Below are 72,089 nucleotides of genomic sequence, written 5' to 3' on the forward strand. Positions count from 1 at the left end.
TGCAACCTAAGCCAGGGGAATGGGGCCTCCCCAGAGACGGGTAAGCAGTGCAGGGACAGTGGACGACCTAAGACAGGGGCTACTTGATTCCCCTTGACATGCAAGAGAGGTCGAGTTGCTGGAAGCAGGCCTTCCCTGGCCCCCGGGGCCCAGCCCCCAATTCCTTGTTCTGCATGTCAAGGTGGCCAGCTCACAAGGCCACGACATATGTGCTCCACGGGAACGTCTTGACCTTTATCTAACAATAGCGGATGTTACAACCGAATTTCTCCCCTTCTCTGCTGTCCGTGCCTTTCTCTTGGGATGTTGCCAGCTTAATTTTGTCTGCATTACAAAGGCAGCCTCAGCTGTCCCCCTTCATTCACCATCGTCACAATACAGGATGCGAGGCAAGGCACTGCACTTGGGAGCTCTAGGTTTGAGTCCCAAAAAAAGCATGTCCTATTGTTTGTGGGTTTGATGTCGACTTCCCACCTCCATGAAAAAGGCATCGGTCGAAATGGTGAGGGGAGGCGCCCCTCAGGAGTGTGCCATTATTTGCGGCCACTTTTGCACAATGGAGATAGGACCTCTACTTTTACCTGTTGCTTGTAAAACAGAAAGGGGGAACTGTTGGGAGCCGGGGACCGCACCCTGAAAATGGCGCTGGCTTCCTGCTTCTGATGACTCAGTGGTTAGAGTTGTTAAACAACTCCTTGTTGGGCTGTGGGCTGGGCTCTGGCCTGCTTCCGCTGCGCTGCACCTATTAGACTCTTCTACGTGGTGCTGGTTCATTGGCAAGGCTGGGTACTTAAGCTAGGGCAGACCGACCGCTCGGGCGCGCGCGCTTTCTTCTCTTGTTCCTGTCTTTTCATTATGAGTAAACTGCTGAAGAAAGAATCCTGTGTCGTTTTTTCCCTCGCCGGCGAGGGGTCGCGACAGCTTACATTTTCTTTCAAAATACAAATAATTCCCAGGGCCCCCTGATCTCTACGTGGCATTCCAGTCACAAACACATGAGCCTTCCCTCTGAAAATTTGAAGGATAGGGCAGATCTTAACAACAGAATTCTTAGAAGGGTTATACAGGAATGATGTACAAAGCCCATAGAAAGCTACCTAAATACTTCCTTTACCTAACTCCTTTTCCTAAAGGTTTCCCATTCTGAAAAGCCAGGAAAAAAAAAATCTTTTCCTCTCTGTCTTGATAGAAGTAGTTCCTCCTTCATGCTACCACTTCTCATCATGCATGACACCTGGTCCTCAGACTTCCACTCAAGCCCAACAACCAAATTAACCCACTCTGAAGTGGTCTAGAAGAGACAGAACCAGCAGCTGCAAGCCCTAGAATTTCCTGATTTTCTCAGAAGAATGGCACATATGAACTTCCTGAAAAAGACAGTCTTTACTCTCTCTATTGTTTCCCTTGTTTAAAATAAAATGAGCCCATTACTAGGTTGTATAAAATACTTAATAAATAAAATTAACCTTCTACCTTAAAGGTCAAGGTTATATAGAAAATTACATATGTTCATATATAGATAATTGTTTGCCATAATACATTTTATTGACCATGCTATTTATTCATGTTCAGACTTTGAGAAATACTATCCTGAACAGAACAACTTAACCTACACACACACGCACACACACACACACACACACACACACACACACTAGCCCCTTCACCTGCCTAACTTCTCTTTATCCTTCAGGTAGAGCTTTGATATTATTTCCTCCTGGAAATTTTCACTGCCTTCTCACCCCACAGCCTGGGTTGACATAACACTTTGTATGAGCCTCTTCCTCTTTACCCAGTTGTGGTGCTTGCTCTGTCTCCTCCAAGCTGTACTATAAATGCCAAGAGGATGATAACTAATTCTGTTTCGGTCACTATTTGGTATGTAGTAGCCACAAATGTTCAATAAATATATGTTGATCACAAAAATAATGAATGCAACAACAATTGTAGTGATTAATATTAAACCTGACGTGTCAACTCCAACTAAAATTGCCCTTCTCTTGCTTATGCTTATTGGGTAGCTTTTTTTTTTTTTTTTTTTTTTGGTACTGGGGATTGAACCCAGGGCACTTAACCACTGAGTCACATTTCCACATATGTGTGTATGTGTGTATGTTGTATGTATATTATATGTTTATATATTATATATGTGTGTATATTTATATATTATATATGTATATATTTTTTTAAATTTTGAGACAGGGTATCGCCAAATTGCTGAGGCTGGCTTTGAACTCATGATCCTCCTGCCTCTAGGCCTCCTGAGTTGCTTGGATTACACGCTTTCCCCACCATGCCCAACTTAAATACCTTCTTGAGAGAGCTATTTAGTCAAAATACTTTTGTGTTTATGGATCTCAATGCCTATCTCTACTTAACTTCAGACTGAAATCAGTAAACAAGTATTTACTTTAATATGACCAGAACCTGGGATTATTCTTCACCCATACAAGATGCTCAAGAACTGGGAGATGACTAAATGAATGGAGAGACAAATGCTGAAACAATTTTGATAAAATATGATAAAGGTCAAAAGCTACACAAAGGACAAACAGAAGCTACACAAAGGACAAATAGAAGCATTGAAGGAGAAATGCCAAATAAACTTGAGATATTTATGAAAAAAATGTATGGGGAATTTAAATTGTGAGCTTTATGAATGAGGTTTTTTCAGGAGAAGGAAGAAGCAACACGACCAAGAAAAGGATCTAGAACAAGGGATTCACCCAGGACCTGAATTAAGAGGAAAGAAAATGAAAATTAGGATCCAGGAGGCTAGACTAGTAAGCAGGACCACTTCATAAATGTCCCCAGATACCTGATACCAGTCTAAAGGGCTTTGCAACCTTATCTCAAAAGTCACTGAAATGATAAATAATCTGGACCATTGGATGCATGTAGCTTTGTGTTTCAGAATTTTTGCTAAAAGTGGGCAATGCATGTCCAGTGTGAAGGAGAGCAATCTGACAGTGTGGATGCCTAAGGAATGTATTCACTGTGATGATAGAAGAGAGAGCAGTTTCAGAAAATATTTAGAAAACAACACACAGGGATTGCTTCTGCCAAGGAGTGCCAGGAAAGAGGGAAAATTTGGGACAAATGGGGCCTGAGGTGACCTGATAGGTAGCAATATCATCACCAACCAAAGCAGAGAGGGAAAAGAATACCTAGGTAGAGAGGAAGGAGATACTAGGAAATGATGACTTCAAAGTGCTAATGGTGCGGGAAGCAGAGACATCCAAGCAGCTTTTGGAATCTGACGTAGGACAAGTGCTTCTCTTTTTCTGTTTCACAGAATGTACCTCTTCACTTGTAGGAAAGGGAAAATGAGAGTGGCGTTAATGTTATCGTTTTCCAACTAGCCACAGGCTCCTCACTAAGCATCCATGATGAAGCCACCAGCCTCTCTACCAATGGATCACAGAGGGAGGTACCCTTCCTCAACCTGCTCTAGACACCATCTAACCTAACTTTCTGCAAAGGAATACAGATCCCAAAGAAAGTATAAGCGGGTCTTTATGGAGAGCAAATTCTTCAAAGCCATTGAAGCTCTAAAATCTGCACATCCTTACCTATCAACTGGGCCACTGTCCAAGTTCTTCTGCCTCTTCTCTAGGATTCAAATATATCCCTATTATTGATCATCTCTCATCAGGTCATTAACTGTCCTTGGGGAGAACATTATTGATTGTTTCTCAGCATCCATGCTGCTTTTCCTTCCTAATGGCTTTCATATTTTAATTCAGATGTTCATCTCCATGCCCCAGGCAACCTTGGGTAAAGCTGATTCAAAGTCCCCAAACTCAGGAGTAGACATTGGTTGACCTAAAAAAAGCAAACATATTCTATCTCCTTGACTATAGTCATTAGTGTATTTGAACTTAAACACTTAAATCAGGATAAATATCAGGACTCTTGGTTGGAACATTCATACAGAAGTTCTTTGTCCCACTAGAATAAACAGAGAAAAATTGGAGTACTACTAGAAGTCATCCTACAGCTATGAGGCTAATTTAACTTAATGGCACAGAAATCAGAACAGAACCATTAAGTCTAGCAATCACCCAAACCTAAAATCTGTCCTGCTTCTGCATTTTCAGGTAATTAATGCAATCAATTTTCTTATATTTCAGCAAGTATGAGCCAAAATTTCTATTACCTACGCCCCAAAGCATATTTATTCTGATTCAGAGTTGATATTAAGATATGAAATGGACTGAGTGAGAGAAGCATGGTACCAAGCAACATTTCAAGCTAGGTTATTGGCCATCCTGATTATGAGGTCAAAAAATGTAGTTAAGCCAGGTGCAGTGGCACAAGCCTGTAATCCCAGTGGCTCGGGAGGCTGAGGCAGAGGATTGTGAATTCAAAGCCAGACTCAGCAACTTAGTGAGGCTCTCAACACCTCAGCCAGATTCTGTCTCTAAATAAAATGTAAAAAAGCTAGAGATGGGGCTCACTATTCAATTAGTTGTGATGGGGGGAAAAATAGTCTCTTTTCACAGACATGGCATTCTCCAAAAGGCATGCCACCCTCTCTCAGGCATCTTCTAATAATACCTGGTGAAACTGATGATTGGGCCAGTTCTCTGAACTAGTACCCTTCAAATAAGAATTTTAGAGAATATCAAGGTCTCCAGCTACTTATGCACTATTCCCACTAAGACATGTAGTATTTACCAATTTATAGCCTCAGCTTTGAGTTTTAGCTGCCATTTTGAGAAAACAGAAATCTCATTTATCACCTAGATGCACATCTTTATGTCTATATCTATACCAATAGCCTTGATTATAACTACACCAGTACCTACATCTATATCCATTTACATGCCCATATCTGTTTAGATGTATGTCTATATCTAAGTATATATCTATGTATAAGTGCATATATCCAGCAGCACACATAATACTTTATTGCCAAAATGAGTATCATTAAAATGATTAAATGATTTAATATATGTAGGTGCTCAATATTTTGAATGAATAAAAAGTTCTTGCAACATTGAAAGTAAGTTCTGAATAAAGGCTAGGCACTATTATTCGTATTTATTGTGGTAAAGCCAGTATAAACAGAAAATCTCAACTTAAGCTTGCTTATTGATAGGAAATTGATTTTCTCAGGGGATTTCACATCCAGAAGCAGAGTAGACTTGAAAGACTCGATAGCATCATCCAGCTGTTGTACCCCTCCCTCTTCACCCTGCTAGCCTCCTACTGGCTTTGGTACAAAGTGACTCACGTGACTGCTGAAGGCAATGAGAACTCTTTACCATGTTTATATGCAATTGAAGAGAATACTTGCCCTCAAGTACAAGAAATAAGATCTTCCCTTCTCTTGGTCTTTCTCTTGACATTTCTCTTCACATATATGTATGTTAAGTTGTGTCCAATTTTAAAAGAATGATATTTTTTAAGACATTAACAAACTCACAGAAATCCTAGGCAGCCTGGGGACAATGCAACCAAGAACAAAGCTTAAAATCAAACCACAAAACTTGTCTTATGAGGATGCTGCCATGATCCAGCATTATACCCTGTTTCTGAGACATCAGTGTGCATGTGTTGGAAATGGTTCGTCAGATTAGCAACACCTTGAGCATTTATCCATACGTTAGCTGCAAGGGAGGCTGATAAAGCAAATATATGGCACTCTAAAACTGTAGTAGGAAGTGGGCTCTGACCTCTTATCAAGATTCATACTAGGTAGGAATGCCCTAGACACACAAAGATTCAGAATTGACAGCCAATAAGATCTACTACAGAGTTGTTATAGGAGTTTCTGTCAAATGAGCCACCCACGTGGTGAAGAGTTCCCTGGGAAAAAGAAGACTGCGAACAAAACTGAAAGGGTTGGCTCACCAAACTGTGTAATACTCCAGAATTCAAGCAAAAGTGAAAGCTTTTTCATTTCAGTCAGCAGCAGACCACTGTGGGTCTCCGGTTCAGCAGAGTCAGGTAGCATTACTGGAAGATCTCCAGCCTGCAGCAGTGGTTGTCAGGGTTTAAGTCAAGAGGCACTGCACGTCTAATCTAGATTAGGGCAAAGGCTAGTGTAGAGCTGTCAAGGCAAGCATGACTCAGCCAGCAGCAAAGGCAATGACAGCAGCTCATCCAGCAACTCAGACAGAGAGCAATAACCAGAACAGGTTCCCTGGAGCATTGAACGTACCCTTGGGGACATCAAGAATACTTAGGGAAAATTTATAAAAGACTAGAATTCTTTAACAAAGAAGTTGGAATTTGGAACCAGCAGGACTTGAGTATTAATGTTAAAAATCCAAAGTCTCAGGGACATGTGATTAGGAAAACATCTGGCATCTTATTTCCTGGAATTGGAGCTGTTAGAGAAGGGAAGGGAGCACTTTTACTAACTCATCTTTTTCCTTTTTTCTCCTATGGTCTATGTGAAGTAACTTTCCTGCAAAGCTTAGCCATCAGGTTTTTGCAAAGGTTTTTTTTTTTTTTTTTTTTTTTTTTTTTGCTTTTTTTGGTAGATGTAAAAATCTCAACAATTGAAAATATATGCTGAGAGACCCTTGATTTCATGCCCCAATCTATAATTGCTTCATTTCTTCCTGCCCCAGCCACTCTTATTACATTACTCTACTTTATAATAAATATTTAGAACATAGAGAATTTAAAATTGCCTAAATTCTTAAAACATGTGTTATGTTCACTGATTATTTCTGCAAAAACATTTACCAGAATGTGAATTCCATGATAATAGTGACCTTGCATATCTTGTTACGAGTAAATTCCCTGTAAGCTTAGAACAATAACTGGCACATGTGGTAGGCACTCAAGGATATGTTTGTTGAATGAGGATTAAGATCTGATTCTTCAAAGTGCTGAAGCCATTTGATACAATTATATAATAATTCAAATTCTATGTCTACAAGGTTTATTTCAATTCAGACAACATTATCTCACATTTTAAGCAATTTCTCCATAATATCTTTTACACCCTTCTGCCTGAGATATTCTTCTATCCAACTACATCCCTATTTCTGTTTTGGAAACATGCTTCACCTGGTCAACTCCTTCCCAATCCAGTCTTTCAACAAGGAAAATTTAAAAGGTAACATCAGAACCGATACCAGAGAGCAAGTCAGGATAACAATAGTAAAGCCGGGGACAGAATAGGCACATGATAAGATTAGCTCATCAAAACAATTTTAGAAACCATTGCTAAGATGCCTATATAGAACTAGCTAATAATCCATGAAAAAGAAAAACAAAATTAAATCATTTGGCCTAGATATTATGTTTATTAAATGACTTGAAGAACCTCAAAATTCCTGGAACTAAATCCTTCGAGAGTTTGTTTTCAACAAATGTCTTGCCTGTGTGGCTCTTTGAAGAACCAGTCTCCACCTGCTACAGAGATGGAGAAAGTAAAATGGAGCGGGAATCTGAACACAAGTTTTAAATGAGGTGTGAGTTCCAACCATGAAAACAAGATAATCTTGTAGAATAACTTTCCCATTTAAAAAAAGGACAAGAGATTCAATATGTAAAACATCAGTTATAATAATATAATTATAACATCAATTATAATAATCCCATGAGATTATTATAATTGATGTTATAATTATATTATTATAACTGATGTTTATTATACTATTATTATGAGGATTCAGTAAATAAATGTAATGTAATGTGTTGATAATCATTTCACAGTACATATGAATATATAATCATTGCATTGTATACCTTAAATTCATATAATTTTACTTACCAATTGTTTCTCAATAAATCAGGAAAAATAAATATGTAAATAAAAGTCAGTAGAGAAAAAACTCACAGAAATATAGGTCCAAAATACTGGTTGATTAATACACATGTAGTCAATACAGTAATTCTCTGTACGGTTAATTACTATTCATTCATTTAGCATATATCTAAGTACATTATTATTAATGTCATTCATGTCTTTTTAAAGCAGCTGAGCTGACTAGTTGACTCAGGAGATAATGACAATAGCTATTGTTCCTTTTACCAGTCACCATACTAAACACTTAACAAGCATCCTTTTCCTTTTTATAACAATCCCATGGGAAAGGACTATTGTTACCCCATACAGATGAAAAAAATCAGAGGTAACCCAAACAAAAGACTTAGGTGTAGAACAATGTTTTAAGTCCCCCTTGAGAAGGTATCAGGCTTGCCTGGGACAAGCAGGAATCATGGTGTTGACTGAAGATTTATTGTCCCTCAAGGCTCTGCTTTTCACCTTGAAACTTTCTTGCATCTTTGCAAGGGTCTCTTGCAAATCCAGATGCTGTAAAACCTGGCACTAGGAATTCAGATGACAGATTTCATTCTTTACTCACATACCAGGAGTTCAGCATGTCTCAAACTTATTTAAGACAAAGACTTAAATACACAATAATGTCTGATTCACTGGTTTGTATAATTTCAGGAGTTTAGCTCTTTGTTGTTTTAATTTTGTTTTTGCTTTGCCTAATGCCTTTTATGGATTTTTGTGCTGCTAACTAGACTATGGTATTTGTTTTGATTTCTACTTCAGGTCTCAAATAATAGATATAAACTCATAAAGTGTTAGATTTTAACTGGACATTAGAAATAATTTATTTAGTCCAATGGTTTACAAATCACTCAGTAATTAAAGAAATCCTTTCTTCCCAACCACAGCTGCTTCACTTTCATTTGTTTTATACAGTGAGCTTCCATTTAACATTTCTTCAAAGCATACTTCCACAAAGAATGTGTGTGTGTTTATATTTACTTGTAGTAAACCACCATGTTGAACAAATGAAAAAATTTTATTCACACTCTGTGCCAGAGACTCTTTCAGCCAGCATAGAAAAAGAAAAAGAACCCGTCTCAGCCCCAAGAAGCTCTTGTTCTTGTCAAGGAAGCAGACATGGAAGTGATGATATACAATGGGAGTAAGTTGGTAGCAGAGGCTTGCGGAGAGGTCTCTGAGGACATGGTGGAGGGAGAGAGGACACTGTTTTGGGAAGCACATCGCCTACACATAAGCCTGTTAAGTAGAATGAGGGAGAATTACAGGCAAAAAGTATCAAATGCTGGAAAGAGGGAAAAAAGACTCAGAATGAGAAATAACTGGTACAGCTGGACTTTGACATTTATTGCATACGGCATGTCCTTAATAAACGGCTAGTTAATTGATTAACTAGCTGACTAATTATTCTGAAGAAAATAAGGCCATAGAAGTCAGTTCATGAAGGAGCATACAGGCCTACTCAAAGCATTTGGATTTTATTCTCTAAACTAGGAGTTGAAAATGCAATGCCTAAGGGATCTTGCAGTGAACGTGAATAAGTACAGGGAGCTATTTGTAAAACAATAATAATTGTGGGGACTATACCTCATTCAGATAGCAAAACAAGTTACTATCAGCACATAGATGTCTAATACATGATATTGCCCGTTAGGTTGTACAGATAAATAAGGACTTATTATATAAAGTAATAATTTTCTCCATTCATGAATTAAGTACTGTAGTGTCATAGAGAACAGGTTCATTTAATACCATCTGAGAGAAACAGAAAGGTACTGCTGATGTGATTATATTTGAGATGGACTTTTGACATAAGGAGAAGCTCATGTTTATTTCTAGCAATTTCCTAACATCCCTTTTTTCTGTACAATCAGACTGTCTCTTAATGGTCCCACAACACTCTACCTCTGCTGTTTTTTCTCTCTCAAGTCTTCAACTTTGATGTGCTCTGCCTTCCTTCTTTACTTATCCAATTCCTACTGACCTCCAAAGGCCTAGTGCAGGCATTTTCTCATACATAAAATCCAGGAAGATTTTCCAAGTAGCAAACACCAACTGAAAATATACCAGAAGCTATATATTGGAAAGTTGAAAGACACATAGGACTTGACAGAGTATGAAAGTGCTTAGGGAATGGTGTATTATTGTGTATGCTAAGAGGGTAACTAGTTTACTAACAAGAATTCACTGGCTCTATGACCTCAGGCAGATGCCCTATCCTCCTTTTTCCTCAGTATCCTTAGCTATAAAATGGAGGCTTATCCTTATGGTCATGACACTTCCTTTCAGTTCTGAGATTATGACTGTGATCTCCAGGAATAATTCTGATCACATTTTTTATGTATCCAGGACTTCCAAACATGCTGTCAAAACTTTCTTTATGAAATATATGAGTCAAAGATCACTAATCAATGGCAGCAGTATCGAAGAGTGTCATTTCTGTGCCATTACAAATGCCATATATTCCTACCCTAGATTTTGGAAATATATAGGTCACAGGTTCACTGACATAAATTCAGCTGTCATGTTATCATGTTACTACTTTGGTTACCTCCCTTAACTCTAAAAATAGATCATTAGTGGGTCTTTCTCTGCACTCTTACTTTCATGGCAGTGAGGAATTAGAGGGAAGGTGGAATACAGATACTAAACATTAAGATTAAAGAAACACTACCTATGGGAAACAAAATGCATGAATTAGGGAATATAAAAAGTGAAACCAAAATAATTAATGAAGTTATACCTACATCATTGTAGTTGTAATCACTGAGGAATTTTTAAAAGGTATAAACAGACATCAGATTATGAAACGCCATACTTTATTTTAAAACCTTAGACTACAAATTGTTGACAGCTATTTGCAAAAGCCAGAAAGGCATTTTGTAGATATCTACTATTCATTTTCAGTTTCCTTATTTTGTATTAGTTGTATTTTTGGTTTCAGTCAAAAGAACCAACTCTGGCTACATTGAAGCAAAAAGCTAATATATTGAAAGAACACTAGTTTATCTCATAGAGTCCAAGGAATGTAAAGCATGCAGAGAGACCAGATTAATTCCAGAGAATTTAGCAGTAGAACTCCATGTACCTTCTCATCACAAAATTTCCTTTATTCTGACTTTATTTCCTGTGCCTTCCAACTTCCCTCCTGAACCGCCCAATTTTCATTCCTAGGAAACAGCACCTATTGGACACAACTTGGGTCAAATGTTCCACTTTGGCACAATGAACTATAATGAAAAACTTTTTTCCAAGAGTGACATATTATGAACATAGCAACCAGAGGCCCAGCCTTACAAAATAAATACCAATTCCTGAGAAGGGGAAGTGTTTGGATCTAGGAAGTCACTTCATCTACTGCATATGATTTTTTTTCCTGCTGTAATTTTTACCTCTTCCTTCCTGTAACCCCACTTCAGTTATCAAAAACTACATATCACTGTATAAAATGATATCTTGGGTGAGCTAAAAATGGCTTTCCAGGGATATATAATTTATGTAAAATTAAACAGTGAAGGCAGAAAAATAATCTTTTGTTATTCCATAAGTCAAAATATAAGCAATTCAATTTGATTGTGGATACTATGTAGAAGTATCCATAAGCTTAACTAAAAAATTTCAAATAGAGGGAGTAGCCATCAATATGGTCTGTGATAATGCAGGAACTTTCACTTTGACCAACCACAGGATATTCTTCATTGATTACTACAGCTACTTAGTTATTTCTTGAAAGTAAAATGTAGACATTTGTCAATAACAGATATTCTAGAAGATAAAGCATGCAGTATGATAGTCTGTTGTGCTTCACTCAATAATCTGTGAAGAAAGTTCTTCTTGATGAGTGAAGTGGCCCATGGCAGTAATCCTAGCAGTTCCAGGGGCTGAAGCAGGAGGATCACAATTTTGAGTCCAGCCTTAGCAACTTAGCAAGGCCCTAAGCCTGTCTTAAGATAAAAAATAAAAATGGCTAGGGATGTAGTTTGGTGGTTAAGTCCTTTTGGGTGCAATCCCCAGTACTAAAAAATAAAAAGTTCTTCTTGAACAATTTCAATGATCTTTTCCAGATCTTTATACTACTTTTAACTGTGGTATCTATATGCTCTTACTTCCAAGAAGTTTAATTTTCCTTGGCTTCCTACATACTGAACTATATCTCATTACAGGAATTTTTTTGCTACCACCTGCAGCCCCATCCATAACTAAGAAAAATATTACAAGGTTTTTTCCTTCCTTTGTTTTTCTCTTACCTTACTAACTTAAGTAAGTGAAAGATATAATTGCCATCTGAGGTCAAGACTGCCAAGTGTATCCTGAAAACTACAAAAACTTAGTACCCTGTTTCTATAGAATTCAATTTTTATGTTTCTTCATACTGAAAGTAAAATATCTCTCAAACCAAAACCATCATTATGCTATAGGTTATCTTTCTACATTCATTTTGAAGTTACCACTATCAATTTTTCCCACTCTTGGTACTGCTCCAAAGACCGAGAAATCATGTTAATAATCTTTAAATCCAATTGCACATCTCTAGTGATGAACAGTCCTGTACAGCCGTCTGAATCTTGCGATTTAATTATCAAAGAATGGCTTTCCTGATAACCTTCGTTTTCACATTAACAATTCTAGCAGGCCTAATATATTGTATCATTTGTGATAAACTGTTCCCAGATGGGGGAAAAACACGTTAAAGAATTTAGGGGTTTCTACCATCAAGGATTTCTGAATTAAGTAGGACAGACAGATAAAAGTTCAGTGTTCTATCTTTCCACTCTTCAAATCAATTGTCATCCCTTAAAGCTCTGCTAATTCTGGAAACAATCAATAACCCATTAGAACTAGCTCAAGCTGGTGAGGACTACATGTCCCATGATGCAAAGCAGGAGTGCGGTCCTACGTTGTCCATAGTTCCTGCTGGGTCTTGAAATCTAATCACCTGCGGGGCAAACTAGGTATCGTAGCTCCTTTTCTCAGAAGTTTACTTCGGAAAATTAAAGATAGGGTTGAGAGTGTGGATGTCCTGTCACAAGATTAGATTTAACCCATCTACTAGAGAACCAGCAGCAGACAGCTCCACCCGCGCCTCCGGGGGCGGTGCCTGTGGTGACGTCACTTCCGGGACCGGCGTCCCACGCCAGCCCCTCCCTCCACCTCTCCTGGGTCCTGGGCCCAGTGGCCCGGCCGAGGCTGGAGCGGCTAGGAGCCACTACTTTCTGGGCGGACGGTCACGTGAGGCAGCTCAGTGCTGTGGGAGGAGGCGAGAAGCTGAAGTTAGGAAGAGTCCAGTTTAACCGTCACCGGGAAGCACGCTCGAGCAAGATCACCGAGTGCGCTGAGGTAGGGAGTGGGCGGCGGGCGCTGTCCTGGTCTCTCTTGCGAGTGACACCTGCACCCTGGACAACTGGCGGGTGGCGCCTGAGGGTGGAGAGACGCCTTAGAGCCCCCTCCCCCCGCGCTCCAACCCCTTATTGGTCAGTACAACCCTGACTCCTCGGCGTCCCTGGGAGGCTCTGGTCGCGCGCGCACCAGGCGGCAGAGGCGGGAGGGTCTGGGGTCGCCAGGTACCTCCAAGAGCTGCAAATCTTACTACCCACGGAGCCAAAAGCCCTAAGACCCGCGCAGACCCGGTGCTAGAGTAGATCGTCCCCAGGTTCTTCCCTCCGCCCACTCCTCTCACATACCAGGTTGCCCCGACCACCTCACCTGCCCGAGGTGAGACTGAGATGAACCTTCTAGGGAGCATCTCCAAGCAAGAACAAAAGTGAAGATGCTCTTAATGAGCACAAGAAGTCTTCCTAACGCTCGGGCAGTTCTCAGTTCTTTAGACGTCAGTGATTGTGTTGATATCTTTCTTTCCCCCAGCCTGGTGGCCTCAGGTAGCTCCCGCAAAAGGCAGGGCGATCCCACAGGCCTTGAGAAGGTTGAGATATCACACTTATTTACTTCTTTTTGGGTAGGTCATCAAGCGGAACCAAGGACCTGTGAATCAGCAGCTCAAGTTTCGAAATTCTTATAGTAGGGATGGTTGCCCAGAGCCACGTGCTGAGTTAAAAAAATCTTGTTTCAGCATCTTTACAAGTCCAGGGGACTCTTCCTACCTTTTTCACTAGTGGATTTGCTTAGATGAAGTTGAGCAGGCAGATCCATTGTTGTTATGCATAGTCATTTTGTTGGTCTATAGATATTAAATTTCTTATGAGTTTGTTATTTAATAATGATAAAGCATTAAGTAGTGTTAGGATATTCTGATAAAAGAAATACTGGTTCTTTGGATGAAACACATTACAGAGTATGAGTTTTAAAGATTTGTTAAGTACTCTAATTTTATTACAAAGCAAGATTATAGGTGACCTGAAAAAATGTGAAACAAACTTTAATCTTGTTGAATATAAGTTTAATATTCTTTGGGTTTTATTTAATTTATTTGATCGAGTTTATTCTTAAAATACATTCTATCCTGGGTTTTATAAAATATTATTTTAAGAGTTGTAGTTACCACACAGCATCTAAGCTTCTGACTCAATATCATTACTCTGTAAGTTCTTAGAATTTCACTAATTAAATCAAAGGTAATGTGTCTAAACACCCCCCTTCTTTCCTTTTTTCTTATACTATATAAAGTACTTAAAGTATTATTAGGATGAAAAGCCTACAATACAGCTTCAGGAAGGTCTTTACTATTCTTTCTCCTTTAATTCTTATTGGGGTGGGGGTGCTGGGGATCAAGTCAGAGTAAAATGAACATTACAGAAATACTTCACCAGAAAATAAATAAGAAAAATGGATGAAATGTAGCATGAGGGTTAAGAAAGGGGATATGGAGTGGTTTTGCTCTCTTTACCTTGAGAACAAGAGTCCTTAGAGAATTGAGATCAAAGGAAATGTTTTGAGGTGTACTTTCAATTCAGTTAAAATGAAAGTGTCACAAAATTGAAAAGAACATTTTGCTTTCTTTGGGATTATGCTCCAGTTAAGACTAAACTATCAATATGTCCTTCTCATTTTTTAGACAGTGAATTCCTAAGAAGAAAATAATGGATTGCATATTAGTTGTTCTCTGAGTATTTGGACTCAACAGTGTACAAGTTTATTGCAAAGGCCAAAAGAGAATGGCAACTCCTTATGTCCCAGTTCCTATGCCCATAGGAACCTCTGCTTCCAGTTTTACAACCAACAGAAATCAAAGGAGTTCTTCATTTGGCAGTATCTCAACAAGCTCAAACTCTTCCAAAGGCCAATTAGAAGATTCAAATATGGGTAATTGTAAACAGACAAGTGTGCCTGATCATATGGATAGTACTTCGTCTGTCTGTAACAGTCCTCTCGTTAGGACTAAATTTACAGGTACAGATTCATCCATTGAGTATTCTACTAGACCAAGAGAAATTGAAGAACAAAGTCGTGAAACAGTGAATTGGGAAGATAGACCATCTACACCTACTATACTGGGTTATGAGGTAATGGAAGAAAGAGCCAAATTTACTGTAAGTATTGATCTCTACTACACACCAGTAGAAAGTAAAAAATTGATTAATCTGTGTATTTAAACTACTGTTAATTAGTCTAAATTATTATACTTATAATTTCTTGAATACAAAATTTTTTATGATTTTTATACCACTAAGTTTTGTCATGTTATAGTAAACTTTTGTTTTACTCTAATGAATTTTCACAAACCTGACACACCTGTGTAACTGGCATATCAATCAAGAAATAGAACATTATTAGCATCTGAAAAGCCTCTCATGGTCTCTGTTAGTAACCATAGGCCCAACACTTTTCTGGTAGCCTAGGTTAACTTTGCCTGTTTTTGAACTTTACGTAAATGGAATTGTTGAGTATGTACCCTGTTGGGTCTGGTCTCTTCAGCATTATGTTTGTGATTTTGTCCTTGATCTTGCAACAAATGTTGGTAGCTCCTTTTTATTACACATAGTGTTCCTTTATGTGAATATGCCACAATTTTTTTTTTTTTTAGGTTCTTTCAAACACTTCCGATGTAAACAGTTTAGTACTTGTCACTTGATAAGAGCATACATTTTTGTTTACTATCTATCTAGGACTAAATTGCTTGTTCCTGTGCCCAACTTTAGAAGATATTAATGGACAGTGTTGTAGAGTAGTTGTACATATCTGTATTATAAGCAGTGTATCTGATTTCTAATTGTTCTACACCTTCCCACATGTGCTTTTCCCATCATTTTCTTTTTACCTATTCTGGTTTGTGTAAAATAAAACATTGTAGTTTGAATGTTTTTAATGACTAATTTAAAGATTGTTAAAAATTTTCTTGGCCATTTGAATATTATTTTGTTCCTTTTTCTTTGGGGAAGTCTTCTCCATTTTTATAACTGAAAGATCTTAATTTGAGTCTAATTTATTAATATTTTCTTTTATGGCTAGCACTTTTTGAAACTTTACCTACTGCAAAGATATAAGTATATTGTTGCATGTATTTTTCTGTAAGCTGTTTTTACTGGGCCTTTAACATTTAGATTTGCAAACTGTCTGGAATTGATTTTTGTCTGGTCATTTTTGTTTTTTTCTATATGGAATCAATTAATCAGGCTTATGTTAAGAAGACCACTCTTGCTCTCTGCCTCTACAGTTTTGCTTGCATCATAAATCACATGACCATAAATGTACGGGTTGGCTTCCGTATTCTGTTTTCCTATTTTTACTAATTCCATAATACTAATTAGTGATTCTTTATAATAGTTCTTGATACTCAATAGTTTTAAGTACTCTAGTTTTATTATTATCATCATTATGGATCACCTTGGACATTCTTGGCTCTTTGCATTGAGATTTTGTTAAGTCTATAAATAAACCTGGGGGATAACAGACAACTTTACAATAGGGAGTCCTCAGATCTATGAACATATCCATTGACTTTCATTTCTTCTAATAACGTTTTGTAGATTCAGTGCAGAAGTATTTCTTCTTTTGGTTAGATTCAGTGCAGAAGTGTTTCTTATTTTGGTTAGATTGATGCTCTTGTAAGAGATATTTTTTTTATTTGTTCATTACTGATTTGTATATTTTGACCTTTTATGTTTATGTATTTGAACCTATATATGTTTATGTATATCCATCAACCTTGCTAAACTCACTTATGAGGTCAAAATTTGTTTCTTTGGATTTTCTTGCAGTAAAATTTTACGTAAATTTATGCCAGGATAAGAGGGCATCTAGGAAAATGTATTGACATTATTTACAAAGAGACAGCTTTAGAATTATAAAACTGGTGATATGTTGGGGAATCTGCCTGGAACTATCTCTTTTGGAAGGCAGTTTTAGAAATTATAATAAACTGATGGCTCATTTCTTTACATTGTCTTCCCTTCCTTATGAAACAATGAGCATTCATTGAGGTGATACTGTGGTGTAAATGTTTGTGTCCCCAAAATTTTGTTGAAAACCTAACCTCTAAGATGACAGCAGTAAGAAGCAGGGCCTTTGTGATTAGATCATGGGGGCAGAGCCCTCATGAATAGGATTAGTCCCCTTACAAAAGAGAGAGCTGCCTTGTGTGTCCTCTGAAGATACTACTATAAGACACCATCTCTGAACCACAGAGTAGGTCCTCGCCAGACACCAAATTTGATAGCTTCTGGAAGTTGGACTTCCTAGTCTCTAAAACTATGAGAGACAATTTATATTATTCATAAGCCATCCGGTTTTGATGTGTTGTTAATAGCAGCCCAAATGGACTAAACAGGTGACATGTGCGAAAATGCAAATTTGCAATCTTATTTAAAGCAGTGATACATAAAGGCTTTTTTATAATATAGAGGAAGACAGATTAGTCATGTTCATTCATTCGCTGACTCACCATTGTTTGATTACCTATTATGTGCCAGATACTGTTCCTGGTAATCATGGTATAGCAACATGAAAGAATAATTAAAAAGTAAATAAAAAGACTGCTGGTATGTCACTTGGTGATAAGTGATGAGAAACAGAAGAGGAATGACAAGGAATTTCCCTGAAGCTGGGGTTAGGATTTAAATAGGGTTGTCACTCTTGGCCTCATAGAAAAGATGTTACTATTAACAGGGAGTGAGAAATGAAACTATCTGGGGAAAGAGCTTTCCATACAGATGAGAGGTCTACAGAGACCCTTATGGCTGACAGCAGAGTAAACAACAGAGGAGAGATAAAGGAAATGAGATAACTGGGAAAGGCAGGGCAGTGTGACAAGGATTAGTTACATTGTATAGGCTGTTATAAGGATTTTGGATTTCATTGTACATAAAATGAAGGTGTTTTGAAAAGGTGTTTTTTTGAGGAGATGGGGTTATGTGTTTATTTATGTATTTATTTTTTGGTTTTGTGATGCTGGGGACTGAACCTAGCATGCTGTGCTCTACCACTGAGCCACATCCCCAGTTTTGTGTGTGTATATGTGTAAATTGTGTTTAGGGGAGAAGTCTGGGTTGCAGATACCAAGCTTGGGAGGGAGCCTTAGATTTACAAAATAATTTTTTCCAAGAACTTTATTTTTTTTTAATTAGGAGTTGAACTCAGGAGTGCTTACAACTGAGCTACATCCCTAGTCCTTTTAATTATGTTTGTCTTGCTTATTTTGAGAGAGGGTCTTGCTAAATTGCTGAGGCTGGCCTGGAATTTGCTGTCCTCCTACTTCAGCCTCTCAAATTGCTGGGATTATAGGCGGGCACATGACTACAACTGTACCAAAGTGATCTTTTAACTGAAGACAGTATAGGACTGACTATTGAGATCTGACAATATATAGAGTATCAAGTGTTTCCAGAGATGTTTAAAAACAAAGTAATTAGGATGAGTGATGATTATGATTAGAAAAAAGGCCTTAAGGGCTTCTTCAGTGGTAATGTCTTTTGCTCTTGGTACTAGTTACATGGGTGTGTTCACTTATGAAATCAAATTGCATTCTTAAGGTTTATGTACTTTTCTATATATATTCTGTAATTTACTGTGTGCTCCTGTATAATTCACTTAAAAGATCAAACAAGGACTACATAAAAGATAGTACAAAGTTGTATACGTTGTTTTGAATAGCATAGTGGTAACTACTTTTAGAACGCAAAGTTTGAGTACATAGAGTTTTCATTGAAAGCATTACTTAAACAAGTAGAAAGGTAGAAAGAATGCTTTCTAGAAAAGAAAACACAAAGGTCTATGTCTTTCTAAAAGAATAGCAGTATTCAGGAGTCAGAGTAAGGAATAGCTTAGTTAAGGGACAGGGCAGTAGTTTCTAAAATAGGAAAATAAAGTCATGTGGATTTGTAAACATGAAGTTAATTTTTATCATTCATTAGTTATTCATACTAACTGAATTGGGACTGGGGATATGGCTCAGTGATAATAGTGCTTGCCTAGGGTATTTGGGAGGCCCTAGTACTGCAAAGGGGAAAAAATCAAATTAATTTATCTTTTTTTTTTTTGTCTTAATGAGTGAAAATAATGTTTCTTTTGTATCTCCATTGTGACTAGCTTAGGTCAGGACTTTTTGCAGACTTTAAAAGGGTATCTATTTAGGGATTTTTATTTTCTACTCTTATATTTTAGGAAGATAATTATTTCAAAGCAAAAGATGTATCCTTAACTCTTGCTACATTTTCCATTTAAAATCTGAAAATACAGTCTGTATGGGAGGGGAGGAAATCAAATAGTAAAAACAGTCTGCAGTCCTTAAATAAGGACTTATCTCTAGAGGAGAACTGGCTAGTCGATGTATGATGTGAATCACACTTGTGACTCACATTTGTAATTTTAGATTTTCTAGTAACTGAGTTAAAGAAAACACTGAAAAGAAACAGGTAAAATTATTTTAATAAGATATTTGATGCAATTTAATATGTCCCAAAATATTATCACCTCAATATGTAATCAGAATTTCAATAAAGATGTTTACATCTTTTTTCCCACTAAGTCTTTGAAATCAGGTGAGTATTTGCACTCAGAGTACATGCCAGTTTGGACTAGTCACATTTCAAATACTGAGTACACATGTGACTAAAGCATAACTCTAGAGAATTATTGCATAACAGATTTCAATAAAAGAATTACTCTTATTAAGAGTTCACTCATTCAACAAATACGTAAGTACTTATTTGTTACCTTAATACAGCCTATAGCACCAAAAACTACTAGATGTTTCTCTGTAATTTTCTTACATACTTCTTTATAATAAATTATAAAATTATACTTTTTTAAAAAATAGAATCTATATTTTTCTTGTTATACTCTTTTAAAAAAATATGTTGACTTGATTTAATTATGTTTTTCTATGCAATATCCTAGATCATTGTGCATAATTGTTATTATGTGCAATTTTGTAAACCTTTGATATGGGTTTTTAAGATTTCAAGCTTTTATTTCAGCCTTGAAAATTAAAGCAATATAGAACTTATTTGAATAATTAGCTGTATAGATTATTGGGTTTAGAAATTAAATTAGTTCAGAACACTTCTTTTTAAGCATTATTGATTATCAATTTTAGAATGCGTATGTTGGCATAAAACATTTTAGAGGCTGGTGAGTTCATTGTTATTACTGTGCACAGAGGAAGCCTTTGTCTCAAGTTTATCATCTTGATTTTCTTAAGGAAAAACTTTGGCTTTGGTATCTCCATTGATGATGATTATGTATTTTTGACTATCTAAATGGTTTCTCATTTTTTGGATAATAATTGTTACAGTTTGTTTTTTCAAGTTCAAGTTTTTAATATATTAGGTTTGAATACTTTTACTTTTTTTATCTACTTCTTTCTAACTTTCTGTAGGTGTATAAAATACTTGTAAAGAAAACCCCAGAAGAGAGTTGGGTAGTTTTCAGAAGATACACTGACTTCTCTAGGCTTAATGACAAAGTAAGTACTTTAATAAATCCCAACCTGCCTTTTCAATGGAGTTATCTGTTCCTTGCACTTCTATTATATTTTTATGTTTTTTCCTTGTTAATTATGTGATTCAAGTAAATCTTTACTAATTAATAAGAAAATTGTTTCATTTTACTATAATAGCCTTAAGTTCTATCTGTAATATATAAAAGTATTTATATAATCATGTAAGTTTGACAAAGATCTATATAATAAGATCACAACTTATAAAATCATTACTATAAGAGTAAACCAAAAAAGTATTTTAACATATTGCATTAGTGCTATTCCTGTCTCCTGTTATTATAAACCTTGTTTCTTAAAATCACACTTATTTATTATTTAGTAATTTAGGTGGGTTCAGCTTGATTTGCTTTTTAGTTTTAAGCAAACTCAAAATCAAGCTTTTGACTGGGCTAGGCTCTTATCTGGAGTCCCTGGGGAAGACTCAGCTTCCAGTTTTATTGAAATTGTGGGCAGAATTTAGTTTCTTGAAGATATTGGATTAAAGTCCCTGTTTCCTTGCTGGCTGACAGCCAAAGGTAATTCTTACCTCATAGAGACTACTTTCCATTCCTTGTGTGTCTTCAAAGCCAGCAACAGTAACACAAGTCCTTATGATTTGAATCTCTCCAACTTTCTCTTCTGCCACAAGCCAGAGAAGACACTGTATAAGTCTCAAGTTATGAAATTAGACTCAACCAGATAATCTACCTGTCTTAAGGTCAACTTATTAGTAACCTTAATTACAGCTGCAAAACACCTTTAGCTCTATAACATAACAAAATCACAAGAGCAATACCAGAGACAAAGGTCATAAAGCCATCTAGAATTCTGCCTACTACACATATGAAACAGGATAATAATGAATCTTGATATATTAAGAACCCTTAAAAATAAAAAGTGAGCCCAAAAGAAAAAATATACAAATGTTATGAACAAGGTAATTCATAGAAGAAATGTGAGTGACCAATAAATTCTGAAAAATTTACAACTACTTCAAGAAAAGAAAAATACAAAACTATTTCCCCTATCAAATTGAAAGACGTTTAAATGGTATCATTCAGCATTGAAAATGCAAATCTTCCTAAAGGACTCCATTAACTTTTGCATAATTTTGATGCAGTAATGAGATTTCTAGGAATCCTATGTAACCAGTCATGAATATGGGAAAGGCTTAGTTCTAAGTATATACAATATGCTAATATACTTAGCATATTGTTTATGGTGATTTTGTTTGTGTTCTATTTGTTTTTGATAACTAAAACTTAGAACCATCCTAAATTTCTCACAGTGAGGAATTAAGTAAATTGAAGTTAGAATGTAATAAAGAGCAGAGCTATCCACAAAGCTTGAAGGAAACCAGATGGGGTAGGTGGTGGGGCAATTGATATTTTGGAAGCCAAGAAAAAAAAAATCATTTTTTTACAAGAAGCAAGTGATTTATGATGCTTTTAAGAGGCCAAATAAGATAACCTTAGAACATCTGGAAATCATTCCCCAATTTTGACTGGTATTTAGTAGAGGAAGCTCTATTGGTCTTATTCTCTCTCATTTTCCATCCTCTCTTTACTCTTTTCAAGAACTACTCAAAACTTCAGAAGTTAATATATTCTTATAATGCTTTGTGCAGAGAATGTCGATTTATATGAGTTAGCAACTGCCTGCTAGAAAGTTTCTGCTGCTGTGAAAACCTCAGTTTAAATGAAAAAGTAAAATATAGAATGCTAAACTATTTTATCTTTTATTAATTGTGCTTACAATGCCCTTTTTTAGTACAGATTCAACATCTCTACTCTGAAAATCCAAATTGGAAAATGTTCCAAAAATTCTAAACTTTTACTGATATGACACTACAAGCAAAAAAATTCCACACCTGACTTCATATGGCAGGTCATAATCAAAGTGCAAAGTGCACTAAAAATATTATATAAAATTATCTTTAGGCTATATTTATGTAAGATATAAATACATATTTATATATGTATGTGAGACATAAATGAATTTTGTATTTATACATATAATTTCATATTTATACAAGATATCTCATTGTATATATGCAAGTATTCCAAAATATGAAAAAGTCTGAAGTCTGAACTACTTTTGGTCACAAACATTTTGATGTTTAACCTATGTGACAGAATATTTAAAGTTTATTTCTAATGTATTTCTACCATTTATCTGAATTTTCTTATTCCTGAGCTTCATATATTATGCGAATGAATTAAGATCCTATAATTCTGTGCTTCTATTGCTTCTTTAATAACTAAATAAAAAGAAGATAAAAGCAGTTCATCAGTTATCAGATACTTAAATGGAATTCTTAGGGTTCTTACAAAATTGTCATTTTGTCACTCAAACTAATTTCAAACATTTTCAGCTCAGAGCTATTTAATCCATTATAACATTATTTTTCTTTTCAGGACTCAACTATTATTTAGTGTTTATTTCTCTTTCTTCGTTTTTTTTATTGGTTGTTCACAACATTACAAAGCTCTTGACATATCATATTTCATACATTAAATTGAAGTGGGTTATGAACTCCCAATTTTTACCCCAAATGCAGATTGCAGAATCATATCGGTTACACATCCACAATTTTACATAATGCCCTATTAGTAATTGTTGTATTCTACTACTTTTCCTATCCCCTACTATCCCCCCTCCCCTTCCCTCACATCTTCTCTCTCTACCCCATCTACTGTAATTCATTTCTTTCCTTGTTTATTTTCCCATTCCCCTCACAACCTCTTATATGTAATTTTGTATAGCAATAAGGGTCTCCCTTCATTTCCATGCAATTTCCCTTTTCTCTCCTTTTCCCTCCCATCTCATGTCTCTGTTTACTGTTAATCTTTTCTTCCTGCTCTTCCTCCCTGCTCTGTTCATAGTTGCTCTCATTATATCAAAGAAGACATTTGGTATTTGTTTTTTAGGGAATGGCTAACTTCACTAAGCATAATCTGCACTAGTGCCATCCATTTCCCTACAAATTCCATGATTTTGTCATTTTTAAGTGCTGCATAATATTACATGGTGTATAAATGCCAGATTTTTTTTATCCATTCATCTATTGAAGGGCATCTGGGTTGGTTCCACAGTCTAGCTATTGTGAATTTTGCTGCTATGAACGTCGATGTGACAGTATCACTGTAGCATGCTCTTTTAAGGTCTTCAGGGAATAGTCCCAGAAGGGCAATAGCAGGGTCAAATGGTGGTTTCATTCCCAGCTTTCCCAGGAATCTCCATACTGCTTTCCAAATTGGCCGCACCAATTTGCAGTCCCACCAACAATGTACAAGTGTACCCTTTTCCCCACATCCTCACCAGCACTGGTTGTTGTTTGCCTTCATAGTGGCTGCCAATCTTACTGGAGTGAGATGGTATCTTAGGGTGGTTTTGATTTTCATTTCTCTGACTGCTAGAGATGGTGAGCATTTTTTCATGTACTTGTTGATTGATTGTATATCCTCCTCTGAGAAGTGTCTGTTCAGGTGCTTGGCCCATTTGTTGACTGGGTTATTTGTTGTCTTATTGTCTAATTTTTTGAGTTCTTTGTATACTCTGGATATTAGGGCTCTGTCTGAAGTGTGAGGAGTAAAAATTTGTTCCCAGGATGTAGGCTCCCTATTTACCTCTCTTATTGTTTCTTTTCCTGAGAAAAAACTTTTTAGTTTAAGTAAGTCCCATTTGTTGATTCTTGTTATTAACTCTTGTGCTATGGGTGTCCTATTAAGGAATTTGGAGCCCGACCCCACAGTATGTAGATCGTAGCCAACTTTTTCTTCTATCAGACACAGAGTCTCTGATTTGATATCAAGCTCCTTGATCCATTTTGAGTTAACTTTTGTGCATGGCGAGAGAAAGGTATTCAGATTCATTTTGTTGCATATGGATTTCCAGTTTCCCAACACCATTTGTTGAAGATGCTATCCTTCCTCCATTGCATGCTTTTAGCCCCTTTATCAAATATAAGATAGTTGTAACTTTGTGGGTTAGTCTCTGTGTCCTCTGTTCTATACCATTGGTCCACCCTCCTGTTTTGGTACCAGTACCATGCTGTTTTTGTCACTATTGCTCTGTAATATAGTTTGAAATCTCGTATCGCTATACCACCTGATTCACACTTCCTGCTTAGAATTGCTTTTGCTATTCTGGGTCTTTTATTTTTCCATATGAATTTCATGATTGCTTTATCTATTTCTACAAGAAATGTCGTTGAGATTTTGATTGGCATTGCATTAAACCTATAGAGAACTTTTGGTAATATCGCCATTTTGATAATGTTAGTTCTGCCTATCCATGAACAGGGTATATTTTTCCATCTTCTAAGATCTTCTTCTACTTCTCTTTTTAGGGTTCTGTAGTTTTCATTGTATAAATCTTTCACCTCTTTTGTTAGGTTGATTCCCAAGTATTTAATTTTTTTTGAGGGTATTGTGAATGGAGTGTTTTTCCTCATTTCCGTTTCAGAAGTTTTGTCGCTGATATACATAAATGCCTTTGATTTATGGGTGTTGATTTTATATCCTGCCACTTTGCTGAATTCATTTATTAGTTCTAGTAGTTTCTTTGTAGACCCTTTTTGGGTCTTCTAGATATAGAATCATGTCGTCTGCAAATAGTGATAATTTAAGTTCTTCTTTTCCTATTTTTATGCCTTTAATTTCTTTCGTCTGTCTAATTGCTCTGGCCAGTGTTTCGAGAACTATGTTGAACAGAAGTGGTGAGAGAGGGCATCCCTGTCTTGTTCCAGATTTGAGAGGGAATGCCTTCAATTTTTCTCCATTCAGAATGATGCTAGCCTGAGGCTTAGCATAGATTGCTTTTACAATGTTGAGGTATGTTCCTGTTATCCCTAGTTTTTCTAGAGTTTTGAACATAAAGGGATGCTATACTTTGTCGAATGCTTTTTCCTCATCTATCGAGATGATCATATGGTTCTTATTTTTAAGTCTATTGATGTGGTGAATAACATTTATTGATTTCCGTATATTGAACTAGCCTTGCATCCCAGGGATGAGTCCTACTTGATCATGGTGCACAATTTTTTTGATATGTTTTTGAATCCGATTCGCCAGAATTTTATTGAGGATTTTTGCATCTAGGTTCATTAGAGATATTGGTCTGTAGTTTTCTTTCTTTGAGGTGTCTTTGTCTGGTTTCAGAATCAGGGTGATGTTGGCCTCATAGAATGAATTTGGAAGAGCTCCCTCTTTTTCTATTTCCTGAAATAACTTGAAAAGTATTGGTATTAATTCTTCTTTAAAGGTTTTGTAAAACTCCGCTGTATACCCATCCATCCGGTCCTGGGCTTTTCTTGGTTGGTAGTCTTCTGATTGCTTCTTCAATTTTATCCATTGATATTGGTCTGTTCAAATTGTGTGTATCCTCCTGACTCAGTCTGGGCAAATCATATGACTTAAGAAATTTATCGATGTCTTCACTATCTTCTATTTTATTGGAATATAGGTTTTCAAAATAATTTCTAATTGTCTTCTGTATTTCTGTAGCATCTGTTGTGATATTGCCTTTTTCATCCCGTATGTTAGTAATTTGAGTTCTCTCTCTTCTTCTCTTTGTTAGCATGGCTAAAGGTCTGTCGATCTTATTTATTTTTTCAAAGAACCAACTCCAACTTTTAGTTTTGTTAATTTTTTCAATAGTTTCTTTTGTTTCAATTTCATTGATTTCCACTCTGATTTTAATTATTTCTTGCCTTCTGCTACATTTGCTGTTGTTTTGCTCTTCCTTTTCTAGGGCTTTGAGATGAAGTGTGAGCTCATTTATTTGTTGTTTTTTTCTTTTTTTGAGGAATGACCTCCAGGCGATGAATTTCCCTCTTAAAACTGCTTTCATTGTGTCCCGTAGATTCCGATATGTTGTGTCTGTATTTTCATTTATCTCTAAGAATTTTTTTATTTCCTCCTTTATGTTTTCTGTAACCCATTGATCATTCAGTAACATATTGTTCATTTTCCATGTGATGTAGGATTTTTCCTTCCTTCTTTTATCATTGATTTCCAGTTTCATTCCATTATGATCAGATAAAATGCATGGTATTATCTCCACCCCTTTATATTTACTGAGGGTTGCCCTATGGCATAATATATGGTCTATTTTTGAGAAGGATCCATGTGCTGCTGAGAAAAGAGTATATCCATTTGATGATGGTTGATATATTCTATATATGTCAGTTAAGTCTAGGTTGTTGATTGTGGTATTGAGTTCTATAGTTTCTTTATTCAACTTTTGTTTGGAGGATCTGTCCAATGGTGAGAGAGGTGTGTTGAAGTCACCCATAATTATTGTGTTGTGGTCTATTTGATTCTTGAACTTGAGGAGAATTTGTTTTATGAATGTCACAGCACCATTATTTGGTGCATAAATATTGATAATTGTTATGTCTTGTTGGTGAATGTTTCCTTTTAACAGTATATAATGTCCTTCCTTATCCCTTTTGATTAACTTAGTCTTGAAGTCGATTTTATTCAATATGAGGATGGCCACCCCTGCTTGCTTACGAGGACTGTGTGCGTGGTATATTTTTTCCCATCCGTTCACCTTCAGCCTGTGTATGTCTTTTCCAATCAGATGTGTCTCCTGAGGCAGCATATTGTTGGATTTGTTTTTTTAATCCATGATACCAGCCTATGTCGCTTTATTGGAGAGTTTAAGCCATTAACATTTAGAGTTACTATTGATATATGGTTTGTACTTCCAGCCATGTTTGATTATTTATCCTTTTTTTTAATTTAGTTTGTTTCTCCATGATTATCTTTCCCCTCGCCCTCTGTCGTCACCAAGGCACTTCCCACTGATGGTTTTGGTTATTGTTTTTCATTTCTTCCTCGTGTAGTGTTTTGCTCAAAATGCTTTGCAATGCTGGTTTTCTGGCTGCAAATTCTTTTAACTTTTGTTTATCATGAAAGATTTTTATTTCGTTGTCATACCTGAAGCTTAATTTTGCTGGATACAGAATTCTTGGTTGGCATCCATTGTCTTTCAGTGTTTGAAATACATTGTTCCATGACCTTCTTGCTTTCAGCGTCTGTGATGAAAAATCCGTTGTTAACCTTATTGGTTTACCCCTGAATGTAATCTGCCTCCTTTCTCTTGTAGCTTTTAATATTTTCTCTTTGTTCTGTATATTGGATATCTTCATAACAATGTGTCTTGGCGTTGGTCTACTGTGATTTTGTGTGCTCGGTGTCCTGTATGCATCTTCAATTTGTATATCTATTTCCTTTTTTATTTCTGGAAAATTTTCTGTAATTATTTCATCCAGCAGGTTACTCATTCCCTTGGTTTGAATCTCTGTACCTTCTTCTATCCCGATGACTCGTAAGTTTGGTTTTTTTATGTTATCCCATAACTCTTGGATGTTTTTCTCGTGATTTTTTACCAGCCTTTCTGAGTTGGCTAGACTCTTTTCAAGATGATATATTTTGTCTTCATTATCTGAAGTTCTGGCTTCTGCGTGCTTCACTCTGTTAGTGATACTCTCAATTGAGTTTTTAATTTGGTTTATCGTTTCCTTCATTTCTAGAATTATTGTTTGATTATTTTTTATAATCTCTATCTCCTGATAAAGATGCTTAACTTCTTCTTTTATCTTTTTATGTAATTCATTCTCAATGTGTTCTTTTGCTGCTTGAATTTGCTGTCTCGTATCCTCTTTAAGGTTCCATTCCATCTGACTAAGGTATTCCTTGAGTTCTTTATATGACCATTTTTCTGATGACTCTAAGTCCTCCTGAATATTTAGGCTGTCCTGCATTGTTTGTACTCCTTTTCTTCCTTGCTTTTTCAAGCTGCTCATGTTACTTCTTGTTCTGTTTGACTGCTGAGTTACTGTTTACTCCTATAAATTTATTTGATGCTTGGGAGGAAAGGTATTAGAAGGGAAAGGAAGAAGTCACTAAAGAGAATGAGAGTAAGCAGGTAGAATTCAAGGAAGGGGGAATAAGAAAATTGAAAAGAAATGAAAAGACAAAAGAAGAAAAAAAAATAGGAAATAAAAAAAGAAAAAAAATTTAAATAATAATAATAAAATTAAAATTAAAATTAGAAGAAAAAAATTTTTAAAAAAATTTAAAAAACAACAAGAAAGAAAAATGAAAATGAAAAGAAAAAAAAACAAATCAAAAAAAAGAAAAAAAAACTAAAAAATGCAGTCTTAGAATTTGATTAACTTCTCTTTCAGTAGGTGGCGCTGTGCCCACCGGGCCAAGCTTATCCTGTAAATACGCGGGAACCAATCACTGTGCAGCAGCTCCCCCTCCCAGACTGGGCGAGTCTCCAATCCTGAGTGCCTAGGGCCTCCTCTTGTGTCTAGTCACTTCCCCACTTTTCCTCTAGCCAGGCCCCTCTCACCGGTGCCGCTCACCACAATACTGGCTACACACCAGGTCTGCTGCTCCCGGGAGCCCTGTTTTCATGAACAACTGGGCACACTCTCCCTGTTTGCCATTCCCTCAGACCCTAAGTTTGTAGAGCTTGGGGCTGAGAATCCTCACCTAATTTTACTTGCCCTCCGGTAGCCACACCCCTGGTAGCTGGTGCAAGAGACCTCAGTTTTCAGCACTGGTGGGAGCGGTAGCCGGGAGTTCCGCCCAGCGGGTCCCATGCTACTTCTGATTCCCTCCGTCTGGCTATCGCGTTTACGGGAGAGCTGGGAGGGGCCCTTAAGGTTTCCCCGATGTGTGGAGAGGGAAGGCTAGGGGATTACACACCTGTAGCCGCAGGTTTCAATGAAATTATCTCCTCTGCTGCCGTCTGGTGATGTCAGTTCTCTGCCATGGTGGTATCTCTTGCAAATGGCGACAGTTCGTTTCCCTTTGCTGGGTGACCAATGCATCGGGTGGGTCCTTACTGTCTCTCCCAAGCCCCGTTTCAAACCTGTGGCCACTACCTATGAAGGCTCGGTAGGCATTTACCTCCGTAGGATCAGAAGGGCTGACCAGTTGTTTCAGCCAAATGGATTAGTGCTGAGTCGCAGCTGTTTGTCTGCAAGACGCAGGCGAACGGCGAACGGGAGCTTGAATTCAGCCGATCCGGGCTCAGTGTGTGTTCTGAGAGGCCCAGACTGCTCGCCCCAGATCCACGTCAGCTCAGCATTGCCTAGTGATCCTGAGCAAACAGAATTTAGAATGTTTACGACTCCCTATGACCTCACAGCTGAAGAGGTCAGAGACTTGATCTCTCCGCGCCCGCCGCCATGTTGCTACTTCTCTTTCTCTCTCTAGATTGACCTGTTTTGCTCAAAGGCTTGTCTTAGGGAAGCTGAGATTTAGGTAACTTAAACCATTAATAAATGTCTGTATCAATCTTAGTAGCAACCCTTATCCTCTGAGGATACATTCCAGGACTCCAGCAGATGCCTGATACTACAGATAGTACCAAACCCTATAAATATTGTTTTTCCTATTATAGACATAGCTATGATAAAGTTTTATAAATAAAGCATGGTAAAAACTTAATAAAAACTAATATAAAATAGCACAATTATGATTGTATACTATAATAAAGTTACATGCGTATGATCTCTTTCTCTCAAAATATCTTACTGTATTATACTCACTCTTCTGATGATTAAGTGAGATGATATTATGCTGACATTAGATGAAAATAAAATGAAGTAAATGAGATAGACATGGTTAGGTAGCATTAATCCACGATATGAGAGTTTCTTAAAAGTATTGTAATACCACAACAGTTGATACCATGAGGACTAACAAATAACTTAACAGGCAGGCAGGTGGCCTATAAAGGATGGATATGTTGGACAAAGAGTAGATTTGCACCTCGATGGAGCAGGATGGTGCAAGATTTCATCATGCTACTCAGAACAGCACATAATGTATATAATCTCATCTTGACTTTTCTCTCTTAAAATTTATAAATTTATATTCATGGAATTTCCCACTTAATATTTTTGGATCACAGTTGACTGTGGGAAATTGAAACCACAAAAAGGAAAACTGCAGATAGGGGAGGACTATTATAGATACCAGAAAGACCACTATCCATCACCTACTTTCATTGGCAGGATTCAAAAATGACAGTCTTTTATAAGATCAATCATGAAATGTTTATGAAACGAGTAGCTTGAGCTCAGCATTGTCCTAGAAATATTAGATGACATAGAAACTGTATAAATATGCTCCTGACTTTAAGGAGCCTGCATTTCTCATTTATAGTTGTGAAGAAAAAAGTAGCTAATTGAAGTTATGAAAATTTTTGAGCATAATTCAAATAACACTGGTTAGAAAGAAAAATTTCCTATAGTAAATTGAGAGGGCTCTTTTATTTTCCTTTCTGCTTATTTATTTATTTTTTAATTTCCTGAGTTATAGTCTTGCTTAGCTTCTCTGCTAAGTCAGTCAGAAGGCAAATTCCCAAACAAGTTCTAATGTGTATCTTTACCTGAATTGAGGTGACCAGGCAGAGTTATAGAGTAGGCTGGTGATTAATTGGTTACAGACATATAGCCATGAGAAGTGGGTGTTTCAGAACTCGGTATTTTTTTACTTACAAATCACAACAGCATGTCAAAGCTGAACACTTCTGTATGTAAAATGAGTATTTTCAGCCCAGTCCACAGAGCAAAGTGAGGGAAGGAGCAAAACCATCTTCAGTTCATTGTTAAAATGAACCAAGTTTATATAGAATATCAGGGCCAGACTTGGATATTACCCACATGTAATTAAACATACTTGTATAAATATAAAATGTTATATTTTACATTTTTTACTTAACGTTTTATCCTGTGTGGACTTTTTCCCTTTTATAGTTGTAATATTTAGCTTTAAATATAAAAATGTGAATGTTTATAGATTTATTTCATCCATTTATTGAACATATAGTATTGACTACTTTTTTTATAGCAGGCATGATGGTGGACATTGAGGATGCAGCCATATTAATTACAGTGTAGTAATGGTTCTGAATCTTAATGACACTTTGGACTTCCTGGGAAAGCTTTTTAAAATCATGGTGCCCAGGTCACACTCCAGCTGTCAGAAGCAGAACACAGTCATTCATACTTTTTTAAAACTCCTTGAAAGATTCCGGTGTGGAGGCAACATTTACTAAGAGAATCCCAAATTAAATAAGTATTATTTACATGTGATGAATACCATTAAAAAAACATATTAATAACTTGACAATGTGTGGCAGAATGTCTTTCCAAAAAAATGGCCACAGCAATGTCCTCAGTTCATATGCTTTTCCAGAATCTTGCCAAGGTCTGTTAAGAAATATAATCTACTTCCCCCTTCATTTGAACCTGAATGAAACAATAGAAGACAGCAGAAATTATGCTCTATGACTTTAAAGGTTGGATCATATGAAGTATATAATTTCATCTTGACTTTCTCTCTTGAGATGCTCCCCTTTGAAGTCTAACCTTCATGCTGTGAAAAAGTCCAGGCCATCTAAAGAGGCCATTGCTAGGCTTATGGCTGATAGCCCTAGCTAAGGTTTCAACCAACAACCAGTATCATACATGTGTATGACAATTCCAGCTTCCAGCTTTTAAATCTCCCAGGTGTGGCCCCAATTCATTGTAGAACAGAGATAAGTCATCCTCACTGTACCTTGTATGAATGAATTACAGGCACACTGATTCCATGAGTTTAATAAATAATTTTTTTTAACCACTAAGTTATGAGATTATGTGCTACACAGTTAAAGTAACTTGAACAGTGTGTAAATCTTCCCTAAGGAAGTAAATTTTAAGCTAAATATTTAGAAAAATAGACCATAAACCAAAATATAAAAGTTAAAGCTATAAACTTTTAAGAAGAAGATCTTTGCAGCCTTGGAATGAGCAAAAACTTCCCATGATCTAAAAGCATAAGCCATAAAGAAAAAATGGGGGAGAGTCAGGATGTATGTGGGTATGGTTTGTTTGTTTGTTTTTATGGTAGGGATGCAACCCAGGACCTGAAACATGCTAGGTAAGCACTCTACCACTGAGCTACATCCCCAACCCTAAAAGGAAAAATACACAAATTAGATAACATTAAAATGTAAAACATCAGCTCTGGTAAGACTGTCAAAATGAAAAATCAAGCCAAGTCTGAGGGAAATATTTGTAATACAAGTACTTGTATGTGGATTATATATAAAGAACTCCTGGCACTTACTAAAAAGACAACCCAATATTTTAAAAGGGGGATGTGCTAGAAAGATTTTAATAGCTAATTCACCAGGAAGATATATGCATATAAATAAGAAAATGAGAAGATATTCCACATTGCTATCAATAAAGAGGGGCAAATAAAGAAATGTAATAAAGAAATACCACATTGAAATACTGCACACTCACTGGAATGGCTGATATTAAACAGATGGACAGTGCCAGGTTCAAGCAAGAATGTGGAGCAACTGGAACACATTTGTACACAGGACTGGTAAAAATCAAGAAGAGAAATAAGGCACAAAAAACTTAGCTGAATTTCATTATTTCTTCATGAATAATTTCATATAATGAACAAAATATACTTTCTAGAATTAATATAATTCAACTAAACATTGTATTTTCTCTTTCTCTTTCAGCTAAAAGAGATGTTTCCAGGCTTTCGATTAGCACTTCCACCAAAACGCTGGTTTAAAGATAACTACAATGTGGACTTTTTAGAAGATAGACAATTAGGATTACAAGCATTTCTTCAAAATTTAGTAGCTCACAAGGACATTGCTAACTGGTATGTAACAAATTAAAATAAGAAATTATGAAAGCATGAAACTGACTTAAACTAAAGAATAAAAATAGGACCATACTTAGTTAAGCACATAATATAGAGAAGGAATATAATTACTTGTCTTCTAAAATAAAGTTCTACATGGGATTTTCTTTCAATTAAGGATTTTATTTGGCATTTCATTTTTATTAAAGCTTTTGCAAAGTCAGTGAGGTAAAAAATTTAGTTTACTATATAATCACACCAAGCTACCCAACTATCAACTTAATTTTAATATTTAGCATTTTTGTGATCTTTAAATAAAATTATATTAGTCAATTCTGAATATATTTGTAAGAAAATTTCTTACTGCTTTAATATCAGCTAGGTCGCTCATTTGGGGACTTCAGATAAATTAGAATTAAATTTTAGAAAAATGTAGAGAATATTTATAATAGCGTATCTTATATGTCTGTGACTCTCTAGCAGTTTTTCTCAGAAAGATGAAACTCTTTTTCTACCCTGTTTTCTCAGTTTGTCTTTATGTATATTGCCTTGTGTTGTACATAAGACACAAACCCTGTACATAAGAAGCTTGCTTTTCAATGTGAGCTGCCTAAGCTTAATAGCTCTTTTTCCTTTTAATAATAAATTACAAGCCAGACCCCCTTCTCTCTGCTCCAGATATATATATGCAGCAATCTCTGTGACATCTTCCTCATATTTCTCAAAATTTACCTCAAACCTAAAATAAACTTAAAAGCAGTCTCCAGACTGTTTTCCCCCAATTTTCAGCATCACCTAACAGATCTGCAGGATCTACTTATATCCCTTCCTTTATGTTTTAGGTCCCACTCAAACATGTCTACTTTTCTCCATTGATGCCATTAACACCCAATCCAAGCAAGTATTTTTGCCTTAATTACTGTAGAAATCTTCCCACTGGTCTTCCTCACCCCCTCTCAGAAATCTTTTATAATACAGTTATAAAACACTTCTGGTCCCTACCTACCTGTCTGTCTTTCCAACTTCAAATGTTATTATTCCTCCCCATTCCTCATTCTCTTTCTCTGTGCCATATTAATCATCTTTTTCTTTCTCCAAAATCACCTTGTTCCTTTGTCCTTCAAATTTGCTATTCCCTGGAAAGTCAATATTTCACACTACTATCCTACCTACCCCTGGCCTAAGTAACTCTAATACATCCTTCAGATTTCACCACAACCTTTATGACTTAAGGTAACTGGCCTTCCTGACTGACCTCTTACCCATCACCACCAAAGACTAGGTCATTTTCTCTCTTTTTTTCACTGCCTGTACCAGCCCTTCTTCACTAGCTTGGGAGTCACCTCCTTGAGATACTCATTGTATGTAATGAGTTAATTCATTTCTCTTACGCTCCTGGGATATTACTAGCTATGTGCCAGTCTTAAAAATTGAGAAAATAATAACTTAAGTAGGGTTTAATTCTCTTCATGGAATACCAGTTGAAAGGCTGGTTGGTATATGACTCTCAAAAACTTTAGTTTGTAATTACATCTGTGATTATTTGGTTGTGTTTATCTTACCAGATTGTAAGATACGTAGCACCAGGTCATGTGACTATTTTATTCTCCAGTGTCTCACTTAGCACAGGGCTAACATGCCAGTTCTCAATAAGTAGTTTTCCAATGAGAGAACTGTTGATATTCACTATTGTACTATTTATTAGAAAAAAAATTGAAACAAGTATGGCATACTTAGCAGTTGTGTGATCTAGGTGGTGGGAACTAAGTAATACCTATTTTTTATATATTTTGTAAATATTCTCAAAATAAAAAAAAACATTTTTAATGCAGGCACACAATATAGTAATAAAAGTTAACAAGCATTAAAATCATAGAGAATGTCTTTGAAAAAGAGATACTTTATACTGTACCATAAAAGAAAACTTTTACAAAGAAGTCAGTGCATCCTATCCCTTTTCTCCTTTATTCAGTAAACCTTTATATCTTTGTGCTGAAAATACTTATTCTATGAATGACTGTACTCTATTTTTACTAATCAAATTTTTAAATGATATGAACCACATTAAGTAGCTCATTTATTGATTGCTTCATTTTTTAAGTAGCAAAAATGTATCTTTCTTAAATATTCAGATGCACTTTTTTAATGATTAAGAGTAGAGTTCAATTATGTTAGACATTGATGGCAACATTAAAGATCATGATGTTTGTAAAACTGTGTACTTCAGAACATTGGTAGTGGTCATGTTGAATTCATAAATTAGCATTTCAGGAAAAGAAAGTTTTCTTGACCAAATCAGCTGGGGAAAGGTTTTATTTAATAAACTTAGTGTATTAAAGATTCTAAAAAGTCTCACGTAAAAGAACCTAGTGGGCCTCCCATTTATTGGCTTACCTATTTTTGTCATATATCACCAGACATTTAGGAAATCTAGTAAGAAAACTTAAATTGAATTCAAAATAAAATTCTTATTATACTTATGCCTTGATTGTGGTACTTTATCCACTTTCTTTCTTATGAGTGATAGGTTGCATTTTTTTTTATAAGAAGTTTCTTTTTAAAGTGATTTAGCACTGAAAAGAGGGAGGAGAGGAAGCATTAATCACCTGTGTGTTAAGCATTTGCTCTGTATCATGCCCAATATAAAATCAGAGAGGATATACTCATTGGTCCTAAAATTCATTTAGAAATATTAGGCTTCTTTTCAAACAGAAGGGAGTTTATGAATTGCTGCTTTTTATGATATGGAATATAAAAATGGTAGAAACTCAGAGAAGGGAGAGATTACTGCTATTTGTGATTATCAAGCAATACCCATAGTAGGAGTAGGATTTGAGAGCCTAAAAGATTGGATTGAGATTATGGGTAGGAAGATAGATATGAGTCTGAAACAATCAACACATAGAACTAGAAATGACAGTGAGGGGTTAGGAGAAGGGCACCGTCAGCTCAAATAAGACAGAAAGTACTGTCATTTCAAGCTGTCCAATGTAAGCATGTCCTGTCTTTTTAAAAACTGAGTCCCTACTTACCTGAAGTATTTGAAGAGGGTAGATAACTCTCAGTGGTATTAAAAAGAGAATGATTAAATGGGATTCATTTGATTAGATGACAACTTAATCTCTTCTAGCTTAAAAAAATTAATAATTCTATATTTCATGAACAAGAAAACTTAACTACTTATACATTTCAGTCCAAATTACCTACTCACAAGAAGTTTTATTGTTTGTGTCTCTGAGTTGTTTTGGATATAAATATATTACCAAGAAAAATTGGGTAGATCTTAATATTTTTATAAAATGAAAGAAAAGTTCAGTTATATAATGCCATCTCATAAGAATCAACACATTATTGTTAAGGTTGGTTGAATGATTTTTGCCACAATATGTTAGTTTGGTAGAAAGAAAATTATAGACAATAATTAGACTATAACCTAATGAAATGGGACCTCAGAGACCTTATACAAAATTGTTTTCTGGGTTTAGTAGCAAAATAATTTAAGGCAGATTGCTTAATTGATTTTAATTAGTGTTTTCATTTGTAAAATAAGACATTTTGGCTAGGTGTGCTCTAAAAAAAAAAATCTCCTTTCAACTCCGGATTTCTTACATCCTATTCATTTTGTTGTGCTTCCTCATGAATATTTGTGTATCTTGAAATCAGAGCATCAGCAGCAATCAGATTCTAATCTTTAATACTTAAGACTTAGATCTTTCACAAAAAGTAGGAGTTTCTCTTGAAAACTAAATTTATCTCCTGTTTGATAATTGTCTGTAGTGCTTATACTACTGGATAGAGATTTGTTCTGATATTTTTTAATAGATTCATTTTAATGAATTTATTGTTTGGTGAATGCTTATTTTGTGCTCTACGATTGATTTGGATATAATCTGTGCAGTCCAGGAACCTGTCATCTACCTCTAAGTGGAACAGATTTCTTGGTAAACACAGAATACTAGTAGTACAGCATAAGTCTTATGAAGGTGCTTTGGTAGTACATACAAGAAGCAGAGAAAAGGGATTTAGCTAGCAAGGCTTTCTTGAATAAGTATTAGATAAGCTGAATCTTGAAGAGTAAGAATACCAGGTAGAGGGAGGAAGAATGGGCCAGGATGATAGACAGCATGGTAACAGCATGGAAGCATGGACAGCACTACAAATGTGAGCATGTACTCTTGCTGATATGTCAAATCAGAAAGTTAAATATGAATGTAAGCAGGTGCTTTATGCCAACTCTAATAAGAGTTTGGCTTTGTTCCTTCTTACTAGAGTAGCTACCCTATCTGTTACCAATCATGATCCTTGATCCTTAATCTTCAAGGTTGTACTTCATATTTTTTTGCTATTTTCCTAAAACTGAAGACAAGTATTAACTGATAGAACATTTTCTATCTGAAATCCCTCTGTAATGTTTTTATGCAGTGACTTTTTGTGCCTAATTTGCTTTTGGCAGAATTGACATCTAGTATTTTTAGTACATTTTTTACTTATTTCTTAACTGAACTTTTAATGAATTGTAGGCCTTAGTTTTGGGAGCTTCTTTATATTACAACCTTTGAGATAAAAAACACATGAAGCTGTTAACACTTCAAAAAGAATTATTTGAAGTGTAAACAGATACATATCTATGAAAGGAAAAAATAGATATAAAGTGAATGTTCAATAGATAGAGCTAGTTTATTAGGAGCATAATTTGAAAATACAGTGAAACTTTTTCAAAGAATACTTTTTAAAGAGAATCAAAGAGCTGTAGTAAAGATTTACTCTAAAAATAAAAATGATGCTGAAGGATATCACCTGTGGTCTCCATTATCTTCAGGCAGTTTAAGTTAACAACTGGTCTTAGCTTTATTAAAATAGTTTTCCCAGATATACTATCCAGGTAATAAGAGGAATTCAGTGATATAATGATTCTTCCTTGCCTTTTTTAAAAAAATATTTATCTTTTAGTTGTAGTTGGACACAATACTTTTATTTTATTTATTTTTATGTGGTGCTGAGGATCGAACCCAGGGCCTAGCACATGCTAGGCGAACACTCTACCACTGAGCCACAACCCCAACCCCTCTTCCTTGCCTTTTAATTCAAGATTGTTGGATTTTTCCCTTAACCAGATAGATTTCACTCTTATCATGGTATTTTTTATCATCTATTCATTGTCATGATCAGATAGAAGAAGCAAGGATAGAATAGAAGAGAAATTAGGGGGCTATATTCAACTTATCAGTGAACAGTTTTTAAAAAAGAGTAAGGTTCTTATAAAATGATTCCATTTAATCCATCAGTTATTTAATGTAGATGTCTTAGTGTTTCTATATTATTAGAATTCATTTGACATGTTTATAAATCGTGTGTTAATACTGTATAGAAAATCACTAAGTAGACCCATGCCACTTGTAAATAACCAGTAGATATTATTGAATCTAAATAAAGTTCCCAAGTCAATGATTCTCAAGTAACAGTGACAGCTTCTCTCCTAAGAATTAATAAGAGTGTATTGCAGTTTCAGTCTTTTCTCAGATTCTACTTTCCTCAGAGATTTTTGTTTGTCCTCTTCTTGGACAGGAATACTGTGAGGATGTTAACTTCTGAGTCCTGTTGAAGCAGAAGAAATACAGTGAACCACTGAAAAAGTGGGCTGGAAATTAAAGTTGTAGTCAGTTTCAAATTATGTTCTTATGCTTCAGATTTAAAGTAGGGTGTGGAATATAACCTTGGAACTTATGGAAGAAAACTCAGGGAATCCAGTGAATTTCATTTAAGTAGAACTCTCATGAGCCAGAAATCATAAAAATGTTTGGGGGAGGAGAATGAAATAAAACTCCAAAAAAAGATTCCTCCAGCAGGAGCACTGTCATCATTAAAGATAGGAAAAAAGATACATTACTGCTTTACTCACTTTTCCTTTTCTGTCAGCAGTCCAATAATTGTAGTGATTAATGAACATAACAACATTATTAAAATATGAGGATATCTGAATATAAACCTATATGAAAATGGCTCATATTGGATTGTCATATACTGATGTATTAAACGAGACTCTCCCATATTCTTCTTGGCATATTTTTCTTTCAATACCAAATGCTGTTTTCTCAGTGCTTTGTCCACATTTTTGTTCTCTCAAGCCCAAGATCAACTTATTTCATTTTTATCTAATAGTGGGTACTCCCATATAAATATTGGGTGGATGAAATTACTATCTATACCAGAAGACTGTGATAGTCCCATTTCTACTTTACTCTGTGCTCTTAAACCAGTTAAGAGATTCTAAAGGCCATAGTTAAAAAGGTATACAGACAAGTTGTGTATGTTTGAGAGAAGTGACGTGTAAGGAGAAAAAATGAAGTTAAACCGAAACATCACTTATAAGAACTTAAAGCTAGAAAAGGACACATATTTACAATTAGAAGACAGATTTAAGATTCGTTTCTGTCATTTGCATTGTGTGACATTGGGCAAGTCATTTTACCTCTCTGAACTTTTATTTTTAAATTGTAGATACAGGGGCTGGGGATATGGCTCAAGCGGTAGCGCGCTCGCCTGGCATGCATGCGGCCCGGGTTCGATCCTCAGCACCACATACAAACAACGATGTTGTGTCCGCCAATAACTAAAAAATAAATATTAAAAAAATTCTCTCTCTCTCTCTCCCTCCCTCTATCACTTTCTCTTTAAAAAAAAATAAAAAAAATAAATTGTAGATACAGTGTGTATCCTAACCTCACATAATTGATGTGAAAATTAAAATAGGGCATGTGAAAGCTCTGTGTGTGCAGTATACTGTGAAAACATTACTGATTCTTGGAGATGGAAGGTTAGAGGAAATGGGATGACATTCTTGACATATGTTCAGTCTTCCCAAGTGAAAGAGGACTTAGGTTTGCTCTGAATGCCCAACTGCCCCTACTGAAAAAAGCAGAACTAACATACAATAAATAAAAGCTACAGGGAGAAAAGACATTGTAATATATATATATATATATGGAGAAAGAGAGAGAGAGACAGACATACAGGGAGTGAAATAATTGTCAACATTATTCACTCACTCATGGGATGGTTTATGAAAAAACCAAAGAGGTTGAGTATCCATTATCTCTGTCAATATTTCAGTATACTCTTGGCTGAGCCTGCCAAAGGGACAAAAACTATGGATGATTGAACTAGATCACATTTAAGATCACTTCCATTATTATGAAGCCACAAATCCTTTGTTTCCCTGAATGTGTATCCTTTTTTATCAAGCTATTAAGATTTATAATCTAAAATATGCTTTTCTGAATGCCACATCTTCTGATGTATTAAATAAGACCCTCCCATATTATTCTTTGTTCTGTCTTTGGGATTTTCTGGATTATTTTTCTTAACACTACTTCTCTATATTAGTTCATACTGGTTTTTCTTTCGGAAAGATTTCACTAAGAATCCCATCCATCTCTTTTTGAGCTTCCCATCATCATCAACCTATCTTGACAATCTGAACTCAAAAGTCCCATTCTCTTTTCAGCATAGGTTGTCATCTCCTTTATGTAGCCCATCAAGCAATCATAATCTTATCTTTTATAAATGAAAAAATAAAGACTGCACATTTATGCTTTGACATGCACATAAAGTCGTTTATTACTCCAAAAATTGCTTGGTAGAAGGGGGAGCTATTTTTTTTATAAAGAAATTTAGTAAAAAGAAAAAATGTTTTGGTTATCTGCCTTCTTAACCTACTTCTGATAAATACAAAGTATAAACAATAACATTGTTTTAAAACTAAGTAAATTAACATAATAAACAACCTCAGGACAATCTTTCAGTTGTTTCAGAGTAAATGCTTTTTAGTTATTTAGAAGCATCCACCAAAGGAAAACAAGTGAAGTATAAATTAGAAACTATATTTATTCATAACTGGATAATGACTTTGTTACTAGTTGAGAATAATAATCATTACTTAGATTGGTCTCTTATACCATTATTCTAATTATATTTTATGTCCTGTGGTTGGTATGTAGCAATAAAGTTGTGATTCTTATTATAAGATCTTAGAAAATGGCTTTAGATTTTGTATCCTTCATAGATTGTTATGTGTATTTTGTTACTTAATATTAAGACACATGACCAACTGCTTATTTTGGTTTATCAGCGAAACCTACTTGGTTAGAATACTATATAGCTTCAAAGTAACTTCTGCTTCTTGCTATCTTTTGTAAACTTATTTATACCCCAGCTAATTTTTTTTACCTTTGAAAAGCCTTGCAGTGAGAGAATTTCTTTGTCTGGATGATCCACCAGGTCCATTTGATAGCCTAGAAGAAAGCAGGGTAAGTGCTGTATTATATATCACATGGAAGAGGAACAAATAATACAGTACAATAACTACATTGTTTCTTGAATTAGATTTGCAAGCAGCAAAATATTATCATTTCAGACCATGAGAGTTTTTCACAGAAAGCTCTTAATGTTTGAGTCAAAGGTTTCTTTCTTTGAAATGCATGGACCTAGTTCAGTGAAAAAATAAAAATTCGTAAGCATCATGTAGTCAATGAAGATCTAAAATAAATCCTGTCTTCTTTAACTGTTTCAAAAACAGTAACTTAGAAATTTTGTTTTACTACATTTAATAGAATTATTTGCATACTGAGTTTTTTCTATTGACATATCCAAGTAAAGAACCTACAGCTAAAATCAAATTTAAAACTTATCTTCAGAAGTACAAGTAATTGTCTTGTTATCAGTTCAGTTCATGCTTGATGCTACTCAAATTACATTAATTGACATGTTAAAGTGGCCTATTTCTTCAAGGAGTAGGCTAGATTCACAGAAAGATTTGGTAATAATAGATTAGCTTGCATTTTACGCAAGTTTTTTCCCCAAATGTTTAATGGTATTTAAGTGGAACAGATTTAATTGATAGGTTAGCAGTGTTGTATTCAATTAAACTGAGACGGTTCTTTGTGTTTTAGTGTGAATACTGTAGCTTTTAAAAAGCAGCATCAATGAAGTAAAATCTTTATCCAAAAACTTCCTTCATATGCTCCTTGTCCATTATAAATGTAAAATTTAATAGTATTTTATAAATTTATAGAGCTATGCCACCATCACCATGATCTGGTTTTAGCATATTCCCATCACCTCAAACAAAAATTCTTATAAGCTTTTTTGCAATCAGCCCAAGGCAACCTTTACCCTGCTTTTAGTCTCTCCAGTTATATTTCCTGGATATTTCATATATAGAATCATACAGAATGTGTGGATGTGGATGTGTGTATGTAATTATCATACAGTATATATAGTCTTTTGCATCTGGCTATCATTACTTCATTCCTTTTTATTATTGAATGGTTTTTCATTGTATTCATTACTATATTTTGTTTATACAGTTACTGGTTGAGGGACATTGATGTTTCCAGTTTTACTATGACTAATGCTGTGAACAATTTCATAGAATCTTTTGTGGGGAAATAGTTTTGTTTCTCTTGACTTGATCCCTGGAAGGAGGATTGTTTCGTCATATGGCAATCTTATGTTTACCTTTTTAAAGAAACTCAAAGACTGTTTTCTAAAGTTGCTCTACTATGTTGCATTCCCACTAATAACATAGGAGAGTTTTCTGCCCTCAAATATTGATACCTTCTTTATTCATTTTTGAGTGATAGTTTTACAGATAAGTCCTCTTCCAGTACTTTGAATGTGTCATTCTACCTCCTTTGGGTTTCTCTTTGTTCTAATGAAAAGTCCACCTTTAATTATATTGTTTCCATATACTTGCTGAGTCATTTTGCCCTTGCTGCTTTCAATATCTATCAGTAGTTGACGTGTTAAAGTGGCCTATTTCTTCAAGAAGTAGGCTAGATTCACAGAAGGATTTGGTAATGATGTATCAAGGTGTGACACTCTGTGTTTATGACACTTTGGCTTTAATAAGCCTCTTAGTTTTGATAGGTTAGTGCTATACAACAGACTTGGGAATTTGTTAGCCATTATTTCTTCAAGTATTTTTTTCAATCCATTTTTTCCTTGGTATACTTCATGATATACTTCATGTCTTACCACATATTCCTGAAGTCCTATTCATTTCTTCAATCATTTTTCATTTATTTTCTTCTCCCTTCTTAAGATTAGGTAATTTCTGTTGATCTACAAGTTTTGGGTATTCATATTTCTGTCCTGTTAAATCTGCTGTTGAGCCCCTCCTATTAATTTTTCATTCTAGTTACTGGATTTTTCAACTCCAGAATTTTCATTTGCTTATTTTATATTATATTCTTTCTCTTTATTCAGATTTGATATTTAGTAAGTAATAAATACCTTTAATTCTATTGCTTTTAGTTCATTTAAGATATGTAATAGCCACCTTACAAACCATTGTCTAATATACCCAATGCTTGAAGTTATTTAAATACAGCTTCTATGGACTGCTTGGATTCTGTTGAATATGTTTAGTTTTACATTGTTTATTGTCATGTCACATAATTTTTTTGTTAAATATCAGACATTTTAGGTAATATATTTTAACAATTCTTGATTCTGATTCCTGCCTCCTAGAGTGCTTATTATTTTTCTTATTATGTGGGTTTGTTTAGTAACTTGCCTGAATTAAGTCTGTGATATTTGTCTCCCCAGAAATATGTGGTCACTTTTGTTCCGGTTCATATTGTTAATCTAGAATTTGTTTGGAAAGTCAGATTTCTAAGTGTACATTAGGCTAAAGAAGATTATTGTTTATCATTTCTTTTCTAGCTCACAGATTTATTTGCATTATAAATTTAAAGAAATTCTGTGTTCTTTTCTTTCAAAATAAAATATTTAGTGATCTTAATGAGATATATCTCTTTAGTCTGCGTATTTCCTTAAGCAGCCTCTCATTTTAAGAAAAAATTCAAAATGATTTATTAATCTACATCCTTTAGAGTGGGATTATTGAGCTTATTTGAAGAATAAGGAATCCTCAATCCAGTAAACCTTGTCTCTAACCTACTTCTCCTACTCCCTGTTGAAGGCTGTCATTTCTATCCTCTCATGTACCCGAACAGAGAAGATTAAGGATAAGGACCTAAATTTATTCTGTCTTCCTTTGGAAAAATTGAAATCTATTATTTGTATGGAGATAATATAATTGGACAAAATGAAGTCTTAGTATACTAGCTTTAATGAATAGCTTATAATTAGAAATGAATTATAAAAAAAATCATCTTAAAGAAACATGTTATAAATACAGATAATTAAAGCTAAAATCATTAAAGCTTCTATTCTTTCCTCAAATTCTAATTTTCAGTTATTCTAAAGGTTGAGAGCTGGATTTTCTTGTTCCTAATTTTGAGAAATTTAGAAAGGCAAAGAATACAGTCTGAATTAGGATAATTAATGTAATCAATTGTTAGGATCATTTGCTAGGTGATTTTTCCAGTTCTGAGGCATAGTTTCTCTCTGCCACAGAATAAAATTATATACATCATAGATTCACCTTTAATTAGCATTATAATTAATTATATTTATATATATCTGTCTTTAATTTTTGTTTTCTAGGAATATAAGCCATTTTTATAATCTCATTAACAGAGCTAAATAGTTCTATCAGCACATTTTTCTAATAACTATTCTAAAATAGTTTCTTCCTCTTACATACATCTTCCCTAAGAAATACCCCCTTACTAAATGGTTTTTAATATTGGAGGAAACCCAAGAATTTATGTAAGGACTATTTAAAAATACCTTACAACTTAATAAATAGTCGCTAAATAATTCAACTCAGGAGTGTAATCATTTGGTTGTTGTATATGTATAAACATATGCCATGACATGTTTAAATTACTTCCCAAATTTGTTATACTTTCACTCACAATATATTTTCCTCTTGTCCCATGTTTTCATTAATACTGAATATTGTCAGCCTTTTATTTTGTGATTACCAGCTGGCTTACAAAACTTTTCTATCTAGTAACTCTTTGGGACTTCTGTGAATTTCCTGTTCCATGCTTTGTCATATTTTCTGTGATTTTTTTCCTTCCCTAAACCCATGATGTAAAGATACTCTTCTAATTTTTTTTCTAATAGGTTTAAACTTCTACTTTTCACACTTGGGTCCTTTAATTGACTTTGCTTTTTCTGTATGGATGACCATTCATCCCTATATCATTTAGGGAAATGTTCCTCCTTCCTTAACTAGTTAGGAATTCTTCCTTAATCATAAAACATTCATGTGACTATTTTTGGCCAATAGATAGTCTCTTATCCCTAGATTGTGTTAATTATTGTAGCTTCATATATAATCTTGGTATCAAGCAGATCAAGGGGTTTCTTCCTTACTCTTCAAAGTTGGCTGTTTACTCTTCTATATGACTTTTAGAATCAACTTAAAAACTCCTGTTGGCATTTTGTTTGGAATTACAATATAGTTATTAATTTTGAAAGGTTTTGTCTTCATAGTATTAAATCTTCCTATCTTACATCTTTGCTTATTTAAGTCTTCTTTTAAAGTTCTTCAATAAAGGTTTAATATTTTTCTTAAACTTCTAAGAAAAGCCATAGGATTTATTCTTAGCATTTTTAATATCATAATTGGTGTTTTATTATATTCTAAATTATTACTGTTACATTATTGATTTTATATATTTATTTTGTATGACACATCCTTGCTGAAATATTTTCTTAGTTTATAGATCCTTTAGGATTTTCTGTATAGTTAGTCATATCACCTCCAATATTAACAGTTATGTTTTTATCTTTTGTAGTCCTTAATATTTTTCATTTCATTGTATTAGCACAGATCCATGGAGTTAAGTTGAAGCCATTATCATTTTTCTCCCTTCCTAATTTTAAAGGAAATGATCCTACATTTTACCATTAGCATATGGTGTTTACTGTAAGCCATTGATGGTTGTAAATTGTTTATTCTCTTTGTTTTTATGTTAAGGAAGTTATCTTCTGTTTCTCCTTTGCTAAATTATAGGGGTTGTGTTGGGGGGGGGTGGTTAATGCTTTTGTTTGCATGTGTAAAGATGGCATAAGAAGACTTAAATAAGCAAAGATCTATTGATAGGAAGATTCAATAGTATGAAGCTAATACTTTCCAAATTTATCAATAAATGTATTATAATTCCAAACAAAACGACAGCAAAATTTTCTAAAGAACATAATAATGAACTGAATTATTGACAATTGATTCAGTTAGTCGGTTTTGATAATTTGTTTCTAGAAATTGAAAATTTCATGTATATTTGCATAAGTCAATTCGTAATATTCTAACATGATTTTTAAAAATCTGTTAATATATTTGTAAATATATAGCCACTTTCAGTCTAACTGGCTCACTACTGTAATAATTCTAAAGAAAAGGGAGTTATACTTAGGGACTAAGAGAGCCAAGATAATAGAGACCTAAAAAGATGAGTATAGAGAGTAAATTTCAAGAGAGTAAATATACTTGTGATTTTGATCTGTTTTCTTGACTCTTCAGTAATGCACTTAAGAAAAATATTGCATCAGTAATTAATTTTATTCTCTTTCTGCATTTTTTTAAGGCTTTCTGTGAAACTTTAGAAGAGACTAATTACCATTTACAGAGGGAACTACTTGAAAAACAAAAAGAGGTGGAATCATTGAAGAAACTGCTCAGTGAGAAACAACTTCACATAAATGCTTTAGAGAGCAGAATCAGGTGTGTTGTGATACTTGCCTTTGTAGTATAATTCTACTCCTAATACTCTGGGCTACATACCCTAATGATCTCAGAAGTTTTTGATTCTTAAAGTCACAGAATCTTGGCCTCCTTTGTAAATTGGATAAATTGTATTTTGATTTAATTTAGAAGGCTGAACATTTGTAGGATGGGGGACATCAGGAAAATCAACCTCTAGTGGTTCAACAGAGATAAACATTATTTGTTGTAACCTAAGTGGTATCTTTATTTCTGGGCATATATGCCAACTTTTCACATATGAAAACCTTCTTGGGTTATTTACGTATTTACCTTCTCATCAGCATATATCAAATTGAGGCTTAAAATCCTTTTAATTTTAACTACTAATTTCTCTGTTGATTCTCACGGTGAGCAATTTATTGACAAAGTGACTGCATTAGATGCAACAACTGAAGACTACTAAAGATACATGTATTCACAGGAATAAACATATTACTATTTTATACCTATTTTATTCATATAAAATAACTTTTTGCTGTAACATACTTTAGAACATTATCTTTAGAAGCTGAAGAATCATTGTATGTATCAGGAGTAGAAGGTGGACAGATCCTACGAGTGGAGTCCTGTGGAGTTGAAGTTGATCAAGATATCATGGATGAAGAATCTAGGTATATAATATTTAGTTTATTATAGCCTAATCATTTAAGTAATAATTCTAATATTCTGAAGAGCATTCTTTATACACTCAGTGTTATTGTGTTCTGCATCTTTTGAACAAACAGACCATAGGTGTTCCAGGTTCTCCCTAAAATTGTCTTTGGCATCAGCCTGTGTGTTTTCTCATTGCTTTTTTTCAAAACTATGCCTGAAATATCTGGCCTCTGACAGAGGGAATTAGTTTTGTATATCTTTTCATTCAAAAAATAGAATACTATAGTATCTACCACCCTGCCTCCTTAATAGAATGATGAAAAGATAATATATTTGAAAGTACATAGAATTTTTATTACATATATATCTAAGGTAATCATCAATACTTTAGTGGTAATTGTTGAACTATAATTATGAGAGCAAATTTTGTTATGGTAACAACAAAGTAAATTTTTATTGTTAATGGCAGTTGGGAGAACTGAGTTTAAAATACATTTATTTATGTATTTACTTCAATTTACATTTCCAAAGGTGTTACCTGATAATTACAACTTAAAAATACTAATTTCTATATTTTTAATGGAGTATTTTATTACTTTTACATTGAATGTTTAGTATTTCCTCAAGGTAAATAATTTTTAAAGATAATAAAAAAAAAGAAATAAAGGTTGGGGAATGTGGCAAAGTGGTGGGGTTACTTCGTAGCATGCATGAGGGCCTAGTTGTTTTTTTTTTTTTTTTTTTTTTTTTTTTGAGGGCCTAGTTTTGATCCCCAGCACTGGGGGAAGAAAATGGAGGTGTTAATAAAGTGGAATGGCAATCCCTTCATTGATATGTTTCTCTTTTTTTACAGAGCTGATACTAAGCCACACCTAAGCTTCAGTGAACCTGAAAATGCCACCCCAGAGATAGAAGTAGCAGAATTGGCATATAACGCTGAAGAAGACTAATACAAAACACAAGCAGCTCTCCATTTCAACATTTCAGCAAATTTAGAATAGAGTGGCAAATACCATTTAAAAAGAAAAAAAGGACTATGAAACATTGACAAAAAGAACAAGAATGTATATATATATATAAAGTTTACATAAAAGTTTTTTTAAGTTATTGGGATAGGAAATATATTCATTGCTGCTTTTAATTGTCTTTTATTCAGCTTTGTATTTAATACACTGAAAAAATCTAGTTAGAATTCTGTTATCAAGGTCTACATTCTAAAATACTGTACATAAATTATTATGGTGTTTTGCCTGTATAATGCTCCAGACATATGTGTATGTGTGTGTGTGTGTGTGTGTGTGTGTGTGTGTGTATGTGTGTGTGTGTAATCAACAGTTACAATAGTCAAATGGAAATTAGTTGCATGTTACTATCTGGGTGATGTATACTTCTTTGTATCTCTGAAACGACATATTTTCATTAATGGCTTAAATCAGTGAACATCACAGTAAGTGTAAAGATGAGTTGAATTTTAAATGTTGACATGTTTGCCATCTTCAAATAAAAATTTCTTATTTGAAATGTTAATACTATTTAAAAGAGGAGAATGACTTTCTAGTACCAAAGGAAAACTTTTAAAGAGCTATAATCATATAATAGCTAACGTGACAAAATAGCCTTGATTTTAAAAGTGAATTCATTGGTAAAGATTTTATAAATGTTCCAGTTTATTGATATGTTAGACTAGTTTATTTGCCACATCATCATCTTAAATCTCTATCAGTAGATTGAGTGAGTTTTCCTTTTTCAGAACACTACCTCTCTTTGCTAATCAAGGTATATTCTTTTGAAAATACACTACATATTCGAAATTGGGAGTTGTACAAAAAAAGAAAGAAAGCAGAAATCCATAGACACTGCAGATTTCCTAAATGGCTTGAACCCATGGCATTGTGGTTTTATTTCTGTGTCTGTGAAGGTGTTGTTACGCTGTGTTATGGCTGATTTTCTTTTTAATGTATTTAGCCAAGTGATGCACTTTATGAAAATTAAACTCATTTGTGCCAAGTTTAATTGGTGAATTTCTTTAGTAAGTGGAGTTAGCAGAATTATGTAGTGCCTTCATATTACAAAAGTCTCCTAGGTTTTGTGAGTCAGCCTTTTGAAAAATGTTTATGCTTATTTCAGCTTTGTGTACAGTTATTTAAAATGCCTTGTTTCATTGTTATAGTCTGAAGTTAGTCATTTATTTTTGTTTTTACTGGTTTGCATGTTGCTGTTAATATGCATTGTAATCATGCTAGCATTTTGAAATCTCAGTTGTTATGTGGAACTTCATAAGCTTTCTCAAACCAGAGACATTTGCTGAGGAAATAGAATAAGTCTCCATTTGTTTCTCTTTACTAACTAAAAGTTTATTAGTGTCTTAATGTACATACTAAGATGTAGTTGTTTAAAATTCTACTGACAAAAATCAACATATCCCATGGCTATTTGTTAACTTTTTATCTTAAAAGGAGACTATTTTTTACCAACATACCTAAAATTTAAAGTCTTTTCAAAATGCACAGATATGCTGTACTCAGAACATTTTCCACAAAGTGTATTAGAAATGTGTTTATTATCCTTAGAGACAGAAATGAATATAGTAAATGCAACTGCTTATTCATTTTAAAATTATTATTCTAGAGTTTACCTAAAGCTTAAAAAGTTAAATCATTTATACATACCATTTTGAGGCTAATAAAGCAAGATGATGTTTGCCAAATTCCAGAGATTATAGCGTAACACATCTTAAAGGGAACCTTACACTTTGAAATTCTGACTTTTCAGAACCTTGTAAAGTTCTAGGTGGGTAAAGAGTAACTCTGTTGACTAGGTAAACCGCCATTATTTATATTTAGAATTGACTTTTTTTTACTTTTATAATTCATTTTATTCCCAGTATTATTATATTTGTTAATAAATTATATTTTCATTACAACAGTAGCTGTGTTGTTCAGAAGTTGAATACCATTTTCCCCTTCCACTTTCTGTGACCTCCCTATTCCCTATAATTATTGTAAATTGAATTATGTTTAAAGGCTGCTGCATTTTACAGATGTGGAATAAGTCTGATTTTCCTTATGAGCTTATACTTCATATCACTGATATCTTTGAAAAATCTTTGTGAATAGGTGCAGTGCTCTTCATATGTAATCATTATTAATAAAAAAATTAAATGTAACTAAATTAAACATACTTTTTGCAGTCTTGAAACTTATACTATTAAGAATTAAGGTCACATGATAGTAGTGCAACCATAAAACTTCACATTTTAAAATGTATTTCACCTGTCCACTGAAGTACCCACTTAACAAACATTAATTGAGAAAACTGTATGTAATCTAGTTCAGCTATCTGTGGCATTAGAAGGGAAGAATGGCCTTAAATCTAAAAATCATTTTCCTGGTTTGAAATGGATTTTATTACTTACAAGAAAGAAGTTTTGGGTGCCCTACTGGTAAAGAAATGAATCTCAATTTTATCCTCTGAAGATCTTAAAGAGAGCTACATATTTGATCCACATTTTAGCTCTTCATAAAAATACCTTTATTACATTGCACTTTGTTTTGATGCTGTTGACTTCTGATAGGAGAAATTGATCATCAAAACTTGATATTTTTAATGCATGTTCTTTTAATGCTGGCAGCTATTATATCACAGTATACCGTTTATGAGGACTCAGAGGAGGCAATTCTCTTTGGTCTCAGTAGTTGTGAAACCTATACTTCTCCTAAACAGTTGATTTGTTTTTATTTTAAAGATGCTAATACCTTAAAGATGCTAGTATGCTGATTTTAAGTCCTTTGGGTTTAGACCAAGGAGTGGGATAGCTGGGTCAAATGGTGGTTCTGTTCCAAGTTTTCTAAGGAATCTCCATACTGCTTTCCAGATTGGTTGCTCCAATTTGCAGTCCCACCAGCAATGAATGAGTGTGCCTTTTCCCTCACATCCTCGACAATATATATGGTGGTAGGAAAGATGGTGGAATGAGATGGACATCATTACCCTAGGTACATATATGACTACACATATGGTGTGACGCTACATCGTGTAAAACTAGAAATGTAAGGTTGCGCTGCAATTGTGTACAATGAATCAAAATGCATTCTGCTGTTATATATACCTAATTAAAATAAATTTTTTTAAAAAAGATGCTATTACTTCCCATCAATGGTGGGTGAGGCTGGAGGATCACAAGTTCCAAGCCAGCCTCAGCAATTTAGAGAAACCCTCTCTCCAAAAGGGCTGAGGATGTAGCTCAGTGGCAAAACACCCCTGGGTTCAATCTCCAGTACTAATAAAATAGACAATGCCTTTTGGACAGCTCTGAGCCAAATTGTAGTTCACCTACAGCTACTTTGTGGGATTTTATGGGTTATGTTTTTATAGTAATAGTTGTAGCTTTATTTTATGTTATTTTTCTCTTAATTCCAATTATCTTCCTTATTTAAATTATTTCATTAGAGCACATGTATTTTTGTCCTGATGAAGACTTGAGTGACATATTGGACTATACTTAGGTGACAACTCATCACAGCTGGTACTTGATCTAACAGTTACCATCACCAGCCAGTGATTGCAAAAAGGTAAACTGTTCTTTAAAAGAAAAACAAAAATGCCCAGGAGATCAAGGAATACGGAGTTCAAATTTAGAAATGCTGGTGAATAATAAGCTGTTAGGGAGGTTCTTGGTCAGAGCATAATATGGTCATGTGACCATAGTTTAAACCAGTCTCAAATTACAACAGCTCATTTGCCACTTTCTTATGTTTGTCATTTGCAGGAAAAATCACAGAACAACAAAAAACAGTGCAGCCAATGTATGCTTAGTAAATGATGGGTAGTTCTTTGTTGTAATAGCAACTGGTGAGAGTGACTATAAACCTTAGATACCTAACATAATGTTTGCAGCCTAGCTAATTGTGATCAGAGCGGTATTAACAATAGTCGCATTATAGTGGGAGGCCTTTGCTAAAGTGTGAAAACTCCTCTATTGGATTATTTAAGCCTGGAAGACTTTCTCCAGAATTAGCTCAGCTGCCAGTCCAAACTTCTGTTTCCTTTAAGCAGCAGACACTGTTCATTGGCTAACCCAACAGATATTTTTTTGTAGTCCTCTTCTGCTTTACCACCTCCAAGATAGGGATAAAAATCTAAATGTCATTTTCTCAGCTTAAAACATAGATTTGAGCCTGTTAAAATTATGGTCAGTGAGACAAATGGGAATCTAGTAGTTGCTTCTAGGAAATCATCCTGTAAGAAGGCAGGCATACTATGGATATAGCCCCACCCCTTCCTTTTCATTTTGACCTCAGATGATGGTCAGAGGTCCTGCACAATCATCTTTCGAACAGAATGTGACACAGGAGAGAAAAGAATCACAAAGACTCTGGCCATTTGTTAAATCACCCTAAGTTATGGGTTTGTTATTAAATACACCAAGATAAAAACCATCTTAAGTTTGGACTGTAGATTGTGAACTTAAGGGAGAAAAAAAATTGTACAAAACAAAGCTTTTCTGTGTATAATGATATTGTACATTTTGTTAGCAAAGAAAAGATGATATTTATATGAAAGCTAAAGGGGAAGGAATATCTATTAGACATACCAAAAGTCCCTTACTTTTGAGGCTTCTTTTGGCAAACAATATATATGAGACAAAGTATATAATTTTTATATATACATGTATTAACATATATGAGTCTGCTTGGGCTGCTATAATAGAATGCCACAGACAGGGTGACTTAAACAACAAAAATTTTCTCATAGGTCAAAAGTCTGGAAGTCCCAAGATCAAGACCCTGACAAGGTAAGTTTCATTCTAAGGCTAGTTTTCTTGGGTTATAAGAAGCTGCCTTCTCACTGTGTGTTCGAGTGATGTTTTCTTTCTTTTGTGTGAGCTTCAAGAGAACATTCTGGTTTGTCTTTTTATAAAACCAATCCAGTCAGATCAAAGACTTAACCTTAATGACCTCATTTAACCATAATTAATTCCTTTTAAATGCCATCTCCAAATAGAGGTACACTAAGGCTTTAATATATGAATTGTGGTGGGGTGGGGTGGGGTGCATAAACAATACATAATAGTATAATATGGATGTAACATAAGACATTTCTCAGTTCAAAAGATTAGATAGCCTATTCTTTCATTTGTTTATTCAACAAACTGAGCCTTTGCTATGTGGTGGCACTGAGTTATAAAAATAACTAAGAAATACATGATCTCTTCAAGGAGTTTAGAATGATACTGGTTTTTATACAGGTAGTTCTCTATAAAACAAGGGGCATCTGCCTGGGACAGTATCTTACATTTTATTAGCAAAGGAAAAGGAGAAAATTTATTTCTCTTTGAACCTAAAGGGAAGATAAATGTCTGTTGAACGCATCAAGTTTTCCTTGACTTCTAAAACTCTTTTCAGCAAATCACATATACGATTGTGCCTCACTGTGGCAAAAGTGGTAATAGGGGCATTCATGGTGAATTACAGGGATGTGAGAGCCAGAAACAACTAAGATTAACAAAACGTCACTTTACCTGTTCCTTAGAGGTGGAACAGAGGGAATACAAAACTGAAGGGTGAACTGCAGCCTATGTAAGTGACATATGTCATTGTTAGTCCATGGGTCCACCAATTCTAGTTTCAGATTGAGCAGCCTCTCAATTACCTGATGCTGACGAGTCAGGAACATACACACCTTGACGCCTTAAACATTCTATTTTAACCTAATGTACATAAATATATATTCCGTTGCCTATTTTCTAATTGAGGTCTGAAGCCTTTCTTTGGGAATATTTTCCCTACTGAGTTTCTGACTGTCTTAGTAAGCCATACCCCTGATGCATTTTCAGATTGCAGCTTTGGTGTCTGTAGAAGGCAGACTGGAGACCCATGAAGGAATCTGTGACAGAATGTTCTATTTTTTTACTTTTCTTCCCCAATCTTGTATTGGCATTCTTGCCTATCCTTTTACCAAGTCTTTTCCAAATCAGTTGACCTGATTTTCACTAGAATTGCTATTTTGTACTTGTTTAATTATTTCTTTAGTAAACATTTTTTAATTTTAAGTAGAGCTAATATACACAAATTTGGAAACAAAACTCATCCTTAGTATTCATACAGCTCCACGTGCTCTAAATAGGAGCCCACTAGCCATGAGCACTCAGAGTTCCATGAGTGTCCATGATCACATTTTGTAGAGGATGGGAAACTTCAACAGGATGGTTGACGCGAATGATCTACCTTCTAATTTGCATCAATCAAGTTCTCATCTCCATTGCCATCATCCTGGCCCAACCATCAGATATCTCAAATGAGCCACCACAGTGACCTTTTAACTGTTACCCCTATTTCCTCCTTTGCCCCTACAACTGTCTGTTCTCCCAGAATAGCGACAGTGTTCTTTTTGAAAATCTGAAATCACATTTTTTCTTTGTCCCTAGGAACTTTCATAGATTTCCCATTATGGTTAAAATAATATAAAATTCAGACTTCTTTACATGGCATCCAAATATGGTTTCACCTCTGCCAACTGCTCCTTGGGCCTTCCTCCCTGTCTTGCCACAACCCCATCCCAGAGCTAGCCTCAGACCCCACACTAGTGGCCTCTTCTCTGCCAGCCTTAGGTTAAATTTTTCCTCTTCAGACAGCCTTAAATCACTCCCAAAATTGTCCCCTGAATCCATGTTTATTATTTACTTATCATCTGTGTCAACTGCCCTCCTTCTCGCTTCCTCTAACAGGCAAGACTTCGTGTATTTTCTTCCAATCTTTGCTCTCCTTGTACTTAGAAGAGGATCAATAAAGGCTCAATATTTACTGAGTGATTAACATTAGAAAACCCTGAATTAAAGAATTTATTAGAGAAAAAAAGAGGTCAATAGTAAAAGATCTTGAGAAAGAAAATTTAAGTCTTGGGGATTGTTACTCTCTGGGTAGACTACTATGCTACTAACCAAGGAGACAGAGGAAGGAAGAGGTTTAAGACAGGTAAATTGAGCTTGGAACATGCTGGGTTTGAAATTCCATAGCCAATCCAAGTGGAGCTCGCAGTAGGCAAGTAGATGCAACTCCAAAACTCAGGAAAAGCCTGCCTTAGTAGAACAGAAGTCAAATTAATTAGGAGTATTCCCCCTGGTGATCTTCATTTCACTTGCCCTTAGTACAGTGATCTAGAACATAGCAGGAACTCATGTCAGCAGAACTCAAATGAAGAAGACTAGAAGTCATGACTTTGTGCCGTGGGGACATGCATCATGGAAACGTGCCTAGTGGGCCCAGGTGTCTCTAATCCTGTTAATTTGTTTTTCATTCCATAAGTAATTTATTATCACAGAAGATCTTGTTTTTCTTCCTTTGGAAGGAATCTAATAATAACACAATATCACAAAGTTACACCCTTTTTCCTCGTTTATCTTAATAATCTTTAGTATTTTAGATGAAGCTTAAGAAAAAGAAGAAATTCAAATATAGTAGACAATAAAATGAAAAATGTTTGATCTAGTAATCAAAGAAATATCTAACCACTACAACTACAAGAAGGTAATGTATGGACTGAGATTTTTTTTTAAAGGTGTTTTCAGTATAGTGTGTGAAAATAAACTCAGTGTGTTGCTGGTGGTACAGTGATTTGTTTTAAGAATACTAAATTAAAGCTATTAAATCATTAATATTAATAATTAAGAATAATGTTACTATTTATTAAATTAAAAATTAACATGAATCCATTAATACTAAATTAGAGCTAATTTGGCAATATAAAACGATTAAAAATGTTCATGACTTTAACCACGTATGGGGTACATGCCTGAAATCCCAGTAACTTGGGAGGCTGGGGCATGAGGATACCAAGTTCAAAGCCAGCCTCAGCAATTTAGCAAGGCCTTAAGCAAATTAGCAAGACCCTGTCTCAAAAAAAAAACAAAAAAAAACAAAAAAAAACAAAAACTGAGAATGTAATACAGTAGTTAAGTGCCCCTGGGTTTAGTCCCCTGGTACCAAATATATCTATATCTATATCTATATCTATATCTATATCTATATCTATCTCTCTATATCTATATATCTCTAGATATAGATATAGATAGATTTCAACCCAACAGCTATACTTCCAGAAACTTAAGGACATATATGTTTATTTAGCTGGGTGTTTTTTTTTGTTTGTTTGTTTGTTGTTTTTTTGTCAGTGTGGTGCTAAGGATTGAACCCAGTGCTTCATGAATGCCAGGCAAGCATTCTACCAATGAGCCACAAACTCAGCCCCTAAGTACATATATGTGATGGGTAAAGATTTGCTCAAAAGACATGTATCACATTTATCACAAATACATCATACAAAGCTTCTGATATTAAGGGGATTTGCTAAACATTGTGTGGCCTACAAAAAAGGTGATCCAGAAGAATAATGGAAATGCTCATGGTGTAATACTAATTGAAACAAGCAGGTACAAAAAGTAGGATTTCACTTTTACAAGTAAAAAGGTATTCTTTTTAACATTTTGTACAGAAAGAATAAATACTGTAAACTAATAACCATGGTTATTTCTATTTGATGTAGTTATGAAGGAATTCATTTTTTGTTTTCATGAACCTGTATTCTCTCAATTTTCTATAATTAGTAAATACGACTTTGTAATTTTTGAAAATTATTTTTAATAATAAACTAATTTAAAATTAATAATAAATAATATATGTTGCCCCATCATCTATTTATCTATTTCATTTATTTACATCAGATTCCTCAACCTGTCTCCTGTAAAATGAAGAAAGGTAAAGCATTCCTGTGACCTAAATGAAGTATGAACATACTAAGCTCAGTTTACATTGTGCTCATTAATAGGCAGAGTTTGCTATCCAACCCCCTTAGACCAAATACCATCATTATTGACCATTCACAAAAACCCATCTCTAAACCCAAACTACAGTGGAAATGCTTTATTAAACTAATAATGGTGAACAGATCTGATGTTGCTCGTTAACAACCCATATCATCCCAATCATGTACCCTGTATTTTAAATTTCGAAGGCTTGAATAGAGTGTATCCAGTTTACAATGGGTTCTCACTGAATTTCCAAGTGACGTATTCATTAAATGGTGGTTATCAAATTAAAGTGCTTTTTTCATCTGTAAAATACTGGAAATATATACAATGTCTACAAAAGATAAAATAACTTTCAACTAGTATATTAAACAAGATAAGGCATTAATCCATCTGGACACGTGGGGCCTGAGGGAAGCAGTTTAATTCGAGATGAAGGGTAAGTGGAGATTTTGTAAGGAATCTGATGCAGGATTTCAGAGTGAACTATACCAAACACAAAGAGACAATACGGATTTGAAATATACTAAAAAATCAACACCTCTGACCAAGGTGCCAAGAACACAATAAAACATTTATGCTTTAAGGTCACAAACAAGTGAAGACACAGCTATCCAATTGTTCCCTAGTTCCTCACAGAGGCCACCCTCAAGGTTGGTAGCTCTTGCCAGGAATACAGGGCAATGAGTGGACCAGATCCCAGGAGCAGAGAAACCACTGGTTCATCCCTTCTGCTGCAAGTGCCATCCGGCCGGGTGAGGCCACCTCAGCTCTGCAGGGCCTGTCTACTGCCACATCAGGGAATTCCTTGCGGTACCAAATTACCTGTTCAATGTCATATTTACGTGACTTCTTGCCTGCAGTAGACCAGGTCATAGTCTGCTGCACAAAGGTTTATCAAATGATGGTGCTGGATCTGTTTCTTTGACATCAATTCTGTCAATCACTAGCCCTCATTTCATTCTTACTAATCAGAGTCAGAGCTGTGCCTTCGCCTGAGATGGAATGAAAATTTTCTCATGGTAGCTGGACAAGACGGAAGAAGTGTGAGTCTGCCTCCAGCTGATTAACTAAGGTACGCCTGGGAAAAGAATAAATGTGACAACAACATGAGGACTCCAGTGCCTGAGAGGACAGCAAGACAACAAAAGAATGAGACTGATGAAGCTGGGCAAGACGAAAGAGAAGGGCTCTCGGTCCAGGAGGTTTATCATCTGCCCTGGCTCAGACCCCTATCCTTCAAACACATGATCCATGAAGCACTTAGTAGGATCTTGGAGAAGTTGTTTTTATAATACGTGAACAACTTTGGGTTCAAACTAAGACCTTGATTGTATGTGCTAGAAGACATAAAATACGCATTTGCAACTTTCATTTTTCAGCTAGATGATAATGACTAAGGGCTCATACCCTTTACGTGGGTATTTACTTATACACCTTGCTCAGCATTTTTTTTTTCAATCCTTTGGGTTAACTTTTCTGAGCATTTCACGTCTGCAGAATGTTTCCTCGTTTGCTCTAGTTCTTAGAGCCCCAGAACCTTCTAATTTTACATGCCTTTTAAGTCTAATTAAGAATATCCTTCAAAGTTGGACAGACAGACCTAAGTTTGAGTTTGGACTCTGCTGCTTATGAGGTGGAGCAACTCATTTTGTGTTTCTGAGCCTCGGTGCTCATGGAAAATGGAGACAAGAATAGTCCCCACCCATCTGGTTTGTAGAGAGGAGAGTGTGAGTGGAGTGTCCGCCCTCCTGAGCAGAGTGCCTGACCTGCTGGGGCCCAGGAAATACCAGCACCACCCAGGTCAGCGTGGTTGCATAGATGCTCCAGGGTGCGCTGCTTTCTGTGCTGTGAAGGATGTGTTTGTCCCAGTCAGCCATTCATGCTTCATCCAGTGCCCACTAAGCTGGGTTATATAAAGATAACCGTTCACTCACAGTCTGGAGACAAGAAAGCTATTAGCAGCCCTGAATTATCCAGATTTTCACCTTTTGTAGGCTCACTTGGTGTTGGTAAAATCTCTGTTTGAATAGACATTTTCATGGAAGTAGGTTTTGGTTTTGGTTTTAGTTTTTTTGTGGGGTGGGGGATGTCAGGGATTGAATGCAGGGGCACTCACCACTGAGCCACATCTCCAGCCCTATTTTGCATTTACTTAGAGACAGAGTCTCATTGAGTTGCTTAGTGCCTTGCTTTTGTTGAGGCTGGCTTTGAACTTCTGATCCTCCTGTCTCAGCTGCCCAAGCCACTGGGATTACAGGCATGTGCCAATGTACCCCGCTAGAAATAGATTTTTTAATGCACCAAGTTGACAATAACTCGCAGCTCTCCTTTCCAACCTCATCCTCCTCATTCTTCTGGTTCCCAGGCCATTCTAACCTTTGCTGTTGATTGACTGTTCTAAACACTTCCTCACCTCACAACCTTCAAATGCAATATTTTCTTCACATTTTCTTTCCATAGAAGAATAATGCCAGATTTTAGCCAGAGAAATCCCAACTTCCTGCTTCTGCAGCCTTTTTAAAAAAAATCTTGTTTCAATGAGTGATGCTTACAGATTGTTTCATAGACACTAGAATTTAAAATGAAACTTTCCATGTCAATGTACCAAACAAATTAAGGACACAAATAAGAAAATAAAGGAAATTGACCTATTCATGATCAGATATCAAATTCTTTTAAGCTTTATCTTGGAAACGTTTTTTTTTTTTTTCTTTTGGCTCAGTCTCACCTTTCAGCTTGTCCAAGGAATGATAGGGATTGTGTGTGCTGTCAAGGCATAAAAAGCAGATATGGAGGGCACGTCCTGAGTTTATTTTCAAGGCACAAAATGGTCACCATGAAGAAACAATCTTCCTTTGTGCTTTGGTTCCTCACTTAATTACACAGGGAGTTTTTAACTCAAAAATATTGAAAAGTAAACATTATTTGAACAAATATATTCCACTCATTTTTCACGAGCTTCTGTGGAAACAGGAAGGTGCGTTCTAAGTTAATTGAATCTTGAGATGAGAAATAAGAATTTCCTTCAATTGAACTACTAGACCTATATTTATTGAGGTTCCTGCCTACGTCTATGGAGTTTCTGGAAAATAAATGGCCACAAAAATGCAATGCATGCTAGACACAGTTTCTGCCTACAGTAAGATCTCAGAGACAGTTTAGGTATTCCCCTCAATTACCCATTTTGTGATCTCCATACACTGAAGCACTTGTTCAGCACTGATTATGGACCATCCACTGTGTGGTAGGACCTGCGTGCAGTGAGCAAGGACCTTAATGACCCAAGTACTTCGGTCTCCTATGTTGATCAGTCCCCACCCTGAGGCCCACACCTTGGGCATGCTTCATCCCAACTCCACCTATGCTGTACCCTCCAGAGCGCACAGGAAGCCAGCCCCACAGCACCTTGTGTGCTCCTCCTGTTGGCCACTGACTACCTTGGGTTATGCTTGTTTATCTTAGTACCTCAGGAGAATGAAAGTAGCCCTTCCCTGCTTACTACCTTAAAATGCCAGTCTAAACTACGCTTTCAAGGGCTCAAAAGATATTTATTGTGTATGCACAGAGTGTGACTCACCTTGGAAATATCATTACAAAATAGAGTATCTTGAACTCTTAGAAAGCAGCTGATCCAAACTGACCCTCAGCACACAGCTCCCCCGACAGCAAACCTGTCACTGCCACAGAAGCAACTGTGACTTGGAAAGCTCTCCTGCAGTGGTTGTAGGGTGGCAATTTGCAGACACATTCCACCCCACTAAATTCAAACCCTAAAACGTTTATGCCTGAGGGAACCTGTCAAACCCTTTGCTCCAAATCCCTGGTTTTACAAATGAAACCTTAAACCAGAGAGGTTACATGAACACGGGGACTGAGTGATAAAGCATTATAGAAGACAAGACTCCTTGGCTCTCAGCCTAGCGTGCTTTATTAGAGACTCTCCTGCATTTCATTATACCTGTAGAGATTTCACGGATGATGGATCATAGCCATTATCTGTGAATTATACTTTCACCAGAGCCAGGGAAGGGGGAGTTCTCAATCTTGTCCCTAATTCCAGTTTCAGTTCTACCTTTTGGGATAGATTGGGTGGAGGGTCATGAGTCACCTTTTAATGCCATTAACAAAAGGCCACCAACCTACAGGTGTCACACCCACCCCCCTGCGGGCTTTGAGAATCCCTGCCCACCCCAGTGTCACTCATGTACACCCTCGCCTCTCTGCGTCTACAGGAAGTATCATCCTGATCCCACGGGAATGAGCTCTATGTCCTTAACTGTGACGGTAGCCCCACAGACACTGGCATAGTCTGGAGTAAGGCCTGGAGTTTAAGGGCGTGTCTACAGAATGGAATGTCTACTACCGCGTCCACACTGTCAGAGGTAAGAAGATGGGGCACAACAAGATCTTACATCCTCCACTGAAGGAATCAGAGCCCCTCTCGACTCTCGACTGCTGTCTTCAGAATCCACACTCACTTCCCATTCAGGTTCCCCTAGGAGGTTCAGGTTCCTCCTAGGTTCCCCTAGGAGGTCCCTACTCTTCAGGTCCAGAAGTGGAGAATGAGACAAATGCTCTTCGTCTCTACACTGGAACCTGGAAGAGGCTGAAGCAGCTGATCTAGTTGCCCCATGGGAATGTTGACACTTCTGATGAATAGTACATACTCAACAGGTGCAAGCACAGGGAGACACACCTTGGGTAAGCCAGGACATATTCGTCAAGGAATCAACCTAGGAGCTGTTTCCCTTTCCCAGTGGTGACAAACAACATGAACTTCTCCCCTTGTTATCAACCTGCAGAGATTCCTTCCAAACTGAGGGCAGAACAGACCTCTAACACTCAGGATAGAAATGTAGCAGTCAAGGGTTTAATGTGGATATAATCTATCCCAGGGAAGCTTCGGTCCTGTTGGTCGCAGGATCCACAAGGGAAAAGTTAAGCAACCACCGGTTTGGGCTGGTTATTTTAGAACTCAGAAGACATGGTTTAAAGCTCTCCCTCACTGTAAGCTTCTTTAGTGTGGGTTTCTCTCACAAAAACAATGTCACTTAACTCCACTTTTTTGTTCATATAACTCCCCTCCCTCCACTGAATGAAAAAGACTTTATTTTTTACCATCCATGACCACCACCAAATAGGATGCCTGGGAGTTTATAAATAAATCTGAGTCAGGCTTAGCAAGGTTTCTAGGACTTACTGCATGGATTTGCTTGGATGCTTTGATTATTTTTTTAATATTTATTTTTCAGTTTTCAGTGGACACAACATCTTTATTTCATTGTATGTGGTGCTAAGGATCGAACCCAGCGCCCCGCGCATGCCAGGCAAGAGCGTTACCACTTGAGCCACATCCCCAGCCCAGATGCTTTGATCATTAACAAGAAATAAGTTTTGCGTCTTGTCTCCATGTTCATGTAAAATCAAAATATTGAACAAAATTTTCCTCCCATGAGCTGACTATAAATGATGAAGGGAATGTCTGTCTAAACTCACAAAAGTGTCCCCGTCTTCTTCCCCAGATCTGAAACTATGTAATGGCAAAAGGGACTCCGTGTATGTGATGAAATTAAAGACCTCGAGGTGGGGGATCATCCTGGTTTGTTTGGACATGCCCTATTTAATCTTATCTTGAAAGCAGAGAATATTTCCTGGTTATCATCATAGAGAGATGTGAGGAAGATCCAACATGGCGGCTGGCGGAGAGGCAGCGTTTCCAATACCTCCCCAGTGATGGAATCATAAAGACGCATAGATAACGCTTAGATGCTACCAACGGAGACTCTCCTAGCAAAATTTCACTGAAGAGAGATCGGCCGGGAGCTACTAGGATTTTTTTTTGAAGCGACAGATTGCCCCACGAGACGCAGAGGTCCAGATCCGCCAGCCACAGTCCGCGCACCGTGGCGCGTGGCTGCCGGCCTGTCCCCCCCGCAACAAAAGCAAACGCAGCAAACGTGACTGGGTCCCGAGCCTCCGAGAAGCAGCTTGGCAGGAAGAAGTCTTTAGCCAAGCCTTCATGAATTAGTGAGCTGGGAGCTGAAGCCAACCGGGGTCGGACCAGTCCCACCCCTCCCTTTGGACACTCTGGCAAGGAGCCTGGGGTGAGCTTGGCAGAGAGGTGACGTCATCAGAGTTCGGCCGACGGAATTCCTTCCCAGCAGAATCCACTTTAGCAGGTGTGTGACTCCCGCCCCATCCAGATACAAGCAGCCAGGAACCTTCATGGACCTCTCAGGGCTCGTGTCTGTAGGGAAGTAGAGGGGATCCCCGACCCCCAACCCCCATATTACCAGCAGTGACTCCCAAGGTCATAGCTGCCAGTTTACCACAGCACTGGGGCTTAAATGGGACATGCGGTGGGGCTGCAAGTGTAACTAGACCTCTGGGGAACCGCTTCTGGTGAACAGGACCTGGCTGGCTGGCTGACAGGAGGAAGGGGAGGAAGGGCCAGAGAAGTGAAACGGCTCTGGACTGACAAGTCTGAGAGACTCCCAGGAGACGCCTTACAGGGATTGCTATGGGCAAGTAAAGAGCAGAAGCTCCGCTCGGAGGGCACAGCTCCGCCTACTGGAAGAGAAGAAAATGGATCTCTAAGACTTCAATATTTTTTTTCTTCTTCTCTCTCTGTTCCTTTCTCCCCTTTTCCTTCTCTCTTTCTTTCCCGTTTCAAGTTTTATTGTTCTTTTCATTCTCCTCTAATCTATCTATCTCTCTCTCCTTCTTTCTTTTTAAGAGCACCTACATTCCCCTACCCCCCAACTTTCATCCCAAGCATTACATCTTCCATTATGTGTAATTGTCTAAATGCAAATAGGTGAATGTCTCAAGGCTGTCTATAGGGCTCCTAAATACCTAGCTACTACCAACACCCTGATCCAATCGCCTGTTAGTATCCCCCTTCAGTAGAGCAATCTTCTAAAGTAGCCAAGACATACTAACCCTCGTACTATCATAGCACCTAACCTAAACATAAAGTCCTAACAACAAACAACAAATCACTATATGCATACAGAACCTGGAAGCCTTTTATGAATTGAATGAATCAGCTTTAAAGTACAATAAAGCCCAACAGTTCTAGGCATAATCTCCCACCACAAAGGAGAAACAACCGAGATATACAAAGCCAAAACAAATGTATAGGAGAAAGCAGTTACAAAGCAGTCAAACAGAGCTGGAAAGTAACGTGAACAACATGAAAAAACAAGGGGAAAAAGGACAACAAACAATGCAGGACAACTTAAATCTACAGGAGGACCTAGAAGCATCAGAAACATGGACAAGGAAAGAAATCAAGGCATACCTAACTCAGATGGAACGGAATATTAGAGAAGACATGAGACAGCAAGTCCAAGCATTGAAAGTATATTTTGAAAACGAACTAAACAAATAAATTCAAACTGCAAAGAACGAGCTTTACCAGGAGATAGAGATTTTTAAAAAAAAAAACAAACAGTAATCCTAGAAATGCAAGAAACCATAAACCAGATTAAAAACTCTAACAAGAATATTACAAATAGACTAGATCAAGTAGAAGTCAGAACATCAGATAATGAAGACAAAGTTTATCAACTTGAAAAGAATATAGTCAACACAGAAAAGATGCTTAAATCTCATGAGCAATCTATCCAAGAGATATGGGAACTCATTAAAAAAAAAAATTTGAGAGTCATTGGGATAGAAGAAGGCACAAAGTTTCAAACCAAAGGAATGGACAACTTATTAAAGGAAATAATCCTAGAAAACTTCCCAGAGTTGAAAGGTGGAATGGATTGCCAAATCCTGGAAGCCTACAGGACCCCAAACATCCAAAACCATAATAGACCAACTCCAAGACATATAATTATGAAGATAGCCAACATACAGAACAAGGAGAGAATATTAAAAGCTACGAGAGAAAGGAGGCAGATTACATTCAGGGGTAAACCAATTAAGTTAGCGAATGATTTTTTTATCACAGACCTTGAAAGCGAGAAGATCCTGGAACAACGTATTTCAAACGCTGAAAAATAATGGATTCCAACCAAGAATACTGTATCCAGCAAAATTAAGCTTCAGATTTGACAATGAAACTAAAATCTTTCACGATAAACAAAAGCTAAAAGAATTTGAAGCCAGAAAACCAGCATTGCAAAGCATTTTGAGCAAAATACTACAAGAAGAGGAATTTGAAAAATAGTGCCCAAAACTAACAGTGGGAGGTATGTCAGTAAAGGGGGAGAAAAATAACCAAAGAGGAAAAACTAACCAAACTAAAATAAATAAATAAATAAACATGACTGGAAGCACAAACCATATTTCAATTGTAACCTTAAATGTTAATGGCTTAAATTCACCAATCAAGAGACATAGGCTAGTAACTTGGATTAAAAAAACAAATCCAACAATATGCTGCCTTCAGGAGACTCATATGATAGGAAAAGACATACACAGGCTGAAGGTGAAAGGTTGGGAAAAATCATACCACTCACATGGCCCTCAGAAGCAAGCAGGAGTGGCCATACTCATATCGAATAAAATCAACTTCAAACCTAAGTTAATCAAAAGGGACAAAGAAGGACACTATATGCTGTTAAAAGGAACCATCCACCATCAAGACATAACAATTATCAATTTGTATGCACCAAACAATGGTGCGGCAACGTTCATAAAACAAACTCTCCTCAAGTTTAAGAGTCAAATAGACCACAACAATAATTATGGGGGACTTCAATACACCGCCCTCTCCATTGGACAGATCCTCTAGACAAAAGCTGAACAAAGAAACTATAAAATTCAATAACACAATCAATAACCTAGACTTAACCGACATATATAGAATATATCAAGCATCATCAAGTGGATACACGTTCTTCTCAGCAGCACATGGATCCTACTCAAAGATAGACCATATATTATGCCATAGGGCAACTCTCAGTAAATATAAAGGTGTGGAAATAATACCATGCACCATATCTGATCATAATGGAATGAAACTGGAAATCAATGATAAGAAAAGAAAGGAAAAATCCTACATCACATGGAAAATGAACAATATGTTATTGAATGATCAATGGGTTACAGAAGACATAAAGGAGGAGATAAAAAAAATTCTTAGAGACAAATGACAATACAGACACAACATACCGGAATCTATGGGACACAATGAAAGCAGTTTTAAGAGGGAAATTCATTTCTTGGAGTTCTTTCCTGAAAAAAAGAAAAAACCAACAAATAAATGAACTCACACTACACCTCAAAAGCCTAGAAAAGGAAGAGCAAAACAATAGCAAATGTAGTAGAAGACAAGAAATAATTAAAATTAGAGCAGAAATCAAGAAAATTGAAACAAAAAAAAACCATTGAAAAAACTAAAAGTTGGTTCTTTGAAAAAATAAATAATATTGACAGGCCCTTAGCCATGCTAACGAAGAGAAGAAGAGAGAGAACTCAAATTACTAACATAAGGGATGAAAAAGGCAATATCACAACAGACACTACAGAAATACAGAAGATAATTAGAAAGTATTTTAAAACCCTATATTCCAATAAAATAGAAGATAATGAAGATATCGATAAATTTCTTAAGTCATATGATCTGCCCAGATTGAGTCAGGAAGACACACACAATTTAAACAGACCAATAACAAAAGAAGAAATAGAAGAAGCCATCAAAAGACTACCAACCAAAAAAAGCCCTGGACCGGATGGGTATACAGTGGAGTTTTACAAAACCTTCAAAGAAGAATTAATACCAATACTTTTCAAGCTATTTCAAGAAATAGAAAAAGAAGGAGTTCTTCCAAATTCATTCTATGAGGCCAACATCACTCCGATCCCGAAACCAGACAAAGACACTTCAAAGAAAGAAAACTACAGACCAATATCTCTAAATGAACTTGGATGCAAAAATTCTCAATAAAATCCTGGCGAATCGAATACAAAAGCATATCAAAAAAATTGTGCGTCATGATCAAGTAGGATTCATCCCTGGTATGCAAGGCTGGTTCAATATACTGAAATCAATAAATGTAATCCACCACATCAATAGACTTAAAGACAAGAACCATATGATCATCTCAATAGATGCAGAAAAGGCATTCGACAAAGTACAGCATCCCTTTATGTTCAAAACACTAGAAAAACTAGGGATAACAGGAACATACCTCAACATTGTAAAAGCAATCTATGCTAAGCCTCAGACTAGCATCATACTAAATGGAGAAAAACTGAAGGCATTCCCTCTAAAATCTGGAACAAGACAGGGATGCCCTCTCTCACCACTTCTGTTCAACATAGTTCTCGAAACACTGGCCAGAGCAATTAGACAGACGAAAGAAATTAAAGGCATAAAAATAGGAAAAGAAGAACTTAAATTATCACTATTTGCAGACGACATGATTCTATATCTAGAAGACCCAAAAAGGGTCTACAAAGAAACTACTAGAACTAATAAATGAATTCAGCAAAGTGGCAGGATATAAAATCAACACCCATAAATCAAAGGCATTTATGTATATCAGCGACAAAACTTCTGAAACGGAAATGAGGAAAAACACTCCATTCACAATACCCTCAAAAAAAATTAAATACTTGGGAATCAACCTAACAAAAGAGGTGAAAGATTTATACAATGAAAACTACAGAACCCTAAAGAGAGAGATAGAATAAGATCTTAGAAGATGGAAAAATGTACCCTGTTCATGGATAGGCAGAACTAACATCATCAAAATGGCGATATTACCCAAAGTTCTCTACTGGTTTAATGTAATGCCAATCAAAATCCCAATGGCATTTCTTATAGAAATAGATAAAGCAATCATGAAATTCATATGGAAAAACAAAAGACCCAGAATAGCAAAAGCAATTCTAAGCAGAAAGTGTGAATCTGGAGGTATAGCGATACCAGAGTTCAAACTGTATTACAAAGCAACAGTAACAAAAACAGCATGGTACTGGTACCAAAACAGGTGGGTGGACCAATGGTACAGAATAGAGGACACAGAAACCAATTCACAAAAGTACAACTTTCTTATATTTGATAAAGGGGCTAAAAGCATGCAATGGAGGAAGGATAGCATCTTCAACAAATGGTGCTGGGAAAATTGGAAATCCATATGCAACAAAATGAAACTGAATCCCTTTCTCTCGCCATGCACAAAAGTTAACTCAAAATGGATCAAGGAACTAGATATCAAATCAGAGACACTGCATCTGATAGAAGGAAAAGTTGGCTACGATCTACATACTGTGGGGTCGGGCTCCAAATTCCTTAATAGGACGCCCATAACCCAAGAGTTAATAACAAGAATAAACAAATGGGACTTACTTAAACTAAAAAGTTTTTTCTCAGCAAGAGAAACAATAAGAGAGGTAAATAGAGAGCCTACATCCTGGGAACAAATTTTTACCCCTCACACTTCAGATAGAGCCCTAATATCTAGAATATACAAAGAACTCAAAAAATTAAACAATAAGATAACAAATAACCCAATCAACAAATCGGCCAAGGACCTGAACAGACACTTCTCAGAGGAGGACATACAATCAATCAACAAGTACATGAAAAAATGCTCACCATCTCTAGCAGTTAGAGAAATGCAAATCAAAACCACCCTAAGATACCATCTCACTCCAGTAAGATTGGCAGCCACTATGAAGTCAAACAACAACAAGTGCTGGCAAGGATGTGGGGAAAAGGGTACTCTTGTACACTGCTGGTGGGACTGCAAATTGGTGAGGCCAATTTGGAAAGCAGTATGGAGATTCCTGGGAAAGCTGGGAATGGATCCACCATTTGACCCAGCTCTCGCCCTTCTTGGACTATTCCCTGAGGATCTTAAAAGAGCGTACTATAGGGATACTGCCACATCAATGATCATAGCGGCACAATTCACAATAGCTAGACTGTGGAACCAACCTAGATGCCCTTCAATAGATGAATGGATAAAAAAAAATGTGGCATCTATATACAATGGAGTATTATGAAGCACTAAAAAATGACAAAATCATAGAATTTGCAGGGAAATGGATGGCATTAGAGCAGATTATGCTAAGTGAAGCTAGCCAATCCCTAAAAAACAAATGCCAAATGTCTTCTTTGATATAAGGAGAGTAACTAAGAACAGAGAAGGGAAGAAGAGCATGAAAAGAAGACTAACATTAAACAGGGATGAGAGGTGGGAGGGAAAGGGAGAGAGAAGGGAAACTGCATGGAAATGGAAGGAGACCCTCAGGGTTATACAAAATTACATACAAGAGGAAGTGAGGGGAAAGGGAAAAATAATACAAGGGGGAGAAATGAATTACAGTAGAGGGGGTAGAGAGAGAAGAGGGGAGGGGAGGGGAGGGGAGGGGGATAGCAGAGGATAGGAAAGGCAGCAGAATACAACAGACACGAGTATGGCAATATGTAAATCAATGGAAGTGTAACTGATGTGATTCTGCAATCTGTATACGGGGTAAAAATGGGAGTTCATAATCCACTTGAATCAAAGTGTGAAATATGATATATCAAGAACTATGTAATGTTTTGAACAACCAACAATAAAAAAAGAAAAAAAAAACATGAGCTATCAAACAAATAAGCTTTAAAACCATCAAAAAAATAAAATAAAATGAACACAATAAAATTATATTTAATTAATAAAAAATAATAAAGTGTTAACACCTGTTCAAAAGTGAATTCAAAGAATAGATACATTTATAAATCAGGAATATTGACATGAACATGTCAATGGAGGCAAAACTGGCTTTTCCACAGTGGAGGGAGAGTGACCCTCAGCTGGACATTTGTTTTCATGAATTTTGCATTGCTATTAGTTAGTTATGTGAAAGTCACAGTGTTGTAAAATAGCTTTTGTAGAATTAAAAATTAGAAAATCCAGAGTGGGTACTATAGACAATGTAGCTTTCCACTGAAGCACAAAAGTTTCCCTACCACATATCAGATGGAATGGAGTCTTTTCTGTGTGAATATCTGAGAAAGCTGCTGCTACTTATTGAAAGTTTCGGCTTTCCCTCACCAGCTTTTCAGTATCATATTTCTAAACTCTATTCTATTTTTTAATACCTTTATTTATTTATTTTTATGTGGTGCTGAGGATCGAACCCAGGGCCTCAAACATGCTAGGGGAGTGCTCTACCACTGAGCCACAACCCCAGCCCTGAACTCCATTCTGTTTTTCAGCCAGTGCCACACTGTTTTAAGTACAATAATTTTATAACTCATATTTTTCCAGTACTAAGGATTAAACCTAGAGGCACTCTACCACTGAGCTACAGCCTTAGCCCCTTTTTCATTTTTATTTTTACTTTGAGATAGGGACATGCTAAGCTGTCCAGGCTGGCCTCAAACTTGAGATCCTCCTGCTTCAGCCTCCCTAGTCACTAGGATTACAGGAGAGCACCATTGCACACGGCTGTAGTACTTCTTGATATCTAATAGTGTAAAGCTTTCATCTTTGTCCCTCTGTCAAGATTTCTTTGTGGTCTAGGATATAGCTCAATGGTAAAATGCTTGCCTAGCATGTGCAAGGAAGGACCTGGGTTTGATCACTGCCACTGTAAAACAAAAAGATTCCTCGGCTATTTTTGTCCCTTTGCCTTTTCATGTTCATTTTAGAATCAACTTGCCCATCTCTTGGGGAGGAAAATGCCTGCTCGAATTTTGATGAAGATGGCATTGAATTTATAGATCAATTTGGGGAAATATGACATGTTTATGATACTGAATCTGAAATGATGAATAAAAGACATCTTTATATTTTTTAAAAATGCCAAATGTCTTCTTTGATATAAAGAGAGCAACAAAGAACAGAACAGGAAGGAAGAGCATGAGGAAAAGACTAACAGTAAACAAAGACGAATGGGGGGAGAGAAAGGGAGAGAGAAGGGAAAGCATATGGAAATGGTAGGAGACCCTCAATGTTACACAAAATTACATATAAGAGGTTGTGAGGGGAAATGGGGGGAAACAAGGGAGAGAATTGAACAACAGCAGATGAGGTAGAGAGGGAAGATGGGAGGGGAGGGGAGGGGGGATAGTAGGGGATAGGAAAGGCAGCAGAATACAACAGTCACTAATATGGCATTATGTAAAAATTGTGAATGTGTAACTGATATGATTCTGCAATTTGTATTTGGGGTAAAAATGGGAGTTCATAACTCACTTGAATCAAATGTATGAAAGATGTTGAAAAATGATATGTCATGAGCTTTGTAATGTTTTGAACAACCAATAAAAAAAAATAGAGAGATGTGAGGATGGAGGAAGGATCAGAGAGCCACCACCAGCTGGCTTTGAAGGTAGAAGAGGTGCCATGAGCCAAGGAGCACAGGTGGCTGCTTGAAGCTGGAAAAAGTCAGGAAACACATTCTCTGCTCAAGAAAACAGCCCTGCCAACATCTTGATTTTCCCAAGATCTTTGTGGTTGGACGTCTGACCTACAGACATGTAAGATAATATATTCGTGTTGTTTTAAGCTACTATGTTTGTGGTAACTGGTTTAGCAGCAATAAGAAACTAATACACAGTGCAGTACCTGATGCTTATAAGCCGCAAAGCTCTCTGAATTTCCATTTCTTCATTCACTAAAGTAGAGACAATTACAGGTCACCTAACAGGACTTCGAAATGCAAGGAATGCAATACAGTGCTTGGAACCTCAGAAGTGAAGAGAGCTGTTTCTCTGAATTAAC

At 35.9% G+C, this 72,089-nt stretch overlaps 1 protein-coding gene across 1 annotated transcript; it reads left to right on the forward strand.

Annotated features, from left to right (window-relative positions):
- The first annotated feature begins 12,930 nt into the window (after positions 1 to 12,930).
- Positions 12,931 to 51,593, forward strand: Snx16 (sorting nexin 16). The gene is made up of 8 exons (XM_026384749.2): positions 12,931 to 13,105; positions 14,778 to 15,252; positions 20,538 to 20,624; positions 33,198 to 33,346; positions 41,565 to 41,634; positions 46,834 to 46,970; positions 47,504 to 47,623; positions 48,460 to 51,593. The coding sequence occupies exons 2-8, from the start codon at positions 14,878 to 14,880 to the stop codon at positions 48,554 to 48,556; spliced, it is 1,035 nt and encodes a 344-aa protein (XP_026240534.1). The 5' UTR covers positions 12,931 to 13,105; positions 14,778 to 14,877; the 3' UTR covers positions 48,557 to 51,593.
- The last annotated feature ends 20,496 nt before the right edge of the window (positions 51,594 to 72,089 follow it).

Source organism: Urocitellus parryii, chromosome 7 (genome assembly GCF_045843805.1).
Source record: "Urocitellus parryii isolate mUroPar1 chromosome 7, mUroPar1.hap1, whole genome shotgun sequence".
Taxonomy (NCBI): domain Eukaryota; kingdom Metazoa; phylum Chordata; class Mammalia; order Rodentia; family Sciuridae; genus Urocitellus; species Urocitellus parryii.

Coding starts and splice junctions, on each gene's coding strand:
- Snx16 (XM_026384749.2), top strand. CDS start 14,878: ATGGCAACTCCTTATGTCCCAGTTCCTATGCCCATAGGAACCTCTGCT. Junction 46,971..47,503: donor GCTTTAGAGAGCAGAATCAG/GTGTGTTGTGAT, acceptor AACATACTTTAG/AACATTATCTTTAGAAGCTG. Junction 47,624..48,459: donor ATCATGGATGAAGAATCTAG/GTATATAATATT, acceptor CTTTTTTTACAG/AGCTGATACTAAGCCACACC.